This window comes from Schistocerca nitens, chromosome 4 (genome assembly GCF_023898315.1).
Source record: "Schistocerca nitens isolate TAMUIC-IGC-003100 chromosome 4, iqSchNite1.1, whole genome shotgun sequence".
Lineage (NCBI taxonomy): Eukaryota > Metazoa > Arthropoda > Insecta > Orthoptera > Acrididae > Schistocerca > Schistocerca nitens.
The window spans coordinates 165,268,691-165,340,779 of record NC_064617.1 but is presented as its reverse complement, the minus strand read 5'-3'; positions in this window follow the sequence as shown (position 1 = coordinate 165,340,779).

Here is a 72,089-nt window from a genome sequence, read left to right as displayed (position 1 = left end):
ATATTGCCTTATATTAGTGTTCATGTTACATTTTCTTTACTAATTTAGATGTACTGCTGCTTGCTTTGCCGCTCTGCATTTTTTGTCGTAGTTGTTTGTGTTGCTGCATTGCCTCGTTCTCTAGTTTATATATCTGAGCTCAGTAGATTTAAGTTAGTTTAAGAGGGGGTATAGTATATAAGAAAATAATTAGTGATGAGTTCGGGAGAAATGCATTGAGAAGCTGTAAGGAAGAGGTTTTGCCAAAGACTATTGTATAATGAGGACTAATTATTTTGAAAGTGGAAATGATGTAAGCAGGGAAGAGTGACAACAGGTTTAGGAAGGATTTTTCTTGGAAACAAACGATAAAATAAAATATTTATGAAAGTATGATTCCAAAAAAGCATGCCTAGATAAGAAATTTTTTGGGAACGGTTTTGAACTAGGGGAGATCTCCGAGAATAAAATAAAATTTTCGTGCGGAATGAAGTGCCACATGTACTGCAGTACTAAATGTTACACATGAAAATAGACCCTGTCGTTTCCTTTTGTGTTATTCCGCTATGTGTTTGTGTACCCTTGTGTGTCTGTGTTCTTTCTGTCTCTGTGTGTTTACCTGATGAAATAAATGTGGTAGAATTTGTTTTCAAGTACTAAGCTGCATGCACTATTGGTGAATACTGTTATCCTCAAATCTAATCTGTTTTTACTGTGAAAATATATTCAGACATTATTTATTCTCTTATGATTTCTTCAATGCTCATACGTCAGGTTAATGTTTTGCGGATATTCTCATTTTTCATTTATTTACTTACGTCATAATTCCTGTAATACTCATATATATGTTTATTTTTATTCCTTTTGTAAAGACTGTATTACTGCAAATGCTATCTTTATTATAATGTTTTTAATTGTAATGATGCTTCCTGTGCCTTTGTTATTGTATTCTTATGCTATAAAATTGTATATTGTATAGACACCTGTTCTTCAACCTAAGTTAATAGTAGGGATTCATTTTACAGTACACTTCTGTTGGTCATACTATATGTATAAAACGTCAGAGGTTATACAACTGTGTTAGTGCTTGCATGAGTGTTGTTAATTCTACAAGGGACTGGTTAACAGCATTGCTGGTTCTAAGGATATTGAAAAAAAAGTATTGAGTGCACAAGTGGTGGTTTATCGACTTGCTATATTATTCGCAAGACTCTTCAATTGTGATTGTGCACCCGCACAGTCGCAACGGATGGCTGCTGGCCATATCTTCAAGGACTACAGCGGGTCTGCACCTTTGGTGGCCCGTTACTACCGTAATTTCTACAAGACGTGCTGTGGGTCTGCTCTCTGGTGACCTACCTACCAATATTCTTCAAGACTTCGACTGACCCTGCTGTGGGTCTGCTCTGTTGTGGCCAATTACCAATCTTCATGTCAAGAGGCAGCACTGTGTTTTTGTTGGGGTGACAACACTACTTCTTCAAGATTGCATGGAGGTCCACTGCCTGTCTGTGCAATTTCTTTTACTGCTCACTCTTTGTGCGTAAAACTGTGATACACTACTGTTCTGCTAAATTATTAAGACTGTAGTTAGGGACTGTGAGGTGAATGTCTTGCTTTTGAAAAACAGCATATTACTAATTATGTGCATTTGACCCATTTGATATTGTAAATATGAAAAAAATTCACAAATTAGTCTTGTTCACTACCCAAACCATTTTGCAAAGTTTTTTTAGAGGGGCAGGGGGGCTATGTAAGTAGGCTTGAAAGGTACCCTCTACTACTTCAGTTTAACACTACGTGCAACCTTTGCATAAATGCCCTAAATTGAATGCTATGTCACTTCTGTTTAGCCTAATGACTAACATTCAAACATGTAATAAAATCATTAAATAAAATATTTTAGCAGATAATTAAACTAAATATAGAAAGATTTGTCTATTCTTACAGAAACCATGTTTTGACTCACATTTGAATTTTATATCACGAATGGTTTATTCATTAAACATTTCAGATAATTATAAGAACAAAAAAATTCACTTCTTTAAACAAATCTTCACGCGTCTGATACTTACACAGCATTACATTTGCATCATATTCCACAACGTAAATAAAACGCATCTGACTTTCTTATTAACAATGTAAAATTTAACGCATCTGACTTTGTATTCAAATTTATCGTTAATGCATCTGACTCTTTTACTGAAACTATTGTGTCCTACAGAATGTCTCTTATTACCAAAAATGCCCACTTCTTCATCGGAAGAAAGGGATATTCCACTACTGTAGCCATTAATCAACATGCACACACGGTTACCACTCCAACATTGCACCAGAGAAACGTATCGGTCGAGCCGCCAGCAGTTCCGATATTCACCATTCAGTGACTATCTCTACTCAAAATTACCCCACCGAGAACCAAAAATTATCACATATAAATTCCACGCCTATTTGATCATTCACTTTAATAACCGCTATTGTACTGCTGCCTACTCCCGACACAGATTCACCCATTGAAATATGAAAAACGCTATAAAATTACACATACAAAATACACACAGTAAAGTTGAACTACTCACTTTGTTGCAGCCAAAGTTCATGCCTACGTTACCAGTTTACTAATCCCTTTCCCCGCTTTGCAATATTAATTGTTCATTAAATTTCCCCACGTGACTCCAGATTCCAATAAACATGAATAAGCAAGCATTATCTTCACTTGGTTTGTTAAAATTCGACACAGGCTCTCATACCAGATACCACGTGTCCTTGACAAAGGCTCCACATTGATAAATCTTTCAATATTGCAGATATGTAAGAAAATTTAAAAATTATAACAGTACTTAATTCTACACGCATATTTTATGTAATAGCACATGCTATAGGTCCGTAGCACTGGTGTCTCCACAATTTATTAGTTGATCAGCCCCACGTGGTGAGTGCCAGATGTAAAACTAAGTAAATTGCCCCCTGCACTTAAATATTTCGCTTTTCCTAATGAACTTGCTTGCTCAACAAATTAAGATTAAATTATTCGTCACGAAATTGTTATAAAACCCCAAAATTTCGAATTATTATCAGAAAGCAAAGCAAGATGCTATATTTATAATTAATGGTTTCACGTTAGGAGGACATCCCTCTTTTTGCAGCTAGAAGTAAATTAATATTAATATCTTGGGGGAACGTAATTTATTTGGGTAGGAAATGTGCAATAGTAGGTGATGTAGAAATGTTGCTTTGCTTTCCGATGTTGTTGCTGAAGACAACAACAACATCAGAAAGCAAAGCAACATTTCTACATCACCTACTATTGCACATTACCTCTACCTAAATAAATTACGTTCCCCCAAGATATTAATATTACTTTATTTCTAGCTGCAAAAAGTGGGTTGTCCACCTAACGTGAAACCATTAATCATAAATATAGCACATTTCCCACACTCAAATCGAGCGTCGCTCGACCCATCTGAGAAGAGAGTCCTCTCTCGCCCGAGTCTTCAGCAGCAGTTCCCGGCTCGGACCCACGCTATGTTCTGCTCGCCTGACCGCTCATGGAAACGGCGACTCCCAACCAATTATCAGCTCAGAATTTCACCGATTTAAATTTACCGGTCAAACCTCCCTTTTACACAGTGGGAAAGATACCTCGCTTTGCCCCCCAGAGGTTGAAACGCAAGGTTTGCCGACTATCTAACCTTCCTACACCTCGCTACAGCCAAATGCTGAAGTTTCAGAGCTTCCAGAATCGCTGCCTATCGAGTAGTTGTTCCCTATCGTACACCCACAACCGCTAAATATTGTTCGACTCTTATTCTCTCCCCAAACATTCTTCCTGTAGTTATTTTCATACATTCATTTCTTTCGCCCTCCTGCTATGGACTCAATAGGATGAGGAAATACAGTTAACAGTCGGCATTATTACCTTATTCCATCAATAAAAACGGTCCGATTCCTTTGGTAGTTCCTTTATAACTTGGTGTTGGTTTGCAGACACCGACAATAAGTCCGTTTTAAGTAAATTAAATGATATTATTTTGATAAAAAATATATTTTTTTTGCGATGAAACTCGTGTTCTCAGAACAACACGACGATCAGTTGCAATAGATATTGTTACATTATTAGAAACATGTAACTGACAGTTGCCGTTGCCGAAGACAATGGCTGTTTATGTGTTGGTATGTTGGCAGCGCTGTGTAGCGCTCAGCGTTAATAACTCTGATAGCGCTGTGCGCACTCTGTATGAGACTCTGTGGCTGGTCGTACTAGCAGTTGGAAGTTAAAAAGTCAGCGGTGATGGAAGTTGGAGGTGAACAGCAATGAGTGATGGAAGTTGGGAATGAGTAGCCAGCGGTGATGGGGGTTAGGTTTGACGTGTTAGCGCGAGCGGACGATCTGGACATGTATCTTCATGGAAATGTAATTTGTCGATGATTGAATAATTTTTGGACCTGTATGTCATGGATAATTGATTTTTGAACTGGTTGTCACATTACTAAGGTAAATGCATTGTTTGCTCTGCAACAAAATCTTTCCTTTGCTCGCTGAATCTGCGGAGAACCTTCTCATTCCTTACCTTATAAGTTTATCAGTCCACCTAATTCCTAATTTTCCACATTAATTTGTAGCACCGAATTTCAAAAGCTTCGATTCTATTCTGTTCCGCTTTTCCCACAGTTCATGTCTCACTGACATAAAATTACGCGCTCCAGACGTATGTTCTCATAAATATCTTCATCAAATTAAGACCTGTGTTCGAAAATAGAAGACTTCTGTTGGCCAGAATACTCTTTTACCAGGGCAAGTGTTTTCTTTATGTCTTTCTTGCTCCGTCCACCGTGGGTTACTTTTCTGCCCACGTAGCGGAATCCCTTGTCTTCGTTTACTTCGTGATCACCAATTCTGGTGTTAAATTTCTCGCTGTTCCCATTTCTGCTATGTCTCATTATTTTCGTCTTTCTTCGCTTTTATTATCAGCCCATAATCTGTACTCCTTACCGTTTTGTTCAACACGTCCTGCAGTTCTTCTTCACTGCCACTGAGGATAGTAATGTGCGGGATTAGCCGAGCGGTCTAAAGCGCTGCAGTCATGGACTGTGCGGCTGGTCTTGGCGGAGATTCGGGTCCTCCCTCAGGCATGTGTGTGTGTGTGTGTTTGTCCTTATTGTAATTTAGGTTAAATACAGTGTAAGCTTAGGGACTGATGACCTTAGCAGTCAAGTCCCATAAGATTTCACACACATTTGAACACCTGATAGTAATGTCATCGTCGAATCTTATCGCAGATGTCCTATCCCTCATCACAAAGTCACTTCTGAAAAGCTTTGGTCCAGGCAGGTGAAACTCACAGGCAGCTAACTGGTGCGCATGGCCACTGGTTTCGATGAATGTTTGGAAGGGGACTGATGCTACGCATTAGAAGAATATGACTTCTCCCTCAGGTCACCATCGACCGTCATCCATGTCAGTGCTGACCCGCAAGTCATTGCTCAACACAATGCCACACCGTTCGACAGCTCTATATGTTACCCAGGAACAGCAACACATCAAACGAAACTGTTTGTGTCCTTACAAATGCGAGAGTTATTCCCTAGACCGGCTGCTTCTAGTCTTCAACCAAAGGTGGAGGATGCTACCGAATTTTCTCGAAATGCAGTGGCAGACTTGCAGAAATTCCGATTTGTCGGCAAGACTCACCGGAGGAGAAACACCCCTCTGAAGATGTCCAGCGCAGCTCTGGACGAAACGTTAGGAGCTGAAGAGTTTCATGGACCACGACCTTACATCCCGGAAGGTTTACCAGAAGATATGTCATCCGGTCGTGAAAGCCTTCATACTATGATCCGATTTGTTTGTTGCACAATATTGTGATCGTCTCTTTTGGTAATAAGACATGGTCGACCTGAAGTCTGATTGACGTACATGCCAGTCCTCATGTTCCCATCCAGTCCGACATCAGGCCACTATCTCGTCCGAATGGCACAAAAACCTGGACATTACGTCAACCGACCAATGTAGACCCACAACGAAACTCTTTTCAAACTGCTTATGACGCTGTCTCATACTAGTATGTGACATCTAGGAGTCCATAGTGCGCACGACCCTTATATACCCGATGAGGCCTGGTAAGTACACTAATACTATCTGCAGGTCGTTCTACCTGTCATAAAGAACTGCAGCACTAATAATTTACCTACCCGCCGATGGTAAGCACGTGTACAAAGTTCTATTGAAATCAGACGATTTATTGTGGCTGCTCCTCATTTTATGTCTGGCTGTGTAACTGCAGTAAGCACAAACGAACTTAAGCAATCATTATTATCGTGCTACATTAGCGAAAGTTACATGAAGAAACTCTGATACTTGGAACGATGGGAGATACAGCCTGCCGTGCACACCACAGTGGTTATCGGAGCTCTGTCATGCGCTTCACAGCAGCTTACGAAGCGCGTTAGTAGATGCGGATGCAAAAGCGTTGGTACAAATCACTTTATAAAAGATGGCCACATGAGGATATCATTACGTTTGTTGCTGTACTCTTTGTTTGTTAAAATTATGAGACTGAGTGCTTTTGTGACCAGTCCTTCTTTCAACGTTATCCGCATAGCGTTCTAGATTATATCCAAAATCAACGGAATAGTTCTTTAGTTTTTTACTCTGTTTGTATTGAAATACAAGAATCGGTTTAGACTTGTGTACATGTACCTCACGTTGTGTAAACCATCCTTGTCAACGAATAATTTACATAGGTGACGTAATGTAGAGTCAAGTAATGAGAATTAAGGAAAATTACGTAGTATGATACAATAAAAGCAGCACACGATTTTTCTTCACTCACGTAATGAGTTAGCATAGAAAATGAGTAAAAGAATGCAAGTTGTTCATATATATTACATTCCGAGTTCTACCCGGGAAAGCGTGTTTTCTGGAGTGTCAATGTCAATATCACAGTACTACACAAGGCGTCCCTAAGGCTGCTGATACCGTTACCATAATAAACACGAGAAAGGGACACGTAAATTCACAGGGAGAGAAAAATGCCAGCGGAGAGGCGCAGTTCTAAATTAATTAATGGCCTGAATAACACGGAACGCTCACAGGGATAAGATGAATAAGCTCGGCCGCAGAATGTTATTTCTGAACACGTTTTCATCTTTTTACGCTAAAAGAATTTACGACACAATAAAAGAGGGCTTTTATTTCCTTCGCTGACAAAACATTATGGATTTTTAAAGGAGGTGTAATAAAAGCTTCATTGCCGGACGCGCGGCTTTGGTCGTCTGCTCTCAGTCGATATTCCTGTTCTGTCGACCCGCCATTTCGACCAGATCGAAAACACAGTCTCCACACTAGACACGGTGAACAAGAAGAAACTCTGGATCAACTAAGCAGGAAATTTGGACCTAGCCTATGGCTACATTCAATGAATAATCCGTGACATCATGACAACAAGTAAAGAATCGGAGATGTAGCTTTTATTACTTCTTTGTTTCCTACAGTATAAACTGCTACCTTCAATTTAAACGCAGGTTACATTGATGTTTCTACTTACGGTTGACTCTATTATATACATAATGACAATTATTAATCGGCGTACAGGTGACGTAGTACTATTTACCGTCACCATAGCTGTCTCTGTTATTGATTCACATCTTATTTAATAACTGTAACTAATTTAACCAACTCCATTGTTTCTAAATATAGCTAAAATCGTTGTAAATAGCAATATGTTGATGAACCACGTCTTTCTGGTGACGCAGCTGTAACCAGTTCTTAGCATCTACTGATTACTGATGTATTGGCTCTGAAATGTGAAGTCATCTTCTTCGCAAGGCTAGACTGATGATAAAGCTCTGCTGTCCTTCTGTATACACTTGTGTAGTGTCGCAAAATTGCTTGCGTTCGTTGAAGCTGGAAAAAAGGCACCTGGCTGTCAGAGATACGCAATGGAAGCACGCTCTGAGGTACGAAAATCTCTGCTAATAAATTCTGATCATCAACATTATCCCATATCGACAGAGGAGTTGTCTCGTTGTTTATGTGAGTTGAATATTGAAAGTACTGGATTATATGGAAGACTCAATTTGAAGCCGTAATCACGATTGCGTAAGCTCGTCCACAGGTGGTTTCCAATAGTTCCCTTCTTGTAGCAATCGCACAAGTGCGAGTACGATATCTGACTATAGACGTTGTCGTGGTGCGGAGAGTGAGATATCTCAGTGCCACGTTCAGCTTATTTTGGTCAGTCAGCCTTTAGCTGGCTATAGTTTGCGCCGATGTCCCTCGAATCGTTCGTGAACGTATGAAAAGACCACACTGACCCGCGAGTTACACATATCTAACCCAAGATGCATAATCTTTCGCTGTACAGGGGAGAACCTCCTTCTTGGTGTTGGATGGAGAACCACTTTCATTTCATGTTTATACAGAATCTGACCAAAGTCGGAAGTTATTAACGATATGTCTAATCATGACACCTAGCGTGGCATAAGTGACACATACGGTTGCCCTTATTGTGTATTTTCACGTCATCACTGTGCATTTATTGACCGATAAAGATGTTATTTATTTACTTATGGTATGCCTGCAGAAAATACTACGCAAATATTTACACTAAATATATACATTTCTACATTTGCTGGCGGTAGGGATAAAACGTCATTCGAAACTGTACTGAATGCTTTCAAAGAAAATTATATTGAACAATTAGTTCATGTGCCCACTCGAAGCGTAAATGGCTGCGAAAGCATACTTGACCTCTTAGCAACAAATAATCCTGGACAAAAAGGAAGTATAATGACGAAAACAGGGATTAGCAAACACAAGGCAGCTGCTGCTAGGCTGAATACCGTAACACCTACAACCATCAAAAAGAAACGCAAAGTACAACTATTAAAAAAAGCTGATAAAATTGCTTTTAACGCCTTCCGATCTGTTCACATAAGCCTAGAATAGATGTGGAATGATTTTAAGTAGTTAGTACCGACGGAAATTGAGAGATATATACAACAAAAGTTAATAAGTGATGGTACTGATCCCCCATGGTACACAGAACGGGTCAGATCGCAGTTGCAGGAGCAATGAAAAAAGCACGCCAAATTTAAAAGAACGCAAAATCCCCAAGATTAGCAATGTTCTGCGGAAGTTCGAAATATAGCGTGTATTTAAGTGCGAGACGCTTTTAATAATTTCCACAACGAAACTATGTCTCGGAATCTGGCACACAACGCAGAGATTCTGGCCTTACATGAAGCACACCAGTGGCAAGACGCAATCAATATCTTCACTGCGCGATAACAACGGTGAAGTCACTGATGACAGTGCCACTAAAGGAGAATTATTAAATACGGTTTTCCGAAACTCCTTCACCAAAAAGACGAAGTAAATATTTCTGAATTCCAATCAAGGACAACTGCCAAGATGGGAGATATAGAAGTAGATATCCTCGGTGTAGCAAAGCACGTTAAATCACTTAATGAGGGAAAGCCCTCGGTACAGTTGTATACTAGTCAGGGCCCTTTCAGAATACGCTGATAAAATAGTTCCACATTTGTCAATTATATACAACCACTCGCTAGCAGAGATTTCCGTACCTTAAGGAGCTCCGGAACGCCCTATACTTGCAATGTTAAAATAACGCTTATAAATTACATCTTTCCTCACAAAGTATTTGAGGTAGGAAGTTGAACTTTTTACAGATTATTTATTGGAATATGGGCTACAACTTAACACAGGGATTTTACAAAATTTTAGTTCAGTTATTAAAGATGATTTTTTTTCAATTGTAATGAAAATTCACAACATTTTTTTGCAATTTTTTATTTATATATTCAAAAATATACAGTTTTTTGGAAAAGGGCTGTGTTAAATTATGCAGAAGGGACTGTGTAACATTTACTGGAAGTTTGAAACAAATATGTTTGGAAGATCCTTAGAAAACATGTAATTAGTAAGAGAAAATAAGTTTTGGGAATCGAGCGACAAAGATTGGATTAACTTTTTAGTGCATTCCAGGTCCATAGGATGGATTATCTTCATCCTCTGCAAACTCCTCCTCCAGCTTCCTCTTGTTCCTCCTCCTGTTTACTCTTGCTTGTATTTCTAGACTCTTTACAGCCCTGTCTGCAGCCCGAAGGCGTTCCTTGTCTAAAGCAAGCATCGCTCGTACCATGTTAGAACCTATCTTCATTCCCATATTTCTAAATACCTTGCACCTTACAATGTTGCCATCATTGAAAGTCGCAACAGCATCATACACACCAAAGTGAAGTGTTTCTATTCCAGCAAATACAGTCTTGGGGATTCTCGACCATATAACACTATTTACACTTTCATTGGGGTTTTGAGTTTTTCCGGGAATACACTTTTTCAGCAGTTCAGGTGCTGCTAAGTCTCTGAAAATAGGTTTTATCACCTCCATTATTGCATGAGGCAGACTATGCTTATGAGTGTACACTTCACCAGTTAGCAATCCTTTGTTATATTTACACCAACTGACTTCTTCTTTGGGACACAAGCTATGTTGGGGATTTTCATCGTCTTCATTGTTTACAGTAATAACACATACCATTGGCTTTCCAACATCTCTCCTTTTCTTAAAAGCCTTCAGAGGATTTCTAATAACTTTACTTTTACTCATTATTATACTTCAACAAAACAGAGACTCAAGAAACAGAATTAATTACGAATATTTTCGAGATAACGACAGAGTAAATAAACATGAAACAATCGACAATCACACCAGCGATACATATTGAACCATCACAGGTTAGTCACAACACATACTTTATCTCACATCACTAAAATGTACCCGATGAACACGGACATTAATAATAACACCATTTGGCAGCAGTTTAACAGCGCCACAGTGGGTCACGCCCATGTAGAACACATTTCAAAAAAAATTTAAAAATAATTGTAGTCTTCGGATTTGAATAAATTATATATCTATTAAAAGGTAATAGTCTGCAGATTCAGAAAACGCAAAAAAGTAAAAATTGAACTTTTCATGATTTTGAGCCTTTCCGGAGCCCCTTAAGACTAGAAAATTTCTCAAGTCATACCAATACCCAAAAAGCGAAACAGGAGTAATCCGCTGATATGCATGCCCATATAACTAAGGGCGATTTGCAGTAGGGTTTTGGATGTACACTGTATTCGAAAATTACCTCGAAGAAAACGATATATTGACACATAGTCATCACGAATTCAGAAAACCTCGTTCTTGTGAAACACAACTAGCTCTTCATACTTGTGAAGTAGTGAGTGCTATCGACAGGGGAAATCAAATTGATTGCGTATTTTTAGATATCCAGAAGGCTTTCGACACCGTTCCTCACAAGCGTCTTCTAACCAAACTGCTTGCCTATGAAATGTAGCCTCAGTTATGCGACTGGATTCGTGTTTTCCTGTCAGAAACGTCACAGTTCATAGTAATAGACGGAAAGTCATCGAGTAAAACAATAGTAATATCAGGCGTTCCCCAAGGAAGTGTTATAGGCCCTCTATTGTTCCTGATCTATATTAACGGCATAGGTGACGAAATAAGTAGGTCTAGTATTTCTTTTGCAGATAATGCTTTTAATTACCGTCTTGTTAAGTCATCAGATGACCAAGACGAATTGCTGAATGATGTAGATAAGATATCTGTATGATGCGAATTGTGGCAATTGACTCTGAATAAAGTAAAGTGTGAAGTAATTCACATGAATACGAAAAGAAATCCGCTAAATTTCGATTACGCTATAATTCACACAAATCTGAAGGCTGCAAATTCATTTAAGTACCTCAGGATTTCAACTGTAAATAAGCTCAATTGGAACGATCACATAGATAATATTTTGGGTAGAGCAAACCAAAGACCGCTCTTCATTGGCAGATTACTCAGAAGGTGCAAGGGTCTACTAAAGAGACTGCTTACACCACGCTTGTCCACTCTATTCTGGAGTATTGCTGTGCGGTGTGGGATTCGCATCAGGTGGGACTGACGGATGACATCGAAAAAGTACAAAGAAGGGCAGCTCGTTTGTATTATCGCGAAGTAGAGGAGATAGTGTTACAGACATGATACGTGAATTGGAGTGCCAATCATTAAAACACAGGCGTAATTGTTGCGACGGGATCTTCTCATTAAATTTCAATCACCAATTTTCTCGTCCGATTATGAAAACATTCTGTTGCCTCCCACTTACTTAAGAAGGAATGATCATCACGATAAAACAAGAGAAACGAGGGCCCGCACAGAACATTTAAGTGCTCGTTTTTCCCGCGCGCCGTTCGAGAGTGAAACGGTCGTACTATGGTGTAAAGATTACGGATAATCACATTTGCCAATCCTCTATTACAGTCACGTAGATCATTGTGGCTTAATACGTTCAAACGTTCTTCATCAAGTTCCCCAGTGTTCTCTTGAACATGAAGGATTACTAACGTCAAGAAGATCCTCCTTAAAAGGTGAACACCATTTTACTTCTGCGCTTCGTCCAATGCGAATATCCTCAAACACGGTGGAAATTCCTCCCCTTGCCTCTGCTGTGTCACCCGTCTACTAACCTCAAACAGAATAAAATGTCGGAAATGTTTCAATTTTTCAGTTTGGATCTCCATTTCCTGTCGTCCACGGCTCCAGTCGCTAACTCTAAATGAGAAAATGACAATATGTGAACTCAAATAGAAACAGTGAACTTCAGATTAAAAAAATGACAATCGGTAAATGAACCTATAGCAACCAAATACCAACCATCAAAAAACAAAGAAAAAAACGATACGAACCTATACACAAGCGTAATAAATAAAAAAAGTATCTACTGATGAAGAAAAGCGCTGTGACTACATGAAGGTATACATTAATGGCAACAGTGGGTGCTGTTTATTCCACATTGTGTATTATGATTTCATGTCTGTTTTGTAAGACGTATGCGTTGCCGGCGATGGGCGAGCCATGGCAGAGTCTCTGACCAGATAGTAGTATGTAGTTAGTTGTTGCTTGTCGCGAGTCTGCGCTAGTTTGCGCGTGTCGGCAGTAGTCTGCGTTAGTCTGCGTGAGTCGGCAGTAGTCGACACTAGTCGGCGCGTACCTGCGCGTGTCGGCAGTCTGCTCTGGTCGGGACTCTGGAGGATGAGTATTATTGTAGAAGGTAAAGAAGCAGCCTTCCGCATATCTAGTAATGTATATTAACTGTCATTAATTTCTTTAAAAAAATGCCCCAATAATAATTTTTATAATATAAAGTAATTTTTTAAAGAAAAGCATTCATTTCAATTTAAAGAATATTTCCAATGCATGATCATTCCTTCCAAGAATAAATAAATAATATATATATATATATATATATATATATATATATATATATATATATATATATATATATATATATATATATATATATACGCCAGCAGTGCACGAAGCTGTGCCAAAAAATGTCCACATAAGAGCAGATATATTCGCAGTTTTTATTGAGGTAAGAATTTTTCCTTTTTTTTTATTCAGAATACAGGGCCGAGGCGCAGCGCTGCAGTCGTCAAAAAAATTTACCAGGTTTCTGATTTTTTTTAATATTTCCGGATTTACGAATTGAATTTTGTGGTTACATTAAAATTAATTTTGTTCAGAGGTTAAATTAAAATTAGTTTTGTTCCGGGGTTACAATGCTTTACAAATTCATTGAATTATTGTTTTTGTGCGGAGGTTACACTTGGTTGATGGTTAATATTATATAAAAATATTCGTGTGGGGAGGTTACACTTGGCGACATCCGGCCAGGATCGTATTTATTTGTGAATCTTCTGAGAAGTAGTCATATATCTGCTCTTATTTACTTAAATGTAGTTTGCATCTGGCGCAACGCATTTACTAATTTGTCACTCTTTCTTTCACAGATCATCGGCAATTTGTTGCTCTTTGTTGTAATTGTGTTTGTTGCATTTTTTTGCATTTTCTTTGTTTCATTTGTGCTTAATTCTGATTTGTGAAAAATGCCGCGAAAAACTGTTAACAGTACATCGCGATGTGTAATGAGTGAAATAGCCGACTCGAATAATTTGACCGATAGTATTTGCGACACTCAGTGTAATGATGATAATCCCCTAATTGTAGACAATCAGTGCGTACCGACCACTAATATTGATTTTGATCCTAGTGTTGAGCAAATAAATTCAATTGTGTCGTCTGTTAATTTAACGACAATGGATGACACGGGACGTTCTGTTACAATGAACGCTGCCCATCTTGACACACCAGGTTTGCAAAATTTACGTAATGAACAGATAATTATTTCTAACGAAAATGAACAATGTACTCAAAGTACGACAGATTTATTTGATTCCGATTTAGTGACCAACAGTGCACATTCGATTGGCAAATCTTTTCAAGAATCACAGAATATCCAAATGGATACACAAAACGTGACAATTGCAGCTACGCCACCAAACAGCACACAGAAGAGAGTAGGTAATATTGGCTTGGATCAAATTATGGCAATATTGCTACAACAGAATGAAAGACAAGACTACAATCACAAACAACTTATTCATGAAATTAATGAAAAACTAGACAACAATTACAAACAGCTGAATGAAAAACATGACAACCTTAATAAAAAAATAGACAACAATTCCAAACAGTTGAATGAAAAACTAGATAAGAATTCTAAACAGCTTAGTGAACAGATTGCAGCCGTTGCCGGGCAATGTCATGATACAAAAGAACAATTACGTGAAGAAATTAAGGCTTGTGCTAGGAAAAGTAGTGAAGAAATTAGATCTGTTGCTCAAGAATTAAGGAATACGCAAGCAGCTACAACAGAATTACTTAGAGACGAAATTAGTGCAGTCGGTAAAAAATGCTCTGAAAACGCAACACAGTTACGCGACGAGTTTAAGTTAATGTCAGCAGAACTTTCGCGCACACTGGATGCAAAAGTAGACGCGAAATTCGACCAACAGAACAGTCAAATTGACGAACGTTTTAATCACCACCTACAAAACAGTGAAACGCGTTACCGTAAATTCATACAGGAACAAAATAAAGTAAAACGACAAGTCATGGAAACAATTACCGCACAGAGACAGGAGGATAAACGTAAATTGTTTACGAAAGCAAAAACATACGTAGACAACAATATTGCTACAGTATCAGACGAAATTAATACTATCAAACAATTGAACACCGAATTGCGTGATGAAATTTCCGATCTTCAATCAAAAACAGATACACACACAGTACACTTTCAGACAGTGACCGACAGACTCGAACAATTAGAACTAATACAGGATTCCGATGCCATCAAAGCAGACGTTAAAAAGTTGAACGAAACCACAGGTAAAATACAAAAACAAATTAATGCTTGTGATAATAAAAACGATGATCAGGTAAAAATACTGACTGAAAAATATGATGGCCAGTCGTATTGACGTTATCGAAAGTAATAATGACACCAAATCAGACAATACGTCACCAGTTTCATTTAATGAAACACCCGAATTCCAAAATTTACTCCAGACGATCAGTGAGATAGATTCGTCCAATTATACATTACGTAGAAAATTGTCAACTCTACAGCAAGAAGTGACAGAGTTGAAAAATGATTCAGTCACTGACACGTCACAGCATACGCCACATTCCGCACATTTCTCACACACACACAGCCTGTATAATTTAGTTAATTTACAGAGAGTACGTGACTTAAATTCCGAACAGTCACAGACAAATAGATTCTCATACAATCCTGAACCTGTTCAGACATACAGAGACGATAACGTTGTTTATAAGCAATTTTTATCCAAAAAAACCTAAAGTATTTAAAAATGACAGAGCACAGGTAGACGCTTTGAACTGGATACGTCGATTTATTTTTGTACTTTCACCAGCTTGGCCTGTAACGCAGAAACTAGCTTTGGACTGGATGCAACAATTTGCTTTTGAATTTTCAGTGGCATTGCCTGTAATGCAGAAGTTAAAATTTATTTGTAGCGCGTAATTGACCTCAGGGGATTCATTACGCTTTAATGAATAAGTGCCGTAGCGTGCACAGGGCCCCGAGCCCTAGTAGTGCTGTTTCATCTTTAGTTTTATGCACTGCTTCCTTCTCTTCTACTATCCTTTATATCTATTAAAACAGCTCTTCAACTATCGATCTATCTAGGATTAAGAAACGTGTAAAGAAAACCTGATACGACAAATTTTACCGAAAGTGACAATTTTCATTAGGCACTCCAGAACTACCAGCGTAATTTTAATATCAGAGAAAATTTTAATCATCAGTATGTGTAAAATTATGAGCAACAGCGAACGCATTTTGGTAACAATAGAGGATTTTCACCGCAACAGCATGAAAGCCAACCGGTTAGCATACCTAACCCACAATGTAATGTACAAGGTCAACCAAGCTTTAATGTTTCGCCACCTGCACGTATTGCATCAGCTCCAACAAATAGTAACGCACAGCAACAAGGAAATAACTACGTACAGAAAACACACCATTTCAATTCTTATCGCAATGCACCGTATAGAAATGACTATCATGACAGACGTAAAAGTAATGGGCACAATTTTCAGCGTACATTTCAGAACAGTCGGTCTTACCAACAGCAAAATCATCCGCAACAACATATTATCATGAATGAACCAGACTGTAGATATCATCCCGAACGTAATACGTCTGGAAGAAATAACAGAACCGTACAGATAGTTGAAATGCCACAGCATCCTCCCGAAAATAATAGCACGTCAGATAGAATTTGACTAGATACAGTACAGGTTGCATCTTCCAGTAACGTAAGCAATACTTTTGACAAGCAGAATCTTGTTCACGAAAATGTTATTTGAAACAAGCTTTGTTGAATGCACCACTTTTATCACACCCAGATCTTACTAGAAATTTTTCCATTCTCACCGACAGTTCTAACACCGCTTTAGGCGTATATATTTTTCAGGAAATTGAAGAAGATGGTTCTACAGTAATTAAAAACATAGCCTTTGCGAGTAGGATTCTGTCACATGCTGAACGCTATTATTCTGTTACAGAACTTGAAATATTATGTGTTGTATGGGCATTTACGAGATTTCAGCATTTTCTTTATGGAAGACATACCACCGTTTACACAAACCATAGAGTTATACAGTTTTTACTTTCGGCTAAATTTACGCACGACAGATTAAGTAGATGGAAACTTTATTTGCAGGAATTTAATTTTACAATTGTTCACATTCCCCGCCTACAAAATATTGTAGCAGACGCACTATCCCGTTCTCTCAGCAACAATCAGCAAGACATCGCAACCAACTTCTGCAAAGCAAATTTCAGCGTCAAGTACATTTAACAAGTTGCATGTGAGAATTTCATTTCGTCGTCATTACGAGACATAGTATTCTTTTTTATTTCTTTCACATGCTTTGGTCAGCTGCGCGAGCTAATGGTTCTGTCCGTCAGCTGTGTTGTCTTCTGCTATCACTACCAATTTACGACACTCACAAAATACAAACAAATGTTTTTCAGCAAATGATTAATTTTGACACGTGCAAACTATTACGGATACTAAAAAAGTAGAATCGGAACACCAAAGAACATGACGGACCTAACTACCAGGTTTTTGCTACGTCTTTGTCGCTGTTGAACTCACTTCAAAATTTGTTACCTTCACTCCGTTACGCAAAGCTACTGCTAAAACTGTTTCGAAAGCATTTGTAAAACATTTTCTACGAGGGCGGTTCAGAAAGTAACCTCCGATTGGTCACAGTGCGGGTTGTGGGGGGAGTAGCGACGCCATCTGTGCGTTCACGCACTCAACAGGTCAGTCGGCATCAAGCCGTGGTCGAGTGAACGTCGTACCTGCGCTAGTTTAGTTTTTGTGGCAGTTTGAAATGTGTGCTGCAATAGAAAACCCCGCCAAATGTGAAGTGCGTCCTGTCATAAGGTTTTTTACAGCCAAAGGATATTCTGCAGCAGCTATTCATCGTGAGTTTTGTGCCGTGTACGGACCAAGAGTTATGAGTGAAGGAGTTGTCCGTGAATGGGTACGTTTATTTAAAAGTGGACGAGAAAACGTTCATGATGAAGAGAGGAGTGGTAGACCATCATTGGTGACTGACGAACTCGTTCAGACAGTTGATGCAAAAGTTCGTGAAAATCGACGTTTCTCAATGTCGGAGTTGACTACTGGTTTTCCACAGATTTCTAAGACTCTCTTGTACGAGATAGTGACAGCAAGATTGGGTTACCGTAAGTTCTGTGCACGATGGGTGCCCAAAATTCTTACCGACCACCACAAAACTCAAAGAATGGCCTCTGCATTAGACTTTCTGTCACGATATGAGGACGAAGGAGAACCATTGTTAAACAGAATCGTGACCAGTGACGAAACCTGGATTAAGTACGTGAACCCTGAGACAAAAGAACAATCAAAGATGTGGGCACATTCAAATTCGCCTACCAAGCCAAGAAAAGCCTCGCAAGATTTTTCTGCCAGAAAACTGATGGCAACGGTGTTTTGGGATGCCAAAGGGGTGTTGTTTGTTGAATTCATGGAACGTGGTACGACCATTAATCAAGACGTGTACTGTGAAACAATAAAAAAGTTACGACGGGCTATACAGAACAAACGCCGTGGTATGCTGACTTCCGGTATCCTTTTTTTGCACGATAACGCCCGTCCTCACTCTGCTCGCAGAACAACGGCCCTTCTTGAGACCTTCAAGTGGGATGTTATCAACCATCCACCTTACAGCCCAGACCTGGCGCCAAGTGATTATCACCTCTTCATGCATTTGAAGAAATGGCTCGGGTCACAGCGGTTTGATGACGACGAAGAGCTCAAAGATGCGGTCACAGGCTGGCTCCAGGCACAAGCGGGTGATTTTTATGCAGAAGGAATTTCAAAGCTTGTGAAGAGATACGATAAGTGCCTCAATCGCTATGGAGACTATGTAGAAAAATAGTGCAAAGATGTAGTTGTAAGATGTATATATTAAAATATTTTTATTTAACTTGGTGTATTTTTTTAAATCAACCGGAGGTTACTTTCTGAACGGCCCTCGTATTTCATGTAGGGCATGTGTTGAAAGTAATTTCCGACAGTGTATCACAGTTTCGATCTGCTATATGGACACGCATGTTACGAGCTAGAAACATTTCTCCGATCTATCTATCGAGGTACCATGCTTCTTCGAACCCTTGTGAACGATTAATGAAAGGCATTGGTAAACTGTGTAGAATATACTGCAATAAAAGACATATTGATTGGGACACACACATACTCTCATTCCAGGATGTAATTAATTCCATACCAAATGAATCTACTATGCTATCTCCGTCTGTTATATTGAAAAATGTTGAACCACCTAACAAAATTAAAGAATTGGTATTCTTTCCTACATCGCGTCGACTACGCCACCATGAAATAATTGACATTGTGCTGAACAACATCAAACGTGCCTCAGAGCGCCGGAGAAGACAGCAAAAACAGGTTTGTACACGCCGTGACTTTCTCATTGGACAGAAGATATTAGTACGTACACACTATTTATCCAACAGAGGAAAGAGTAGATGAAGTAAATATGAGCTTCTATACGCAGGTCCATATCGAATTCGCAGCATTCCTCACCCCAATGTAGTACACGTCGAAACTTTGAGAACCAGAAAAAGCAAGGACAATCACCATGTCTCCAACATCAAGCCCTTTAATGAATGAACATACTTTACGATTTATCACCCTGTAATGCCATTTCCTAATTTTTTATGACCACTTATGCAATTATATTTATGTGACTACTTACTGATGATTATCGTATTTTTTCTTGGCAAATGCCCAGCAAGGTAAGGTTAGCAGGTCGCTCTTGTCGTTACACATCAGAGCGTGCATATTTTTCCAGATGAACTTACACATTTTATGACCACTTATGCAATTATATTTATGTGACTACTTACTGATGATTATCGTATTTTTTCTTGGCAAGTGCCTGGCAAGGTAAGGTTAGCAGGTCGCGTTTCTTGTCGTTACACATCAGACTGTGGACATTTTCTAATTTTCGTGTATGTATGATTGTTTTCCTATTTTGTTTGTATGCTCTATGAAATATTTAAAATATAACAAACACCAGTTAACTTTGACACTTTGCCTTATGATATCTCAACATCGTGACTACTTTACTTTTCTTTGCTGCTACATTGTGATACACTGTGTAAATTTTTGCCTCTGAACACTGTCTATGTTTTTGACATATTACGTTTCCTGTCATGCTATGCTGTATGCTCAATTATATCACTAGAAACCAGTTTTTATCTAAGGGGTATATGATTTCAATGCAAGACATTAATCATTGTTCATCATTTTCAGAAAACAATAACGTATAAAAGAAATAAATGAAACAAACCACAGTGGGTTACTATGAAATGGGAATTTCACCTTCGGAATGAACGAAAAAAAATGCAATACCTCGTCACGAAGAGTAAATGGATCAGAATTAACAAGCATTAACAAGAATATAGAGATACACATCGTATGATAGCAGTCTTAACAAATTTTTTCTTTCAGAATACGAGGCGATTGATGCAGGCTGTCAGACAGAACTACACATCTTAGTTTTAGTGATGAAATATGCTAGAAATAAGGAATAGTCGTATAATGAATAATGAAGTGACTTTTTTGCAGATGGTAATGAATGGTGATGGATAGTGATGAAGAGTATGCTACTATGGATAATGAAGTTTTCCTTTACAGGTGATTATAATAATGGAATTATAGTGATATGGATAATGAAGTTTTTCTTTGCAGGTGATGATAGTAATGATAATGAAGTTTCTCTTTGCAGATGAAAATAATGATGAAGTTTATATATTTACTGTTAGTTAAGAAATGATATGTAGTTATTTAAGTATTTTTTGCAGTTCGTGCTGGCAGTATGTCTTATGTCGCATTGTATGATGACTGAAGGTTTTGGAAAGGACAGCTAGAGAACATATATATTTAATACACATTTCACTACCTGTTAATTCGAAGTTCACTACTTTTCAGCATAATATGCGTTTCTTCTTTCAGTTTAATAATCCACTTTGTATTTTTTGCAGGAGAAATTATTCACGAAATTAATACGCTATAAGCAGTTAATCATTAAACCTGTTCTAGTACTTGCATTTTTTCTTACCCACTTGTGTTGTCATTCATGAATGTGATCACATATACTCCACTTGTTTCATAACCTTGCTACAGCTGACTCATGACGAATGACATTACACATCTTCATTTGCAGCAATAAGTCAAATGCAAATATTGTTATGCCTCAGTAATTAATTATCGATCTCAACGCAATGCATTGCTAGCACAAAAAAAGTGTATTACCAGTCCCAAATAATGCTACCAGTTTAAGAGAGTTCTGAGTATTACTGAATAATGTTTTCTAACCACAGACCTTGAGTAATAGTTACAGTGTGTTACATTTTCAATATGTCCTATGTCACTGGAATGGTCAGTTCTGAGTAACATGTCATTTGAATGATGAATTCTGAGTAATACTGAATAATGTTTTCTTGTCACAGACCTTGAATAATAGTTACAGTATGTTACATTTTCATTATGTCCTATGTCACTGGAATGATCAGTTCTGAGTAATATGTCATTTGAATGATGAATTCTGAGTAATACTGAATAATGTTTTCTAGTCACAGACCTTGAATAATAGTTACACTATGTTCCATTTTCAATATGTCCTATGCCACTGGCATGATCAGTTCTGAGTAATACTGAATGATGCTTTGTAATAATTCATAAATACTATGCCAATAATTTCTGTAAATAATATTTTGTTATACTCTATAAATGCTATGCCAATAATTGACTCTCATTTTGAATGATAACTTCTGAATAATACTGAATAAGGTTTTATAAAAATATAAGAATACTTTGCAACTGGCCAATGAGTGCCAATAATTATTTTAAATATGTCATATGTCACTTGAATAATGAATAATGTTTTGTAATATTCAATACTTGCTATACATTTAGTAACTAGACAATGAGTGCCAATGATTACTATAACTAAGTGAATTATGTTAATACTATGCCATTCATTAGCTCCTGTTTTGAATGATGACTTCTGATGGTTTGTAACTGGCCACTGAGAGCCGATGTTCACTGTAATCAGATGATTTATGAACATTATTCTGTAATACTTCATACATGGTACAGAAATGTTCAGTAACTGGGCGATGAGTGCCACCAATTACTCAGATCAGTTGTTAGAGTAGTGTAATTCTCAATGAAGACTAGTATGTGACTTAATGTCCTTCACCTTCTGACCTAATTACCAGAAATTACTGCAATATCCGTTTGTCCTGTCTATCCTCATGATCATGGAGCACTATATTTGGTTTTTGCACTAATTCTACGTTGGTGTACCTTACAAGAACGTGGTGTTGGCACGACATTCTGTCCACCACCTTGAGCGTTGGAGATGTTATTATGGTCCCACTGTTTGGTGTACCTAATGTACTACCAAAATGATAACATGGAATATTATTACGACATTTCAGTGTCTTGGCTACACTGATTAATACTTCAAGGAAAAGAACTTCAGGTTGTCTCACTTGGTGTTGTGCTTCTGTAGAAAGATATGGACTTTCAGTGCAACTGCGTGCAACCTAAAGTGCTACAACCATGATGCAATCCTTCCCTTTCCTATCCTAGTTCTTGTAAAATAGTAAAAGAAGTATATACAGTGTGTGTGCACTTTTGTCATTTTGTTAGCATGATTTGTATTCATTGCATATACATTTTGTGATTTGCTGATATGTTCTGAACTACAGTGCGTGTGCACTTTTGTCATTTGTTAATATGATTTGTACTCATTGCCTATACATTTGTGATTTCCTGATATGTTCTGTACTACAGTGCGTGTGCACTTTTGTCATTTGTTAGTATGTTTTGTACTCGTTGCGTTTACATTTTGTCATTGCTTGATACGTTATGTACTCAGTGCATGTGCACTATATTTTATTTCATGTTCTGCAGTTATATATATGCATATATTCTGTGATTGTAAACTTAGTTAATTAAGAAAAATTTGTTGCTCATGGCAAGTCCAATTGACGCACCATCGCTGCCAAATTTTTGCCCCCCCCCTCCACAGTGGAGGGTTATGTAAGACGTATGCGTTGCCGGCGATAGGCGAGCCATGGCAGAGTCTCTGACCAGAGAGTAGTATGTAGTTGTTGCTTGTCACGAGTCTGCGCTAGTCTGCGCGTGTCGGCAGTAGTCTGCGTTAGTCTGCGTGAGTCGGCAGTAGTCGACAGTAGTCGGCGCGTGCCTGCGCGTGTCGGCAGTCTGCTCTGGTCCGGACTCTGGAGAATGAGTATTATTGTAGAAGGTAAAGAAGCAGCCTTGCGCATATCTAGTAATGTATATTAACTGTCATTAATTTCTTTAAAAAATGCCCCAATAATAATGTTTATAATATAAAGTAATTTTTTAAAGAAAAGCATTCATTTCAATTTAAATAATACTTCCAATGCATGATCATTCCTTCCAAGAATAAAAAAAAAAATATTCGCCAGCATTGCACGAAGCTGTGCCAAAAAATTTCTACATAAGAGCAGATATATTCGCAGTTTTTATTGAGGTAAGAATTTTTATTTATTCAGAATACAGGGCCGAGGCGCAGCGCTGCTGTCGTCAAAGATATTTACCAGGTTACTGAATTTTTTTATTATTTCCGGATTTACGAATTGAATTTTGTGGTTACATTAAAATTAATTTTGTTCAGAGGTTACATTAAAATTGGTTTTGTTCAGAGGTTACAATGCTTTGAAAATTCATTTAATTATTATTTTTGTGCGGAGGTTACACTTGGTTCATGGTTAATATTATATAAAAATATTCGTGTGGGGAGGTTACAGTTTATGGTCGCATTCACTGTTGTATTAGTGCGGGCAGGTAGAGAGAGACAGGTTACCATTCCACAAATCACAGATGGTCAAGACACACTTCCTGGAGCGTGGGAAACCTTTAAAACTAGATGAGTTGAGTGAGAACAGACAGGAAGAACTCCCACACTGGTGTAGTACGCATAACTCTCAGCAGTAGTTAATATACACGCATCACTACATCACTAAAGACGAACCTCACCATGCTGACACTATGATTTTAAATTTATTTATAATGAAGTGACTTGCCAAATATAACCAGTAAATTAAATTTCTATAACGAATATCGGCGGAGATGGCCGCAGTATCACGAAAATGCACCCTGCGCTGGCAGGGAGGAGACGATTACGAGTAGTCATCAGCCTCTGTGTTGTGAAGTTGTACAGCTGAGTCTTATGATATGACCACTGAATTCATAATCAAATGGCCTAGTTAAGTTTCTGTAAGTGAAAGTGATAAGATGATATTGCCGAGGGATTCAAACGAAATGACTTCAAATTATGTCCGATACTGGTGGTGCCATAGATACAATAATTAGAAATCGCGGTTACATTGATCTATGGATTGCTCACGTAGCAATGATGTTGTCACTTCGCCAGTTACTAGTGTTTTACTACTTCACTTGGACATGTAAATAAGATGGCATCCCTTCATTCTTAAACTAAGAACTTCTAAAGTTATTATAGTGATAGTAGTAGCAATCCCAAAATCCACCGATTTTCTCCAGTTCAAAGTAACAATGACTGAAGTAGCGACCTGCGGAGACGAATTCCTATGGAATACGATACAGTTTTGGAGGATATGAGGTACGCAGACCTGTTCTCAAGCACCTTCGAACCAAGGACAGTTTATCCTTAAAGATTATCCACCATAGCCTTCTATATCCGATTTCATGTACCGAATTGCATCCGGTTTTAGCGTATATTGTACGCCGGGCGGTTTGTAGGTCGGTGTAGGCCTTTCCACTTGTCAGGTTCGAAGATTACTGCTGCGGATAACTTTCCTGTGCTGAGAGGTCATCATTGCACATAATGAGAAGTGCCGTTGCATGTTGGCCCATCTCAACCGTTTTGGTGCAAAGATGAGTCAGAACAGAGCCCAATGTCTGTATTTCCACTTAAACGCATCGGATGTGCGCGCTTCGGGAGCCCTTTTGCATATCCACACACTGTAACTCTTGATCTCAGAAGCCTTCTCTCGGTATTCCGTTGCTGCCACATACAGTACAGTGAATGATGGATGATCGATGAGACGTCACGCTATCCAAGGTGGTGGCGGTACGAAGTCTCCTCGGCCAATAGTAGGGTTTGACCCCCCAGTAGTAGCTACACTACTGGCCATTAAAATTGCTACACCACGAAGATGATTTGCTACAGACTCGAAATTTAACCGACAGGAAGAAGATGCTGTGATATGCAAATTATTAGCTTTTCAGAGCATTCACAAAGCTGACCAGGATGTCGTTTGGTGCAAGTTTCAGTTTCTTCAGATTCTCAATGAAATGTCCTGAGTCCTTAATGTATGTGTCGGTCTTCCTCTAGTGTGGCTGGAGTAGAGAGGCCAAGTGTTTTGCCAGGTTATATGTCGGTGAGCCAGGAGCGCTAACGATCGGTCTCAGTGGGACGTTGTTCTTATGAATCTTGGGTAATCCATACAGCCGAGGTGGTTGGGCTTCTGTGTTGCGCAGGTTTCTCTGTATGTCTGCTCTCTATGTCAGAAAAAAACTGAAACTTGCACCAAACGACATCCCGGACAGCTTTGATGTTGTTTCGTTATTTACGAAAGTGCCACTCAGTGACGCTCTGGAGCACATCGGTTCCATTTTCCCGCAAGACTTCAGAAAGCTCTTCCATGCATGTCTCACCACGAGCTATTTCACGTGGAATGGCGATTTCTACGAACAGCTGGAAGGCGTCGCCATGGGTAGTCCTCTCGGTCCAGTGGTGGCCAACTTCTTCATGGAACAATTCGAAGTACAGACACTGGACTCGGCGGCTTGCAAACATAAGGTGGGGTACAGGTACGTCGATGATACTTTCGTGTTGTGGAGCCATGGTGAAGAACAGCTCGGGAACTTCCTAAGACACTTGAGCAGCCTCCATGCCAACATAACATTTACCATGGAAGTAGAAAAGGGCAAGAAACTGCCATTTCTAGATGTGCTGGTCACAAGGAACGGCGAAAACCTGGGACATAGCGTGTATCGAAAACCGACACACACGGACCGATACCTGCACAAACTGTCAGACTACCACCCGAGCCAGAAAAGAGGCATGATTAGTACGCTCGTAACGAGAGCAGGACGAATATGTGAGCCGCAACACCTCAAACGAGAAATGCAACACCTGGAAACTGTCCTGAGGAGCAATGGGTACTCCACAAATTACATTAGAAGTGTAACAGAGCCAAACACTGGCTGTAGAGAAGCACTATCACACGCGGTTGTTCAGAAAAGCAGTAGAAATACAAAAACACGCGAACAGTTTGAACATGAAAGAGGAAAGCCTTAAGGTAAACGGATCCTGGCTTCCCGTACTGCAGCGAACGATCGTCGCAGGTAGCAAGAGGAGAACCGCACCGGAAATGACCGCGGAGAAGCCCTCGGATGTTGGCGCGCCAGGTACATATAGTCTGCGGCCGCGAGCTCGGGTCCAGTTCGGTGTCCGGACATTTGCCACACCGGACATTTGCCGCACCGGACATTTGCCACGGTTTTACCTGCGCCGAAGGGTCGGGTCCCTTGTCCCGTCCCCCCCGTCCCCCCTCCGCCACCTCCTCCTCTTCCTCCTCCTACTCCTCATCCGGCCGCCCAGTTTGCTTTCGAAGTTCCGAACGTGACATCAGTATGGAAGATATTACAACAAACAAGGACAGGCCTCCTGCTCATTACAAAGGTTACGCGTATCTTAAACAGAGGGAATGTAAAGAAGGTGTTGTTACGTGGATGTGTTTACCCCGAAAAGCGGATCATTGCAAGGGAAAGCTGCTTTCGAGGAACGCAGAAGTGTTGAGCGTATTAGAACATCTCTGTGGACCACCTGACGATGCAGCTCTGAAAGTGAGAAAGCAAGTGGAAAGGGCGGAGAGAGGGTTTCGAGAAGAAACTACACAGTTATCGGAGATATACGCGGATGAAATGGGAAATCTACATAATACAGTTTGTGACTTTGTTACAGTGATGCCTAATTCAGAATATATGAAGAGAACCATGCGTCGTCGACGGAGTCAAGAGCGGGGGAACCAACAACAGCCTAAGAACTCTTATGAAATTGATCTTCATGAAGATCTATTAAAAATGGGAGATGGCAATAGTTTTCTTCTGGAAGACGATCGATTAGAGGCGAGAATAATGATTTTTAGTGGAAGCAAACGAAAAGAAATTTTAAAAACATGTGCCCATTTTTTATGGATGGAACATTTAAGAGATGCAGCAAGCAGTTTGTACAGACCTTCACCATACACGTAGACTTAGGAGGCCCGATTAAAGAAACAAACATTCTTCCTATTGTATTTGCACTGCTCCCTAATAAGAAGAAAGACACATATGTTCGTCTGTTTCTTCTGGTAAAACAGGCAGTGTCTGAGTGGTGTCCTAAACAAGGAAAGGTGGACTTCGAGGCAGCTGCGATATCGACCATTCGTCTAGTTTTTCCCACAACTGAAATATATGGATTCTATTTCCATATGAAGAAGAGTTTATGGAGAAGAATTAAAGTTTTCGGTCTAACTGAGGAGTACCGCTAGAACGAGGATTTAAGACTTCACATCAGCGTGTGTGCAGCGCTGGCAGTTGTAGAACCGGAGGATGTAAGCAATGGATGGATTGAGATTCATGCAGAAGCTCCTGATAACGGAAGGTTCTCTCATTTTCTTGACTACTTTGTGGATAACTGGCTAGAGAATGAGGATATCGCAATAGAAATGTGGGACTGTTACGGAAAAAGGCACCGAACGACGAATGCTGTTGAAGGGTGGCAAACCAAAATAAATAGTATTATGGGAAACCCTAACCCTAGAATCAACTATTTGGTTGAGTGCTTGAAAAAGGAAGCAGAGCTCACAAACTGCATGTACATGAAATTGGAAATGAATCTTGAAGGTAAGAAGAGGAAGAAGAAGTACTTGGAGCTGGACGACAGGATAGAGAGAATCGTAAAGAATTATGAAGAGACTGGCAACATTAGGTGTAAGTAGGCTGTTTGTTTTCTTATTGGCAACGTCACGTAGCGCTCTGTATGAAAATCACTGGCTGTGCTATGTGCAGTCTGTGGCTAGTTTGCATTGTTGTCTGCCATTGTAGTGTTGGGCAGCGGCAGCTGGATGTAAACAGCGCGTAGCGTTGCGCAGTTGGAGGTGAGCCGCCAGCAGTGGTGGATGTGGGGAGAAAGATGGCGGAATTTTGAAATTTGTAAGACTGGATGTCATGAACTGCTATATATATTATGACTATTAAGGTAAATACATTGTTTGTTCTCTATTAAAATCTTTCATTTGCTAACTATGCCTATCAGTAGTTAGTGCCTTCCGTAGTTTGAATCTTTTATTTAGCTGGCAGTAGTGGCGCTCGCTGTATTGCAGTAGTTCGAGTAACGAAGATTTTTGTGAGGTAAGTGGTTTGTGAAAGGTACAGGTTAATGTTAGTCAGGGCCATTCTTTTGTAGGGATTATTGGAAGTCAGATTGCGTTGCGCTAAAAAATATTGTGTGTCAGTAATTGTTCAAAGGGGACGTTTCATATGTCGACCCTGCCAGGATACCTCACTGGAATCCTCTGATTTTTTTCTTGTAGTTTGTGTAATTAGTGTAGATTTTGTTTATTGCTAGCGCGTAATTATAGAGAGAATTTCCTTTGTAGTTGTAGTTTTTCATTGTTGTACACAGTTGTGGCATGCATGTAGATTTGCAGCAAGTATTTCGCAGCTGCGCTTGCAATTAACGAGATATTATTTTCAGTGCTATGTTAATGTGTTTTCTTATTTTTGCTCTTCAAATTGTGCTTTTCTGTGTTATCGTGTGAAATATTGTGACAATAATGGCGTGTGAAAAACGTAATACTAGGCTCCAAAGTAAACTGAGAAACGACAGTGAAGACGAAAGCAGTGTGTTAGCGCCACCGAGTAACAAATTAACTAATGTTCAAAGTAGTAATTTGGTAATTGTACATAGGGAAATGGAGCGGGCTGCAAACAATGGTGTAGACAGTGAAACAATTAGTGAACAGGGAAGCATTATCGATCGCTCGGTCGGCAACAGCTTACCTCAGGAATCCGAAATGACAGGACACAATCTTGCAAATACTGTAGATTCAGGTTTTGCGTCCACACCGTTTTCTCAAATAAGTCAAGACACATTTCCTGCTTTTCAAACTGCGAATATTGCCGGTTCAAATGCATTGCCGAATAGTACTGAGGAATATGTTTCAGACACCAGTGCATTGTTATTACAATTAATGCAACAAATGGGATAAAAGCTTCAAAAGTTAGACACAATGGAACAAAATCTGTGACAAACACAGCAAAAGCTTCAAAAGTTAGACACAATGGAACAAAATCTTCAAAAGTTAGACACAATGGAACAAAATCAGAGACAAACACAGCAACAGTTAGACACAATGGAACAAAATCAGAGACGAACACAGCAAAAGCTTCAAAAGTTAGACACCACACTTGAACAAACAAGTGAAGATTTAACTACTGAGTTACATAACATTGAATCGAAATGTAAAAAATTCCGTAATGACGTAAAAACACAGATCTGTGAGCATTTTCAACCTATTTTTTCGCGGCATGAAAATGCATCACAGAATCACGAAGCAGCCATACAAGAACTGCAAACTATTGTTCATCAAAATCATGAGATCTTGCAAGATAAAATTGACTCAGTTGCATCTACCGATTCGGTTACACAACTTGCAAAAACTCAAGAAAACTTAAAGGACACAGTAGATACTCTGAAAATTGGATCAGAAAGACACATGGAGGAAATTAGTTCATTATCAGAGAAAGTAGTTGAACTTTGGATCAGCTAAATAAAAGATTCAAACTACGGGAGGCACTAACTACTGATAGGCATAGTTAGCAAATGAAAGATTTTAATAGAGAACAAACAATGTATTTACCTTAATAGTCATAATATATATAGCAGTTCATGACATCCAGTCTTACAAATTTCAAAACTCCGCCATCTCTCTCCCCACATCCACCACTGCTGGCGGCTCACCTCCAACTGCGCAACGCTACGCGCTGTTCACGTCCAGCTGCCGCTGCCCAACACTACAATGGCAGACAACGATGCAAACTAGCCACAGACTGCACACAGCACAGCCAGTGATTTTCATACAGAGCGCTATGTAACGTTGCCAATAAGAAAACAAACAGCCTACTTACATAGGCCTTGCTTGAAAGCCATTGTCCTTATTCATAAACTGGACTAAAATACGTTAAAAATGTGTTAAAAGCTATGAAGACCACCGAGTCCTCGCAGATTACTGAGATAAAATTATTAAGACATGGAAGCAGCATTATCGGAGCTAATATTAAGTTGTAATTGTAAATAGAGTGTACATTAGTTCAGCGTGTTTAGCCTGATTTTGCACACGCCGGAATGGTAGATGGTCATTTATCATTTTCACGGTCCAAAGCCTGTGCGAAGTGTGATGCGAATCAGCCTTTAATGTAAAAATTACGAAGTGTTTCAAGCCTCACAAAAGTATCCTTATTGTTGTCACGTTAAGATAAATTTTTTTTACCTTCCAATATAATGGCCAAACTATTAAATAATTGTGAGTTCTAAAATAATTTTCTGAAGCTTCAGAATCGCAACTATCGCCTAAAATATCATGGTTTGTTAAACTGATGCTATACGCTTTTGTGAAAGAAAATGGGAACTTAACCTTTGAATTGCACCTAAAATTGACATCCCAAAACTGATCTGATCCTAAGGTTGACAGTTTTGGCACCTCGAATATTTTTTATTTAAGTTTAACTGCAAACATTTATAGTAGATGTAAATCTACTTAAGTACATTTAAATATAGTCCTTTAAAAATTAAAATTTCTTACTAAATTGTTTATTATCTTTAAACAGATCAGAAAAGCAAGGAGCTTACTACTGAAAATTAATTGTTACCAAAGAACATCAGAATCAAACGTATTACACCTACTTTTCTTATACATTAGAGACTTTTTTAAAAGATATTTGATCATTTCCTCTGTCGCTGACAGTGTAATTTCAGTTGCCTTGCAACACCAGGGATATCTACTCCTGAATTATGTTTCCAGCTGTTCTCATTTCGAATTCTGGAATATTTACTTCGTCTTCTTTGGTGAAGGAATTTCGGAAAATGCATTTACTAACTCCACTTTAGTGGCACTGTCTACAGTAACATTACCATCGCTGTCGTGCAGTAAAGGTACTTACTGAGCCTTTCCGCTGGTTTACTTAACGTGGGACCAGTATCTCTTTGGACTTTCTGCCACATTTCTAGAGCGAGTTTCGTTGTGGAAGCTATTAAATGCATCTCGCATTCAAATCCGCACCAAATTTCGAGCCTCAGTAAAACTTCACCAATCTTGGAGAATTTGCGTTCGTCTAAATTATACGTGCCTTTCGCGGTGCTCCTGCAACAGCTTTCTGTCGTGTTTTGTGTACCATGGGGGATCAGTTCCGTCTCTTAATAATTTATTTGGTATGAATATCTCGCCGGCCGCGGTGGCCGTGCGGTTCTGACGCTGCAGTCCGGAACCGCGGGGCTGCTACGGTCGCAGGTTCTGTGGTGTCATCGCAAGACACCACACTTGCTAGGTGGTAGCCTTTAAATCGGCCGCGGTCCGTTAGTATACGTCGGACCTGCGTGTCGCCACTATCAGTGATTGCAGGCCAAGCGCCGCCACACGGCAGGTCTAGAGAGACTTCCTAGCACACGCCCCAGTTGTACAACCGACTTTGCTAGCGATGGTTCACTGACAAAATACGCTCTCATTTGCCGAGACGATAGTTAGCATAGCCTCCAGATACGTCATTAGCTACGACCTAGCAAGGCGCCATTACCAGTTACTATTGATGCTGTAAAACATGTACCGTCAAGAGCGATGTTCACCATTTATGGATTAAAGTTAAGTATTCCAGCAGCTACGTACGTTTTTTGCTAGTCAAATTTCCTTGACCTGTCCCAGACCTCACGCCAGCCTGCGTGAGCTAAAACGCGTGCCTTTCGGCTTCCTCTCATACCGGGTTGGCTCTCTTGCCAATCCACAACAGGTTCGAATCCTGCCTCGGGCGTGGGTGTGTGTGATGTCCTTAGGTTAGTTAGGTTTAAGTAGTTCTAAGTTCTAGGGGACTTATGACCACAGCAGTTGAGTCCCATAGTGCTCAGAGCCATTTGAACCATTTTTTTGTATCAATTTCTCGAGTGCTGTTGGTACTATTTCTTTCAACTTAAGCCACATATGGACTTAATTGACATAGTTTGGATGGATTGGAGACTACCTCTTGGAAAGACGTCACCCGAATGTTTAGCTCTTTTATAAATAGATATATTTTGCGTTTAGTTTTGGTGAATTTTTTTGTTACGGAAGTGAGCCTCGCTACGACTGCGTGTTCATTAGTTCCTGTATCCGTCGTGATGCTCAGGATTATTTGTGGTTAAGAGTTCAAGTGTGTTTTCGTAACCATTTACAAATGGTTCAAATGGCTCTGAGCACTATGGGACTTAACATCTGTGGTCATCAGTCCCCTAGAACTTAGAACTACTTAAACCTAACTAACGTAAGGACATCACACACATCCATTCCAAAGGCAGGATTCGAACCTGCGACCGTAGCAGTCGCGCGGTTCCGGACTCAGCGCCTAGAACCGCGAGACCACCGCCGCCGGCTAACCATTTACAATTTGATTGGCCTTGTCAACTAATTGTTAAAAATAATTTTAAAAAAAGCATTTAGAACAATTACGAAAATTGTTTTCTAATTACAATATGGTACGAAAATGTATTTTTGGCGGTCCGCAGTTCGTGGTCGTGCGGTAGCGTTCTCGCTTCCCGCGCCCGGGTTCCCGGGTTTGATTCCCGGCGGGGTCAGGGATTTTCTCTGCCTCGTGATGACTGGGTGTTGTGTGATGTCCCTAGGTTAGTTAGTTTTAAGTAGTTCTAAGTTCTGGGGGACTGATGACCATAGATGTAAGTCCCATAGTGCTCAGAGCCATTTTGTATTTTTGTCAACATGCGGAAGGTAGATTGAAGTAACTGTCAACTATAATTGTATGAGTAGGGTACCTATTTGTGATGAGACTCAAGTTTTCCTTTCTTTGAACTGTTTAGCAAGTGTTTCATGTGAGACAGTGGGTCGGTAAAAGGAGCCAGTTATTAATTTTTCCGGTTGTCGAATATAACCTCTGCCCATACTAAGTCACAGGAACTATCTGCTTCAAAATCGATTGTGAGCTTACATTATTTTTCCTTAAGCTGTCCTTCTTGTTTCTGTTGTAGTGCAGATAATTACAATTACGGCTTTTCCCTCCAGAACCTAAGATGCTTTCTCTGTGACCATGTGAATACCAGAGCTAAACAATGTAGAACAACAATATACGTTACAAGCGAAGCATTCTGTATTACTTCATTTCCTTATTTCTAACATTTTAAAATTGTAAGTCGACTTTAGATGACATGTCAATCATAGATGTTCTTATCTCTATTTCGTGAACGTGTTTTCAGTTACGTTTTGAACATTGTCCCGCTACACTTCATTAACTAATGTTTTTAGAGAGTAAATTAATATGGAGTACGTCGTTCTTCTTTTCAAACATTCACAAACCCATTTATTCTTTCCCTATTGTCTTTTGGGTATGCAGTTGTACCAATTAAAGTAGGCACAAATGCAGTGATCAGAAAGAAATGATTAGCGTACATTCGCATTCTCGTTTCATCGTGAAAGGAAGCTACCGTATAGACAGATGAATCTATATTTATATTTGGCAGAACTAATTACATACTGATATAATCGTCGGTATTGCTTTCGTTTCCCAGAAGTTATAAATATTTAGATTTCGGAAAAGAAGCTCTGTATTTGGCCAAGATGTCGAAGAAGAAGGTCCCTTAAGTACTGGTTGTATCGAGTATGTGGAGACGGCGGTTTGAAAGCGGACATAGGTAGTGCGGGGAAGGGCGTCCCTTACCTGAGGGATCGCTACTCAAGCTGCCTGGCGAAGGCAGGCTACCTGGCGAAGGGGCAAGTGTGGCAAATGTCCGGTGTGGCAAATGTCCGGTGTGGCAAATGTCTGGCATTCCTCCAGTTCACCACCGGCAATGGAGGGTAAAGCTTTGACAATGTCAGCCACTCGCGCTGGCGAAACGTCAGAGAAATCATTAGATGAACGTCGGCCGAAGAACCCGAGACAGAAGCCAATAGGCAGTTTGTCAACAAGTGGCCACGAAAGCCGTAACAATTTTGTATAAATATTACAATTCCCTCTGTTATTTTATTATAACCATTCCTATATTAATTACCACGTTTAATCTAAGAGAAATGCTGAATTTGAAACAATGAAAATAAATGTATTTAAATCCCATTAGAAACTAAAAGTTTTTAAACGTAACTCAATACAGAAGTACGTTATCGAATTTTGACTTAAAATATCGACGAAATAAAATACACTTAAACTCCGTAGACCTCATTACGTACAATTTGTCTGCCGATTGATGCTGTGTACGCCGGAATGCGGTTGGCTCCGTATTACGTAAGATTAAGTAAATTTTTTTGGTTTGTCATAGTTTTCGTGTACAGCACACACGGTACGTATGTTTGGCTTGGTATTCCCGGTTCAGTAATGCTTTTCTTAATCCCATGACGATACGACGACTGTTCCTTACAAAATTTTAGCTTATTGCCATATGTGGAAATTAATGGACGAATGTTGGTTTTCCCAATTCATTTTTACGTAGGTTCACTGTTATGGTTAATAGTAGAGACGGCTGCACTACCTAGGATATTGCCTCTCTTGTTTTTATATTAACTCCACTTCCCCATTTTAATCTCCATATCCCTCGCTATTGACAAATTTCACCCTTAGGCCAATATGAATGATGCCACAAAATGGAGAAACGCGTGATATGGTTCAAATGGCTGTAATCACAATGGGACTTAACTTCTGAGGTCATCATCCCCTAGACTTAGAATTACGTAAACCTAACTAACTTAAGGACATCACACACATCCATGCCCGAGGCAGGATTCTAACCTGCGACCGTAGCAGCCACGTGGTTCCGGACTGAGAAATGCATTCCCTGTAAATAAAAAAATGTTGCAAACTGAGACTGTCTAATTTCAGGGAATAACGGTTTAATATTACCTACAATGTTCACTGTAAATTAATCTGCTTAAGAAGTACAATACCTGAAAATTGTGACTGTTTATTGTTTGCTCGGAAGAACGCAGAGTGAGTTCTGCCCCGAAATAAAAATAGCTTACCTCATGGTCAGCATGGTGTTTTGTGCCTGGTGTACTGTGGTTCTCGAAAGCAAGCAGGAATAAGCAGATGTAACAGCTAAGGAAAAAGTAAACTAATCACTACAAAATTTGGGTTTTCCTTGTCAGAAACAATCTGTGGCCTAAGAATAATGGAGGAGGGTTTTCTTCTTCTTAAGTCATATCTTCTGACTGGCTTGATGCTGTCCACCTAGAATTCCTCTCCTGTGCCAACCTCTTTATCTAATCGTATCACTAACAACCAACGTCCTCAATTACTTGCTGGATGTCTTCCAATATCTGTCTTCCGCTGCAGTTTTTTCCTCTATAACTCCCTCTAGTACCATTGGAGTCATTTCCTGATATCTTAACAAATATCCTATCATCCTGTCCCTTCTCCTTGTCAGTGTTTTCCTCATATACCTTTCATCTTCGATTCTGCCCAGAACCTCCTCTTTCCTTGCGTTATCATTCCACTTTAAGGGAAGTAGATCTTGAAACATTAAACTCAGATTATTGTGAAAATAGACTGTAACAACCTAAGAATACTGCAACAATTACAAAATTCTGTCATTAATAAAAACGTTTATACTATCTGCACTACTTGTGACATAATGGAAACAACGCTATAAATTAACACTAATCATGATTGTTATTAGTTATCTAATGGAACAAGATTTCCTTCAGTAAACTGTTCTGATGAACATTTCACTCTTGGCCATTCACTGTTTACCTTGAAATATTTCTTTAAATAATCATATCTATCAACAGAATCAATAACAAATGTTTACAAACAAGATTTCATCCCCATAAGAAAGTATTCCAGATAATTTATCTCAGAGTAACATGTATCTAATCTTCTTCTCTAGAAACTCAACTACTCGATACAAGAATGTCCTAGCGCTGCGCAAATGACTGGCCGGAAAGCGAACCACATGTAAACTTAAGCAAAACGTCAGGGACCTTATTCATTATTCCTGCAGTGCGGTCATTCATCTTTGACCAAGCACAGTAATGGTGAATAACTTACAGTGGCAGAAATCACATGAAAAATCTACAATATTAACATGAGGTACAATGTCTGTTAAGCTCATAACTTCAGATCTTTTAATTTCCCGTAGCGTATCAGTGCCTCAGTCTACCCTTTCGGAACCACGAACATGTGCAGTGTACCTCTCCCGATATTTGATAGTCCCTCCGATACTCATACCGTAATTAAACAGCACCCTTTCAGAACCAGAAATACATTTACTCTTTCCGTATCTGATATCCCCTCCGATCCTCATCCTTTCAGAACTAAAAGTACAGTCAGATAGTAGTGTCTCTTCGTCAGTGTAGCATCCTCTCTGATATTCATCCCGCCATTAAACAGTTGGGCTGATTTACCAGTATTGATTGGGAGAGAGAGAGAGAGAGAGAGAGAGAGAGAGAGAGAGAGAGAGAGAGAGGGAAGACCCGTTTAATCGATGGTGTCCAGTAATTCGACAGGACCCTCCAATTTGAGGCAACCCTAGACGTGGGAAGCAGTTAGCCAGGGAGCGTTGCTGGACCACTGTTCACCAATTACATGGGACGGTGGTCGCTGCCAGAGGCGTCCTGCAACTTCGTAGTGGCAGGGGGACCTGCCGTGACGTCTGGGCGTGCGGTAGTAACATGTTAGCGGCCAACCGCTAATCACTTGGCAGGCAGCACTCCCGAGGGAACTGAGTGTGAAAGTCAATAACCTGTCTCAATCACAGCACCTCCAGAACTGTACGACCACTTCTTCAGAATCCGTAGAAATAAGGCATTTCATCGTATCAAACAGATGTTACTTTTGCATCGCCACAGTGTTGTACTTACAAGGATGGTTAACAATCCTAGACAGAAGAAACTATCTGACAGAGTCATAATGAAGATCGCTGTTCGTTCGTAGTGGCGGAAGTTAAGTTTTAGTAGGCATTCGTAATTTAGGCATTACACAATAAAATATGAAAAACACACGCACTGCTGATTTTTAATTTCGGAGGTTATGTTCTATATTAAGAAAACCCAAATTATTCTTCTTAACATCTAACCATTTTTTTGTGAATTTTCATATTTGTCACTGGACTCATCTACTTTCTGTCAAGTACCGTCCAAAAACATTGCATATTATAATTTTGGGACTGCTGTATTTATCTTCATAATATTATGAATATATATATATATATATATATATATATATATATATATATATATATATATATATACACACACATCAAACTCCGTTTTACGCGCGGGATTAGCCGAGCGGTCCGGGCGCTGCAGTCATGGACTGTGTGGCTGGTCCCGGCGGAGGTTCGAGTCCTCCATCGGGCATGGCTGTGTGTGCTCGTCCTTAGAATAATTTCTGTTAAGTAGTGTGTAAGCTTAGGGAATGATGAACTTAGCAGTTAAGTCCCATAAGATTTCACACACATTTGAACATCTGAAACTCCGTTCAAATTACTTTGTGACTGCCAGATGGGAGCGGAGGGGGTACAGCTGCTGGAATACAACGTTCCACGTGATCATGCTATCGATAGTTGTGCGCACACCAAGAAAGAGGCAAGTCGTCCACCGAGGGGCTGCTTCTAACGTGTTTGTGTGTGGTCTTGGAAGCGGTCTGGAGTGTGAGGACCACTATTCCTGGCCGGCCGAGGTGGTCTCGCGGTTCTAGGCGCTCAGTTCAGAACCGCGCGACTGCTACGGTCGCAGGTTCGAATCCCGCCTCGGGCATGGATGTGTGGGATGTCTTTAGGTTAGTTAGGTTTAAGTAGTTCTAAGTTCTAGGGGACTGATGACCACAGATGTTCAGTCCCATAGTGCCCAGAGCCATTTGAACCATTTTTGAACCACTATTCCTGTAGGTAGAGCGATGCCTTCAGAAGCGGTAATCACTCGTTAATGACGAATAACAGCAGTAAGACGAGCATTCAGTATGTATCAAATTGTCTAAATAAGAGGAGAAAATTGAAAGCACTCAATTTTTAATAATACGCTACACCACTGGCGGATGAAAGCCTGCTACCTCTGAAACTTTTCGCTATCTTCTGTTCATTCATTATAACTGCGGTCAGTATTTACTGACACAGTTAGTAGTTATATTTTACTTCCCACGACACATTAACTTTCCCGCGCTTTCATCATTGCTTCTTCCGTGTGCCTTACATCATGACAGTCTGAGGACGAATTTTGATGTGTAGCATCCTTTATGAATCTTTCCGCTACTGCTGACACACACTTTCGTTATTCCTTGCAACGTAAGCCTTAAAGGAGCTGATATCACAGTGATGTGTTGGCTGTCTGACGAACCTAGGAAGGATGTATTGTCACGCCGAAAGTCATTTTACTCACAGCGTGCCAGGTTATCCATTTGGGCGACTTGAACAGAAAGCTACCCCACACTCCCTTCCCTTCTCCATAGCCGGTCAAATGATGGAAATTGGTCACAGTCATCGAGGGCAGTCCCACATCCCGACGAACTTCACGAAATTATGCGAGTTATAACCAAGGATGTGACATAGCTCGATAAAGGCGACATGATATAGAATTGATGGGAAAATCCTTTCCTCCTAATATAGATAACTGAGGATCAAGCACCCCACCCGCAGAACATCTTCTGAAACTGGGACACTTGAGAACTGCGGAGGTGGCTAGCGTAAAGACACTTCTTGGGCTGTGTATATCTGTTAATAACAAATTACGTTACGCCACGTAACTCGAGACCTGTTTGTTAGTAACAGTTTAATATTGCATCAGTCGAGTCACCAGCAGAGGCCGCACCCTAGGACATAAGTAAGTATTTTCTCTCATTCATCCACAATTTCACGTATCTATACACGTATTTTTCATTTTCCTTATTTCTTTCAATTTCACTTATTTTCCAACCATTTTCGTATTTTTTCTACAATTTTCCTTGGGCACTCTTGACGGGGCGGCGTGGGGAGAGGTTGTAGGCTGCGTCTGCTTTCTTATAATGTATTTTAAATCACATCACTCGAGTTCTGTTGGTTAGTAACAATTTAATATTACCTATTTCAAGGCACCAGCAGATATCACTGCCTCGCAGGAACGTCAGTATTTCTATTGCATGTACGGTGTCCGCTCTTTCAAACATATACGAAACGATGAGCACTACACATTCGTAATTGAAATGGTTCAAATGACTCTGAGCACTATGGGACTCAACTGCTGAGGTCATTAGTCCCCTAGAACTTAGAACTAGTTAAACCTAACTAACCTAAGGACATCACAAACATCCATGCCCGAGGCAGGATTCGAACCTGCGACCGTAGCGGTCTTGCGGTTCCAGACTGCAGCGCCTTTAACAACACGGCCACTTCAGCCGGCCCATTCGTAATTACGCGGTTGTATATATATATATGATGAAAGAGAAATATCGACCACAATCACGTGAGGGCATTGAAATAATTCAATGGCGACAAGAGAAAACATTTGTCGGACCAATACTCGAACATGGATTTCCCATTTTATGCAAGCGGTCGCCTTAACAGCTTCCAGTATCCGAGCACGCGTAACGTTGTCATGCGCACACACGCTTCCGTAGCTTCCCCCCCCCCCCCCCCTCGTCCCCTATCCACTAACCTTTTTGTTCGCAGCATTCACGATGATTCCTGGAAGAAGTCCGTCTTATGGTGCACCCACAATGAAGATATATCATGAAGTGCTATCAAGGCCTATAGATATCACAATTATATTTGTGGGTTTTGTTCTTCTGCATATGTCCCAAACTTTCAAATATTGAAATTTATTCCCCAGATATAACATAACTGTAATAGGTATAGACGTAATACCTAAAGTGACATATGAAAATATGTACGTCTGCCGGAGTGGCCGAGCGGTTCAAGGCGCATCAGTCTGGAACCGCGCGACCGCTACGGTCGCAGTTTCTAATCCTGCCTCGGGCATGGATGTGTGTGATGTCCTTAGGTTAGTTAGGGTTAAGTAGTTCTAAGTTCTAGGGGACCGATCACCTCAGATGTTAAGTCCCATAGTGCTCAGATCCATTTGAGCCATTTTTTGAAAATATGTACCATACCGGCACTCCATCTGTATTTCCGCTTATCGTGAGCAGTCGCCTTACCATTCAGGCTCTCCGAGAACGCTCCTGTTAATGATGCAAACTTAACCGAATATCTGTTATTGTTAAGTTGAACTGCAGAAATGAATTTATGTGTTTGCAACTGTAGTTCGTTATCAAATTTAAACAAGTTCTCTCATAGAAGGAACAAAAAAATGACTGCAGTGTATTGAAATTTCTGTGATGTGTTTGTCTTGTGTAACATATTTAAGTGATTAACACAGCAAGATCACGTTCATGCGAGCACGAGATAAGCCACCGCACATTAGGAATGCTGGTAGATTAATAACCAGTGTAACCGCCACAATACTGAATGCAAGAATGCAAACGTGCTTGCATTATGTTGGGTAGGTGCCGGATTTCAGTTTGTGGAATGGATTTCCATGGCTGTGGCATTTTGTCCGTCAGGACAGGTTACATTAACGCTGGTTGTGCTTGACAGTGCTGTTGTCGGACTATGATGTCCCGTATGTGCTCGACTGGAGATAGATCTGGTCGTCTAGCTGGCCATGGCATCTCAGCGGTGTGTGGGCTAGCGTTATCCTATTGTAAAGCATCATCTGCAGTCCTGTTCTTGAATGGCAGCACATAAAGATTAGCCTTAAAGGTGAGTGGGATGACGACCAGTGTGCTCCTGATGTCACTGTGGCGACAACTGCTGTTCGAATTGCTACTGCAGACGCAGTAAAGTGTGCTACAGCAACATACCGAACACTATGCTCTGCCCTGTCGGTAGTGAAGCGTGAATGTGCGGAGTCCAATCTTCTTGCGACGGTACATTCTCGCGACCACCGCTGCCAAGAATCATGTGCAGTGGCCTTCATTCCTGGCAAATCTTCCTGCAATATTTCATAAAGGACATCCAGCTTCTTGTAGGCCGATTAGATGCTATAGTTCAGACTCATTGATGTACTGATGTGGCCTTTGTCGCTTTTAGAGGCATTCCGGATTAACTGAAACTCGTCACGTGCAGGGTCAAAGATAATTCCGTTCACGACTGTTGCAATGTGTATTTAAAGAAACGTGATTTTCATCCTCACAGCGGTGATACTAGCGCATTTTATGCGAGTGGTGCGAAATCTGAAGAGACATCGCGTTTCATATATAGAAACTATGGTGTCACCGCCAGACACCACACTTGCTAGGTGGTAGCTTTTAAATCGGCCGCGGTCCATTAGTATACGTCGGACCCGCGTGTCGCCACTGTCAGTAATTGCAGACCGAGCGCCGCCACAAGGCAGGTCTAGAGACACTTACTAGCACTCGCCCCAGTTGTACAGCCGACGTTGCTAGGAAAGGTTCACTGAGAATTACGCTCTCATTTGCCGAGACGATAGTTAGCATAGCCTTCAGCTATGTCAATTGCTACGACCCAGCAAGGCGCCATTTCTCCTTTGCTATATATCTAATGAAGCATGTACCGTAACAAGACCAATGTTCACCAATTGTGGATTAAAGTTAAGTATTCCAGCAGCTATGTACTTTTCTTTATAGCATTCATTAAGTATCCTGTTTCAGACCTCACGCCAGCCTGCGTGAGCTTATAGCGTGCAAATCGGCCTTCTCTAGCAACATATCAGAAAAGCTCGTATTCACCTTCTTTTAAGTCCCACAGCTCCTTCTTGGTGTTGCGATTGCTTTCCGGCAGTGTATATGGCGATGACGGACCTGTGAACTAAGTGCCAACTATAGTGTCTGACTTTTCGTTGTCTTTATTCTAACATCTGCACGGAAATCACAAGATGTGCATTTGTGCGTGTATGAATTAATATCATGTAAGAAGAACTTTACAGTAGTGTGACACATATAGAAATTTGAGTCGACCACTCGCATTAAGCCGGAAGTACAGGTCCATGTCGCGGTGCGGCGCAAGTAATCATATGACGCTTTAGGAGTGCATTTATATTTACTATCGTTAAGTCGTCGAATGTCAGGAATATATTTCAATAGTTAAAAAGAAAATAACAAAGGCGTTTTGACAGCAGACCGTAAATTAATACTATAACCAAACATTAGCAAAGGAGGTAAAAGCGCAATAGCTTCGTTTTAAAACTAACGTTTCCATAAATACACTCCTGGAAATTGAAATAAGAACACCGTGAATTCATTGTCCCAGGAAGGGGATACTTTATTGACACATTCCTGGGGTCAGATACATCACATGATCACACTGACAGAACCACAGGCACATAGACACAGGCAACAGAGCATGCACAATGTCGGCACTAGTACAGTGTATATCCACCTTTCGCAGCAATGCAGGCTGCTATTCTCCCATGGAGACGATCGTAGAGATGCTGGATGTAGTCCTGTGGAACGGCTTGCCATGCCATTTCCACCTGGCGCCTCAGTTGGACCAGCGTTCGTGCTGGACGTGCAGACCGCGTGAGACGACGCTTCATCCAGTCCCAAACATGCTCAATGGGGGACAGATCCGGAGATCTTGCTGGCCAGAGTAGTTGACTTACACCTTCTAGAGCACGTTGGGTGGCACGGGATACATGCGGACGTGCATTGTCCTGTTGGAACAGCAAGTTCCCTTGCCGGTGTAGGAATGGTAGAACGATGGGTTCGATGACGGTTTGGATGTACCGTGCACTATTCAGTGTCCCCTCAACTATCACCAGTGGTGTACGGCCAGTGTAGGAGATCGCTCCCCACACCATGATGCCGGGTGTTGGCCCTGTGTGCCTCGGTCGTATGCAGTCCTGATTGTGGCGCTCACCTGCACGGCGCCAAACACGCATACGACCATCATTGGCACCAAGGCAGAAGCGACTCTCATCGCTGAAGACGACACGTCTCCATTCGTCCCTCCATTCACGTCTGTCGCGACGCCACTGGAGGCGGGCTGCACGATGTTGGGGAGTGAGCGGAAGACGGCCTAACGGTGTGCGGGACCGTAGCCCAGCTTCATGGAGACGGTTGCGAATGGTCCTCGCCGATACCCCAGGAGCAACAGTGTCCCTAATTTGCTGGGAAGTGGCGGTGCGGTCCCCTACGGCACTGCGTGGGATCCTACGGTCTTGGCGTGCATCCGTGCGTCGCTGCAGTCCGGTCCCAGGTCGACGGGCACGTGCACCTTCCGCCGACCACTGGCGACAACATCGATGTACTGTGGAGACCTCACGCCCCACGTGTTGAGCAATTCGGCGGTACGTCCACCCGGCCTCCCGCATGCCCACTATACGCCCTCGCTGAAAGTCCGTGAACTGCACATACGGTTCACGTCCACGCTGTCGCGGCATGCTACCAGTGTTAAAGACTGCGATGGAGCTCCGTATGCCACGGCAAACTGGCTGACACTGGCGGCGGCGGTGCACAAATGCTGCGCAGCTAGCGCCATTCGACGGCCAACACCGCGGTTCCTGGTGTGTCCGCTGTGCCGTGCGTGTGATCATTGCTTGTACAGCCCTCTCGCAGTGTCCGGAGCAAGTATGGTGGGTCTGACACACCGGTGTCAATGTGTTCTTTTTTCCATTTCCAGGAGTGTATGTTACTGCTCTCCAGAACTAATCACCAATACAGTTTCCATCTGCTTCTGTCACCAAAATGAAGCGAACTTTCGTCTCCTCCAGGTCACAAGTAATCTCCAACGCATTCTACTTTCGACTTCACAAAACAGCGGGCGGGACGGCAATGAGCGGTACCAGTTCGTGTCTGTCAGGAGCGTTCGACTTGCATAATTGGGGCAATGGATTTTGGATGACGACGAGGGTGACTGAAGAAGAACCATCGGTGAAAATAACAGGTCTTTATTTTTCACTATGGCGAACAGATTCGTCTTGCGGAAAACTACAACTCTATTGATATTAAAGGTAGTTGAGTAGAACCAGAAGAAGGCTGCTACAATCGTGGGAGAAACGTTGGTTTTCTCCAGCAGTGGTTTTATACAATATGATGCGGTACCATACCCAGAAAACTTTTATGTCGAAGATAGTTCTCATTTATTGTTCCCCCTCAGTTGTACATTTTCAATTAGATTCCATGTTTCGGTTACTCAGGATCATCATCAGACCTAAGTATTAATCTGATGTATGGTTATTTTTAAATATTCTCTCAAACTAATTCAGTAACTCTAGCTATATGTGCAAAGATGTTTCATGTAGTTTGTTTTATGCATAAAGGTGTACATATTAGTATGCATATTGTAGGTAATACAACAGCTTATATCTGAAGATGATCCTGACCGATTGAGAAATGAAGTCTACTTAAAAATCTCCCACTGAGACGGAACAGTATATGAGAATTATCTTTATTATTACATTAATTCTGAACAAACAAACATGCTTGGTTTCGTACTGTTGGCGGATAGGCATCGACCCGTGTTATCCCTGTAACAGAACGGTATTCATAGAATATGGTGCAGCAGTGTAGACATATACTTGGAAAGCGGGTTGTTTACTCAGAGGATGCAGACTCGGCGGGTGTTGAAAAGGTGGCAGCCGAATGAAGCCCTCAGCTCTCTGCCACCGAGAGGCAGACAGCAGCGCCTTGCAGCATTGCAGCACACAATCGACCTCGCGACGACTTTCAAGAGAGCAGCAGCGGTCGTCTGGCAGGCGTTGGAGATGTGGAGCAAGCTGGTCTCCATGTGTTCCTTGGACCAAGAGTGCAACAGCTGCTCAGTAGGTAATCAGGCGGCATTCGGGCATTCGGCTGCTTGTGGCACGACTGGGACTGTGGTGGTTGCGTCGCAGGTACGGCGATGTCTGGCACAGTGTAGCCCAACTGTATCACTTATGACTGTGTCAACAGAACGTCTTCGATGTCGTTATGGTGACTGTTTGTTCCGAAATCCTGATCAAAGTTATTTTTTATTCTTTTAACCGTTTAAAGCACTCCCGTTTACTTTTAACGTAATTGGAAGTGTAAATGCCCCTAAACCATTCACTGCCAATCTTATGAAAGCGACTAGTACCTAGCACTCGGTCGCATTTGTTAGGTTGTCTACCTGTCTTTTGGTTTGTAACACACTTCTTTCCACAATTTTAGATATTTACAATTTCAGATGTCAACTTTGACTCGTAAGAGACCCTTCATTTGCCGTTGGTGATGATATGATGATAGGAACGCTTCTATTAGGGTAGGCAAATACATCGTTGCATACATGTGTGTTCAATAAGTACTTAGTTTGCCATAATTTCTCGCAGTAATTTCCTTTTATGTATTGTCTTAAACTAATTCTGTAATTCTAGCTGTATGTGCAAAGGTGTTTTATGTACTTTGCTATATAAATATACACAGAGGTGTACATATTAGCATGCGTAGTCTACGTTTGCGCAGCAACTACGTTCACTTGTGTAACGATCCCGATCACAATAGGCGATTGTCCGAGGTTTCTGACCGATTTTTTTCAACTGCAGCTTGTGGTTTTGTTTATGGAAAAGATCGTGATATTTTGAGGAAAAAATATGCAGAACATCTAACTTTTTTCTCTATTTTGTAAAAATCTGATTATTGATTGCAATGTAACTAAATGTGAATAAACAAAGTTTTATAGCTTCACATCATTCATACAAATGATATGTGTAGTTATTAGGTCGCTTGTAACTAAAACATGTTACTTTTTCCATAATGTAAATAAAAACTATATATTATTAAAAACTACGTTATGTTTAAGTAGGAGAAATAGGGACGATTTTTATAGCTTTGCAGCTGGCTCTCAGTATTGTACCAATCAAGGCCGTACTTTAAAATAGGTCCAACAAGTCCGGCGACACGTTCAAAATTGCTGTAGAACATGACACAGGATTTAAAGTATGGTTTAGTAATTCCTTTCAGTGCCGTTACTGTGTTACAAATTTAAGTAACTCGATTATCTCATACATTAACTACACGTTGTCACAATCCTGTAACATTTAGATCTGCTTCAGTTTAAAACTACCTTTTAAAATAATATTTCTCCACAGATAAATTTGTATTGGGCTAAGACGTCACAAAAGAGGAACGTCCCTAGGCAAAGGGAACTGTTCTTCAGGTATTAATATGGGCTAACAGAAATGCCTCAGGTGCCTGAACAGCGGGTTATGTGGCAACCACTTAGTCAGTTACCATAAAATATGCTTACTAGGAAGTCGACGCGAAGCAGGCTCACGGCTAGTGGGTTTCTGTGTAGGCGGGTTGCTGACTTCAGTAAATGGTTACAGCTGAACCATGGACATGACATGGGCTACTGCTGCAGCTTGTTTCGTTTTACATGAACGAAGTCCACTTTAGTAGGCTGTCACAAGTTCCTCGGAAATTTCAGAATATTACAAACCCGACATGATGCACTGAGAAAAAATCTACCTTGCGAATATTTTCTGTTTTGGCTCGATATACAGTGACACAATAGTGACTAGGATATATTTATGAATATTTAGTCACAATACACAGAATCTGCCAGTGCAAACACTTCTGACGACCTTTATCCTTATGAATGGTGACGACTCATTCATAGAGAAACTGTGAATTGCACGTGGTATATTAATAACATTATCAGAACAAAAACGTAATTCTGAGAATAAACTACAAAAAGATGTAGCCAGACATGTAGTTCAGACGATAGTTAATTGAGATTCGCAGTTTCCAACTGTATGGAGATTGTAGTAAAGTGACGCAAAATGGAGGACGGAACATGTTACCATAGCGGACAGTTATCGGCACTCGTAGAAGTAACATCGGGCGTGCTGCAGGGAAATGTGTCAGGATCTTTGCTGTTAGTGTAGTATATTAATAACCTTGGAAACAATATTGACGTGCCCTGAAACTTTTCGCAGATACTATTGTTATTTGCAATGAAGTACTATCTGGAAAAAGCTCCACACTAATTCCATAATGATGCAAAAGTTGATTACTTGGTTAAACGTTCAGGAGTGCAATATTGTGCACATCACAGAACGAAAAACCATGGTATCCTGTGAGTACAGCATCAGAGCGTCAGCTCACACTCGTACCTGAGTGTAACTCTAGTGTACGGAGACATAAAGAAGTTAAAGGCATTAGCTGCCAGTGGGCACTGATTTAAATCAATGAAAAAGTTGAAAATTAGTGCTGAATCGGAATTGGAACCAAGGTCTCCAGTTTACCACACAAACACGCTGACCACCCTTCTGCCTAATAAGCAGGCGACACAGGTTCAACTATACGTCCAGAATAAATGTTCAGTTTTCCTTATTGATTTAATTGAGTTCAAACTGTCAGCTAATATCTTTAATTCCTTTTTGCCTGGAATCGTAGCAGCTGCAGCATCAAAAAGAGTTTCTCGTCGTATCCGCAGACAGCTAGTTTGTATCAAAGTTATTGTCCATACAGTCATGGACGAGTCAGGAACTGAAACTGAGGACAGCAAAACCAAGGCATAAACTCGTTTTTTTCTTTATGAAGGAAAATCAAGAACTATTGTCCCAATTTAATTCTCTCACAAGCGGAAATGCAAATGACATTGAGAAAAGCGCAGACCACACCTGTCTACAAGAAAGGCAGTAGAAAAGAGTGAGATAACTACTGTCTAATATCCTTGACATCCATTTGTTGTAAAGTAGAACAATAGTACAAACAGCTGAGGAGAATATTTTGACCAGCGACATGAAAGGAAGCCATACGGTGTGTGAACAGACAGGGAATGACCAGACGACATCGGCACATCGGCACAACAGAGAAGAAACCAACACACAGAACATGACAATGTGCAGGTGCAATGAACACAAAGCAAAATGGCACATATTTCCCTGTAATAATGAATATGTAGTTCACTGAATAGGCCACATTTTAAACTCCAAGCGAGATACGGAAAAGACAACACGACAAAGTAAAAGCTGAGACTATGTGAAACAACAGTTGAGAAATTCATCAGATAAGCCATATACCAAATCAAATGCAGCTCTTGTCAGCCAATATAAAAAGGAGAGACATGCAGAAATTTTAAAGTACTATATTTCGAACACCTAATACCACTGAAACGATTCACAGGCACATTTTCTGGCCACTTAACACCCTCAGCTACCATTCGAGTAAAGAAGACCCGTATTTAATGACATGAGCAGTTGATTACCCTCATTCTGAGGTTCCAGCTCAACAGACACCACAGCACAAACAAAAGAGAAACGACACAAACGGAGACAGTTGGCCACTTTACATAAAGTGAACTCATATAATCAACACACAATTGAATTGAAATATTCATCTGAAACCCATTCGAAAACGTGGACAGTCGGCCATCCTAGTGTACGCGGATCAGACAAGTACAGATCCAGGATGACACAATCAAATAGCTGATCAGCATACATCTCCAGGATGACCCATATCAAATAATAATACAAAACACTAATTTAAGCTTTTCAAATTAATATACAACGTTATTTCTCTGGCAGGCCATGTGCATCAAGTTGATACATATATTCCAGGCCGTGTGTATAAGTAGCATTTACTACAATTCAAATGGATATATAGTCGCCATGACCTCCTGGAGAGACCGAGAACTTTTGGTTCTGAAATTCGTTAACAAGTAATGTGACAGTCGACTCTTGTAGTTTGCCTGCAATAAGTTGATCCTTGCCTTTACGATCTCTGTTATTTGCGGCAACTCGCACAGCAACGTTGCTATAGGTTAGGGTAAGGTTGCTCTAGTCGTACCCGTTATGGGAGAATTACTGTATTTCTTACGGTAATTTTAAACACACAATTTGTTTTCCATACACTGAAGCTTTATTTTTTAAGCTTTTCTGAAAATGTGTTTTCAACGTTTTTCAAGTCTGTACCTTTGGTACGATTAAGCCACCTGATTTTCTAATCCGTACAACCTACAGCCCAAGTCGTGCTTAGGATATGAAGTCAGGGATGACATAGTAAATCAATTAAGTAACGTAACAACAAGTGGCAATACAAATTGCAAGATATTAATTTAACGTTGGTTCCATAGTTACAGGTAATGATAAACCAACAACATCTAAATTCTTATCAGATTAATTTACTGGAAGTGTTATATCGGAAATAAGTAGATTTGGACACAGATATCACACAAATATTCTTCAATTTTGCTTTTCTCGCCAGTGCATAAGTCATGTACCCGACCTTTACATTTCATACACAGAATCATCTTTACAAAGCCGACGCAACTTTTCCGTTAATGTTAATGTTTTCAGCTGTCTGCCTCTTCTTTACGGGTTTGTGGCAAGTTTCTTCTTTCTGTTTGTCTTTTCATCCGCTTGTATTGCTGTTCTCTAAGGACTTGATGTTAATTCCGTTGTTGGCTTAGGAAATTTCGTGTTTGACATGATACCTGTTTTTATAAACAATGGAGGAGATGTGTTCAAGTACTTACTTTTATCTGTTGACTGTTAATTTCAGCAACTGTTGCAATACTGTTTACGGATCACATCGTAGAAAGTCTAGACTGATTGTGGAGTGATGTTGCAACGTTCCGCAGCCTTCCAGAATTTCACGTTATTGTTTCATTTCCTTCAGCCGAGTCTTGGTCTGACTGATCAACAATATGTACAATAGTAGCTTCAAATTTCATTTTTTGACGATATATCTGTTACATGGCTACAAGCCGGTTACCTTAAAATCTTTAGTGATATGTCCATAAAAACTGATCTGAGATGTCCGTTACTGCGGAGTCCTGCAATGTTATTTGTTTTATGACACTGCCGTGACTTGAACCGAGTGAGGTGGATCAATGATTAGCACACTGAAATCGCTTTCGGGAGGGCGACGTTAAAATCCACGTCCGGCCAGCCTGTTAGGTTTTTCCGTGATTTTCCTAAATCGCTTCAGGATGGTTTCTGTGAAAGGGTAGGGCCGACTTTCTTTCGCCACTCTTCCCTCGCTGTTTTATCCCCCCCCCCCCCTCAAATCAACCAACCATCCAGGATTTGAACGAAGCCACGAAGTTGCCGCTTCATTGTAGCTATGCTTCAAAGAACGATCTGTTCAATGTCCGTAGACAAGACATGATTATTCCATAATCAGGAGCCATCTGAACTGCTTCTAAATTACTGGTGTGTGTGCTACGGCCATCCGGTAAAAGTAATACTTGTTTCTGGTCCCTCTGTTCAAAGAAATTAAATGTCGTGTGGCTAGGGCCTCCCGTCGAGTAGACCGTTCGCCTGGTGCAAGTCTTTTGAGTTGACATCACTTCGGCGACTAGCATGTCGATGAGGATAAAATGATAGTGATTAGGACAACACAATACCCAGTCCCTGAGAGGAGAAAATCTCCGACCCAGCCCCGAATCCAACTCAGGCCCGTTGGCATGGCATTATGTCACGCTGACCACTCAGCTACCGGGGCGGGCCCTCTTTGCAATTTTTGTACGTCTTATGAAATGTTATATTCATCGGACAAGCAGTTCTGGTGTTATCCGTCTATTTGCCAAGGATCAAAATGCTGTGTCTGGCGGAGCTCCCCTGTTTAAGACATAATTCGTTCTGCTGCAGTTCAGTCATAATATCAGAGAAATGAGTTCATTTGCTGCATTCACTGCACATACACATGTCGTTGTATCACACCTTTTTCCCGCTTGTGATTGCGGTCACTTGGATTTCACCTTCCAGGCAATTAGTTTAGACGGTTTGTTAACTATGGATAATGGGGGTTCTTCAGCGTTGTATACCTGGTCAGCGGTAAACTTATGGTCATCCAATATTTCTTAATATTTATAAAGAAACTGATTAAAACGCTCTTTGTTAGACCTCTTTGCTTCTTCATGGATATTGTTTTGGGAACTCACAAGGAGAAAGAGGAATGATCTTCAAGAAACCTGTAACAAAATGTTTTACTGGCTATCTTTTTCTCTTTACTGAAGCGATGTATTAGATGACATTATTCAGTAATTTGGTAGGCAAGTTTACCTAATTCAGTATTAATTATTCCGAAGAAACTAGATTCTTGGTTAAATGTATGCAGCGTTTATTTATCATTCATCTTTCCCTTCATAACATTAGTTCTATCCAAATATTAATGTTATATCTGGACCCTTCAAATGACGAAGTAGTGTAGGCTTGGCTGTATTTTATCTTCCGCATGTTTCATTAAATCCAGTTTCACCATTACGATGTTTAAGTAAAGTGTCGTCTACATCATCATGCACGCAATCTTCTTCATACTGATCAACTGAAACATCTTTTAGATGGTACGAAATTTCCGTCATCGCGTAAGTCGTACCGATACGATTAACGAATTCTCCACACTACGACCTCTACCACTTCAATCAAAACTATACGCATAACCTCATAGTTTTCTACCTTCTGATTACGCTTAAGCGAATGGCAGAGTACCACAAAAATACACATGATAAAAAACAATTACTTTAACACGATATTTTTCTATGAAACTGCTGTAAATAAGAGTGAGAATCCAAAAAAAACAGTGAAGCAAGCTATTTTGATAAAAAGTTATCTGACCGAAAAGCCTGCGTTCCACTGCCTTGTTTTTGTTTACTTTTGTTCAGTTTTAAACCACCTGATATCGCAATTTATAAAAGTGGGTTCAGATAATACTGGAGACGGAAGGACGACGTAGGCTGTGGTACGACCAACGGACCTTAACCTATACCAGTTTGAAGTCGTGTTTCGATGAAGATTTGAGCCTTCAGGGCGGATATTGCGGGTTGTTTGGACGAGGGAAGAGAATTAAATCAAATCAGAGAGAGGTCAGATTGTTTGGCGAAATACCTTAAGGCAATGACGCTGAATACTCTCCTGACTGTTCAGATAGTGATTCCGATTATTCTCATGCAGGCAGCCCGAGGAAAGGGTAAAGACTAACTCTCGGGAAATCAGCGAATGTGCCTCCGACAGATCTCTCCGAAGTTGCTTTGCATGATGGAACTTGAAATACGGGCGACCTTACCGCAAGCTGTGATGAGGGAATTGCTGACCTTGTGAAGACAAAAATGACTGGAATATGTGGTGAATTGGATTTTTACCGATTGTGTTTTGATGACCCAACGTAGGTAATGACTGTCACCGAGACGAGTCGTTATGCAGATCACTAATTAATGAGAGTACTGTCAATTGAAACTGCAGATAACACGGCAGGGAGCAACAGTTAGTGGACACAAATGACGAAGAATATTGACGTTTTGACTCATTTTGTGGTTTGGTTTGCATCGTAAAGCTACACTCCTAGACTGTTCATCAAAGTATGTACTGTACAAAAATGATGTATGTAAGGCTTTTTCTTCAACAAGTTTGTGGGTCTTCTGAGTATGCTGCATTTTTCAGACAATTCTGGTAGACAATGGCAAATTGTACTAAATTTTACCATTAGTTGATCTAATCGAAATTTATTATAAATGTAGTTGTACTATGTGCGAGCCGCTAAAACTTAGAAAAGAGTCTCGGTACGATTAAATGAAGTACATGGTGTAATAGCCATCTATCCCCCATCAATGAAGGCCGGCCGGAGTGGCCGAGTGGTTCTAGGCACTACCGCTACGGTCGCAGGTTCGAATCCTGCCTCGGGAATGGATGTGTGTGATGTCCTTAGGTTAGTTAGGTTTAAGTAGTTCCAAGTTCTAGGAGACTGATGACCTCAGATGTTAAGTTCCATAGTGCTCTGAACCATTTGAACCCATCAATGAAAAAGGTCCCGTTTTTACCTGAAGATCGTGCTTTTCAAGATTTAAGGGCTGGGAAGTTTCGCCCTGTTCAAATTTATAGAACATTCGAGAACACTGGGGAGCATTCGAGGATATTCCAGAACGATCGAGGGTTTTCTAGAGAATTCTACTACATTCCAGAATGTTGTAGAATGTTCCATATGATCCGGGATTTCCTGGAATGCTCGGTCATAGTCTCATAAATCCCCGGAAGCTCCAGAATATTCGCGAACTTACAGGAACATCCAGATCTTTGAGGAACATTCCAGAACATTCTCGAATGTTGTGGACTGTTGTGGACCATTCGAAGCCATTTTGATATGGTATGGAATTCGCCACTGGTGGGGTTACCCATTCGTAGAGGAAACGACACGCTCAAAGGTTCAAACATCTATATCTTATCTGTGACGAAGGGAGGAAACGAAAGAGTAGTGCACTGACTGAGTAAAAACAAACAGTGAAGTGTGGGTAGTCAGAGTGATACAGTGACTGAATATAAATCAAGGATAAGGTATGAGAAGTGCTTAAGTGTACTTAGCGTATTTGTTAATGAAAATTTGATTATATTTATATTTTATACAAGGCCCAGCCGTAAAAGAGGAGGAGTTCCAGCTTGTTCTGAAGCAAAACGGCGAAAACAAAAACAGCAGCAAAGAAAAGATATAGACAATTAACGAGAAGCACGTTTAAGTTCCCAACGAACAACAGTAAGCAGATAAAACGAAGAATAAAGAAATGAACGGATTGAAGAATCAATGATTGAGAGGCAATCTTATAATAAAGGACTGCGGACTAAACCCAGCAATGAAAAAATCAGCATACGAGAAGCGCGGACGAGGACAAGTAGACAATATAACCCAAGAAATGAAGCTTTCCATTAAGACCTAACGAAAGTACGTAACAAAAACACGTTGTAATGGAAAAAATGGGTAACAATTCTCAATTTTACAACGCGAAAAAATTCAGTAGAGAATCACCAGGATTCTGAGGCTTGAATGGAAAAATTCTATTTCGACCACTCGAAGCACCTTCCTAGGAAATTTTACCTTTGGTGACCGGAGAAACTCCAGAAAGAGAACATTTTCTAAAATATAAGCATACAACGCCTACTTCCAAATGAATTATTTCCGTGTCACTACAATCGGCATTAAAGAGATGAAATCGATAGTTTTTTCTTTCATCCAAGGACAAATCTAGCACAACATGCGATCATTAGTACCACTACCCAAGGAAGACCATAAATTTCTGCCACCACAAATGTCAGTGGACTGAGACGAGAAGCACTCCAAGACGTATAGAGGATCTTACACAAATACAATCAACTGATTCACATATTTAAAACAGCACTGGATCGAATGATTTCTGATGTCTATAATGTTATAATTCAGGCCGGCAAAAGACCACCTGGAGAGCACGAACGCCGATTTAATGCACATCAGATATCTAAGTCGCCATCGTGAATGTGGACAATGAAAACACAAGCCGTGACATATACCAAAGAAGAGAAGAACTACAACGCACTGCAGAGATATACCGTTCATGTGATGCATTTTAATATCCATTAACATTTCTGCTAAGAGACTGCATATGTCATTTTAATGGGAAACGGATTCGACTTGAGAAGGGGGTGGAGAAAAACAAAAACGTTACCTCCAAGGATTTCTATGCCTACCGCTTACTGATCAGAAACATTGAAACATGCAGTCACATTTTCAACACTCGCCGTTTATTCCAACAACTCCTGGTAGATACGTATGCAAATACTGAAGCAGAACGGATGTTTTACATAAGACTGAATCAGAAGAAACTGCGCACGGAAGAATACATCCAACTTCGAGACACAGTCATAAATGACGGAAATACTGACTACACTGAAACAATGCTAATCTTCCCCTCATCATACATGGGAAGTCGGAGAGACTTGCATGAATACAATGAAGATGCCATGATCTACATGAGAAAATATGGACGACCTGACCTATACATAACACTCACATACAACTCGTGACCTGAAATCAAGAACAACTAAAATACGGGCAAGCCCCCATGCATAAACACGATATAATTGCACGAGTTTTCCGACATAAACAAAGGAGTTTTATTGACGTCATAACAAAATACCACACGCTGGATGTGCATAATCCAATGCAAAAATGAGGACTGCTTCACTCACGCAATCAGATGGTTCAAATGGCTCTGAGCGCTATGGGACTTAACATCTATGGTCATCAGTCCCCTAGAACTTAGAACTATTTAAACCGTACTAACCTAAGGACATCACATAACACCCAGTCATCACGAGGCTCACTCACGCAATCTCATATGGCTACGCGACAGATTTCAACCCATGGATATCGACAAAGTCGTCGAGGGTGAGTTTCCCAACCCACAATAAGATCCAAGCTGTACGACGTAGTGGAGCAAAACATGAATCACGAACTATGCGGGTCATTAAACGCCAATTCGACATGAATGTGTGATGGGAAATGTACAAAAATACCCAAGTCCATACTTGGATGACACACAAATAGCATCTCATGGCAATTCCATATACATAAAACTATCACCTAAAACGTTTGGGCCACACGGGGTAGCCGCACGGTCTCAGGCGCAATGCCACGGTTCGCCCAGCTACCTCCGTCGGAGGTTCGAGTCCTCCCTGGTCATGGGTGTGTGTGTTGTCCTTAGCGTACATCAGTTTAAGTTAGATTAAGTAGTGTGCAAGCCTAGGCAGCGATGAGCTCAGCTATTTTGTTCCATAAGACCTCACCAAAAATTTCCACATTTAAAATGTTTGGCTCCGCAGCAAGAAAACGAATATGAGACAGTAACCAACTGGAAATAGATAATCACTGGATAGTACCATATAACACACTATTTCCCAAAATGTTGCAAGCACACGTAAATGTACAATAATTCAATTCAATGAAATCCATCAAATATATTCTTAAGTAGGTGAAGAAAGGCAATGACGCGTCAGCATTTCAAATAGCCGAAGACTGACAATTTCCGCCGCATGGGGTAGTCGCGCGATCTGAGGCGTCTTGTCACATTTCTCGCGGCTGCCCCCGTCGGAGATTCGAGTCCTCCCTCGGACATGGGTATTTGTGTGTGTGTGTGTGTGTGTGTGTGTGTGTGTGTGTGTGTGTGTTGTCCTTAGCGCACGTTAGTTTCATTTAGATTAAGTAGCGTGTAAGCTTAGGGACCGACGATCTCAGCAGTTTAGTCCCACAGGATCTTACCACAGAAAAAGAGAATTACCAAAGAAAAACGACGAGATCCTCATCTTCCGAAAGGGGAGATACATCGAGAGTAACGAAGCAGCTCGTCGGATTTTTGATTTCCCCATACACCAACGCGAACCAACTGTGCAACATCTACCAGTAAATTTGACAAATGGACAGAGAGCAACTGAGCCAAACCGATTTCATGGAAACATTACTGTACATCCACGTCCCAAAGTATTCTACGTGGAATACAACAAGGAAAAGCTTTTCAACGACGAAACAAGAAATTCCAGTATAAGATATTCCAAGAATCATGAAAACTGACGCACTAGGCCGGGGGTACACCGTACGTCAGAACAACGCCGAATGTATGTATCTCTGGATGTTGCTAGACGATACACGGGGACTAACAAGTTTTTCTGATCGCTAAACTGTTGACAGTTCGGTATGCCAGATGTATTGAGAACCATGTCAACTCTTACGGCTACTGGAAAACGAAAACCACTGGGAACCAACACTACCAGAAGCCTCACTCACAGCGTTAGCTGAACAAATGAAAGCGTTATTGGCCATAATTATAGCAACATGTAACCCATCGAACCCAAAAGACGTATGGGACTCCTTCAAAGAGGGTATGAGTTATGAGATACTGAACCAAATATGATAAGCTCACCCTGAACTATCCATCAGATTCAACGACGACATCTTCAATGAAACACTCATCCACCTAGAAGACTAGCGTTTAACAATAAACAACCAGACCTTAGTACAACATGGGATGAGAGCACCACGAAAAGATGCTATCAATGTATTAAAATCAGAAATTACAAAGGCAAAAAGCTAGATAATCAACAAACTACATTAATACATTGCTCACAACAAACCACTCCTCAATGACAATTGAAATTAAATTTACAACTTTATCATGGATGGGATCTACAAAAAGTCCGGCGGAATTATTTACTTTGAAGCACCAGGCTGCACCGGGAAAATATTTCTAATAAAACTATTGCTCGCGGAAATACATCCTAAACAACACATCGCGATTGCACTAGCATCAACCGACACTGCTGCCACTCTTATGGAAGGACATAGAACTGCCCATTCCGCACTACAAGTGCCGTTGAATAGAGCCGAAGAACATTTCCAGGTATGTAAAATTTAATGCATATCTGGACGAGGTGAACTTCAATATCAAAGGTAAAATTATCTTCTGTAATGAATGCACACAGGCACATAAAAATTACTTGGAGCCATTGTCACAACATTACAAGACTTGCGAGGAAACTCTGAAGCGATGGCTGGAGCTCTACTCGTACTCTCAGGAGATTTTCAAACAACACTTCTACTTATCCCCAAGTCAACACCAGCAGACAAGGACAATGCATGAATAAAAAAAGTCACATCTCTGACAACTCTTACAAATACTGCAACTAACAAAAAATATTCGAGATGAACTATAGAAAGCAACATAAACATCGCCAAAGCCTTGAAGACGAACAAATGTAGCGTGAACGAAATGTAGTGTGAGGAGGGCTATGCGGAGGCCTTCAATTAATTAGAAAGTAAAGTTCTATGTACTGATGTAATTCTATCTACTGACTTGTCAGAAAATCCTAAGAAATTTTGGTCTTATGTCAAAGCAGTAGGCGGATCAAAACAAAATGTCCAGACACTATGTGACCAAAGTGGTACAGAAACAGAGGATGAGAGACTAAAGGCCAAAATACTAAATGTCTTTTTCCAAAGCTGTTTCACAGAGGAAGACTGCACTGTAGTTCCTTCTCAAGATTGTCGCACACATGACAAAATGGAAGATATCGAAATAGAGGACAGAGGGATGGAGAAACAATTAAAATCGCTCAAAAGAGGAAGGGCCGCTGGGCCTGATGGGACACCAGTTCGATTTTACACAGTGTACGCGAAGGAACATGACCCCCCCCCCCCATCCCACTTGCAGCGGTGTACAGTAGGTCTCTAGAAGAACGTAGCGTTCCAAAGGATTGGGAAAGGGCACAGGTCACCCCGTTTTCAAGAAGGGACGTCGAACATATGTGCAGAACTATAGATCTACACTGCTGGAAATGGAAAAATAGAACACATTGAGACCGGTGTGTCAGACCCACCACACTTGCTCCGGACACTGCGAGAGGGCTGTACAAGCAATGATCACACGCACGGCACAGCGGACACACCAGGAACCGCGGTGTTGGACGTCGAATGGCGCTAGCTGCGCAGCATTTGTGCACCGCCGCCGTCAGTGTCAGCCAGTTTGCCGTGGCATACGGAGCTCCATCGCAGTCTTTAACACTGGTAGCATGCCGCGACAGCGTGGACGTGAACCGTGTGTGCAGTTGACGGACTTTCAGCGAGGGCGTATAGTGGGCATGCGGGAGGCCGGGTGGACGTACCGCCGAATTGCTCAACACGTGGGGCGTGAGGTCTCCACAGTACATCGATGTTGTCGCCAGTGGTCGGCGGAAGGTGCACGTGCCCGTCGACCTGGGACCGGACCACAGCGACGCACGGATGCACGCCAAGACGCAGTGCCGTAGGGGACCGCACCGTAACTTCCCAGCAAATTAGGGACACTGTTGCTCCTGGGGTATCGGCGAGGACCATTCGCAACCGTCTCCATGAAGCTGGGCTACGGTCCCGCACACCGTTAGGCCGTCTTCCGCTCACGCCCCAACATAGTGCAGCCCGCCTCCAGTGCTGTCGCGACAGACGTGAATGGAGGGACGAATGGAGACGTGTCGTCTTCAGCGATGAGAGTCGCTTCTGCCTTGGTGCCAATGATGGTCGTATGCGTGTTTGGCGCCGTGCAGGTGAGCGCCACAATCAGGACTGCATACGACCGAGGCACACAGGACCAACACCCGGCATCATGGTGTGGGGAGCGATCTCCTACACTGGCCGTACACCACTGGTGATCGTCGAGGGGACACTGAATAGTGCACGGTACATCCAAACCGTCATCGAACCCATCGTTCTACCATTCCTAGACCGGCAAGGGAACTTGCTGTTCCAACAGGACAATGCACGTCCGCATGTATCCCGTGCCACCCAACGTGCTCTAGAAGGTGTAAGCCAACTACCCTGGCCAGCAAGATCTCTGGATCTGTCCCCCATTGAGCATGTTTGGGACTGGATGAAGCGTCGTCTCACGCGGTCTGCACGTCCAGCACGAACGCTGGTCCAACTGAGGCGCCAGGTGGAAATGGCATGGCAAGCCGTTCCACAGAACTACATCCAGCATCTCTACGATCGTCTCCATGGGAGAATAGCAGCCTGCATTGCTGCGAAAGGTGGATATACACTGTACTAGTGCCGACATTGTGCATGCTCTGTTGCCTGTGTCTATGTGCCTGTGGTTCTGTCAGTGTGATCATGTGATGTATCTGACCCCAGGAATGTGTCAATAAAGTTTCCCCTTCCTGAGACAATGAATTCACGGTGTTCTTATTTGAATTTCCAGGAGTGTATATCTCTAACGTCGATCAGTTGTAGAATTTTTGAACACGTATTATGTTCGAGTATTACGACTTTTCTGGAGACTAGAAATCTACTCTGTAGGAAATAGAATGGGTTTCAAAAAAGACGATCGTGTGAAACCCAGATCGCGCTATTCGTCCACGAGACTCATAGGGCCATAGACACGGGTTCTCAGGTAAATGCCTTGTTTCTTGATTTCCGCAAGGCGTTCGATACAGTTCCCCACAGTAGTTTAATGAACAAAGTAAGAACATATGGTCTATCAGACCAAATTTGTGACTGGATTGAAGAGTTCCTAGATAACAGAACGCAGCATGTCATTCTCAATGGAGAGAAGTGTTCTGAAGTTAGAGTGATTTCAGGTGTGCCGCAGGGGAGTGTCGTAGGACCGTTGCTATTCACAATATACATAAATGACCTTATGGAACACATCGGAAGTTCACAGAGACTTTTTGCAGATGATACTGTAGTATATCGAGAGGTTGTAACAATGGAAAATCGTACTGAAATGCAGAAGGATCTGCAACGAATAGACGCATGGTGCAAGGAACGGCAATTGAATCTCAATGTAGACAAGTGTAATGTGCTGCGAATACATAGACAGAAAGATCCTTTATCATTTAGCTACAATATACCAGGTCAGCAACTGGAAGCAGTTAATTCCATAAACTATCTAGGAGTAGGCATTAGGAGTGATTTTAAATGGAATGATCATATAAAGTTGATCGTCGATAAAGCAGATGCAAGACTGAGATTCATTGGAAGAATCCAATGGAAATGCAATCCGAAAACCAAGGAAGTAGGTTACAGTACGCTTGTTCACCCACTGCTTGAATATTGCTCACCAGTGTGGGATCCGTACCAGATAGGGTTGACAGAAGAGATAGAGAAGATCCAACGGAGAGCAGCGCGCTTCGTTACAGGATCATTTAGTAATCGCGAAAGCGTTATGGAGATGATAGATAAATTCCAGTGGAAGACTTTGCAGGAGAGACGCTCAGTATCTCGGTATGGGCTTTTGTTGAAGTTTCGAGAACATACCTTCACCGAGGAGTCAAGTAGTATATTGCTCCGTCCTACGTATATCGCGGGAAGAGACCCTGAGGATAAAATCAGGGAGATTGGAGCCCACACATAGGCATACCAACAAACTTTCTTTCCACGAACAATACGAGACTGGAATAGAAGGTAGGACCGATAGAGGTACTCAAAGTGCCCTCCGCCACACACCGTCAGGTGACTTCACTCCACAAGATGTAGATGTAGATGTAGAAAGACGAAACCACAGCACATTTCGTTCAACAACTTTTACACATTGGTGAAGGCACATATCTTACTGACCGGACGATCTGCCTAATTAAACTGAAGAATTATTTTTGCAACGTAACCACTGCTGAAAACGAGTTCATCCACCAAATTTACGCAAACATTGTACACAACTATTCCAGTCCGAACTGGCTATTTGAAAAGGAAATTTTGGCAAATATTAATAATGATGTCGAAAATGGCGTCTTTAATATTCAAAAGAAAATTCCTAGTGAAGAGAGAATATACAAATCGTTCGACACGATGGTACACGTTGAAGAAAGTGTGAAATAGCCAACAGAATTCCTAGTCTCTTTACAAGCTCCAGGAATGCCAATACACTGTCTTCGACTTCAACCTGGATTCCGATCTGGCCGGCTGGAGTGGCCGTGCGGTTCTAGGCGCTTCATTCTGGAGCCGAGCGACCGCTACGGTCGCTGGTTCGAATCCTGCCTCGGGCATGGATGTGTGTAATGTCTTAGGTTAGTTAGATTTAATTAGTTCCAAGTTCTAGGTGACTGATGACCTCAGAAGTTAAGTCGCATAGTGCCCAGAGACATTTGAACCATTTGATTCTGATCACATCACTAAGAAATCTCAGTTCACCAAAACTACACTGCTGGCCACCGTAAATGCAACACCAAGAAAGACAAGAGGTAGCAAAACAAAATTTATGTTGTAGATAACATGTTGACCAAGTATCAAATGATTACGGTTACAGACGTCTGTGACATGTGGTTCCTGCCAGAATCAGTAGCCAGAGTAGCCGCCATTGTTGGAGATCACCGCTGCCACACGTCTCGGCATTGAGTCAAAGAGACGTTGGATGTGTTCCTGGGGTATAGCAGCCCAAGCAGCTTCCACACGTTGCCAAAGATCATCTGGTGTGGCAGCTGGGGATGTAATCTGGGTCACTGTTGAGCAACCATGGACCACATGTTTTCTATCGGTGAAAGATCCGGAGAGCGAGCCGGCCAGGGAAGCAATTCAGTCTGGTTATTAACGAAGAACCTTTGGACAATGCGTGCCACTTGTGGTCGCGCATTATCCTGTTGAAATGTGGCTGTGGTCGAGCCCTGAAGGTAAGGAAGGGCAACTGGCTCCAGCACCTCGGATATGTAGCGCCGGCTATTTAAAGTACCGGCAATGCGTACTAGAGGCGTGCGAGAGTAATATCCAATACCTCCCCATACCATAATACCCGGTGCAAGACCAGTGTGGCGGTGCATAATGCAGCTGTCCAGTATCCTCTCTCCACGGTGTCTCCACACTCGAATCCGACCATCGTGGTGCTGCAGACAGAAGCGTGCCTCGTCAGTAAAGACAACGTCATTCCTTTCTGCCGTCCACATCCGTCTGTCATCACACCATCGGCGACGGAGACGTCTGTGGTTCTGCGTCAATGGTAGACGAAGCAATGGACGTCTTGCGGACAGACCACTCTGCTGTAAACGGCGTCGAATGGTACGCGCAGACACTGAATGATGCGTTACAGACGCAATGGTTCGGGATGTCACTGAGCGATCCGTCACTGCCATGCGCACAATTTGCGTATCAGCACGTGCAGTGGTGCACCGAGGTGAATGCGATCGACCACGTCGGTCCGTCGTACCCTCCTGCATCCAACCGTCACATATCCACATTACAGTTGTTTGGTTTCGTCCAACACGACTAGCGATTTCTCTGTATGATAATCCACAATGTCGGTAAGCCACTATCCTTCCTCTGTCGAACTCGGATACTTGATCAAACGATGTTCGCTGTAGTCTACGAGGCATAACTGATCGTCTTGTGAAACAACCACAAGGTAAACACACGTGCCGAACGTACACTCGTCGAAATCGCCAAGCCTTAAATGGCGCTATGAGGTGGCGCCACAGGCGCGCGTGATGTGCGTCGGCGCTTAAATTCTAATCAGTTGCATATCTCATCGCTGCAAACCCATGGTGTAAATTTCACTTGATTCGGATGCTTCCTTCAGGGTGTTCCATTTACGGTGGCCAGCAGTGTAAATAACGCAACAAGGATGATTGTCAAACAGATGTCGAACTTAGGACTGAAAAGTACAAAGGACGCAAATTACTTATTCCCAGTATACTACTGAGCGCAGCTTACTGCCATTCAAATTTAAAAGAGTGCATTTTCGCATCAATTTAGCCTACTATTTTACAATTAACCAAGCGCAACGACAAACTTTAAGATATTGCGCCGTCAATCTCAAGGACTCCTGCTTCTCTAACGATCAACATTACGTAGCTTTCCCTCGAGTAGGAAACCTGCTATTAACAAGTACTGTAAATAGTTAGAATGTGTCTTCAATAATTTTATTTTGCCTCTTATACGTGAATATTTATCCTTTTAGTTCAACTACCACATAATCTCACATCAGCTGCCTGAGTGAAGCCGGGTACCCAGGTAGTAGACGATAAATTTCATGGATTTTATTGTTCTGATGAGAAAGTGTGCTCTGATTAAACCATGCTGCCCTTTAGAGGAGGGTTGTGGTTTCGGCAGTACATTGTGGTGAAAGGTCGTTAAGTACCAGCCCATTCAAGCTGAGTTTTTAGGGACGTATGAAAGTATATACTAGAAACGAGATTGTTCCTGCAGATAGTGAAGTGTCTTCCAGAGTAGCGATGCAGTTGTTGCGTCCATTGTTCAACGTCTGACGCAATCTGTACTTCAACAACTATTAGACAAGTGTTCCCTTAGCCCATAAGTTAAACGAACATTCAACCTACATATTTAGTACACTGAGGTGTAACAGAAAGTGTAGTCCTATGAGCATAGCGAAAGGAAAGGTCCGAAAAGCTGAAATATTATGCAGGCAGAGTAACATGGGAGTTATTGTAGGAAAATGGAAGGCCAAGAGAGATGACTTGTTTCTGACCGCTACAGAAGTTCCAGAAATGGTAACTACGACCTCAGGAAAAAGAGCAACCAAAAAACCCTCCACAATTTTTGAATAGCATACCACAAAATCCTCCATAGATGTGTCACATGACATGAATATCATGCCTCAGCTTCACGTAAAGGTTTGAAATGGTACCGCAAAGTTGTATTCGAGGTCTCCACCGTGCTTACGCTATCTACAAACAGGTAATTAACAGAAATGTGCAAGTAACTGAATTTGAAGAGAACGTTGCACTTTCATTGGTAAGCATTGGAAAACCGAAAGATTTATCACGTTCATCAAGAACACTACGAACATCAAGGTTATGGAACCATGTCTTACAAGAAACTGGTAGCAGGAGAAACAGCTGCCCATAATGGTATCGAAGAATTTCTGAAAAATTTGTTCGAGCTTGACTTGTACAGAAATCAAAGCAAGTCGTCATGGATTGTCAGAATGAAAAGTGTGCATGTACTTGTAACTTTTTTTTTACTCGCACTTGGTAAGTAAAGCAAGCAGCCTATTAACTGATTGAAATGTACTGCTACATATGCTGCGAATTTGTAAACCAATTTGTTAAAGTATCAATATTCAACATTTATATTATTTTGACTCTGTTCTTAAGAAGACATAAATTTCTTTCGTCTGAAATGCTGGAAGGAGTATTGATTTGTTATTAAAAGTTGTGCATGGGCTAACAGGAATGAATTTAACTTCGCAGGCCACATGTCTAACAATTATACTCACCCGAAAATGGACTCGGCATGATAGAGTGATTCATGTTTGGCAGCCAGCGTGTTAAGACACTTTCTCCCAAAGGTTGCGGTGTACGAGAATAAGAAAAGAATTTAATATACTAACAAATATGTAATAGATTATACAGGGTGTTAGGTGTATAAGTGGAAGTATTGTAGTCATGTACATAATATGTACCCGCTTCAGTGTGTTAGTTTTTTACCCTGTGTCTAACAATCATCCCGCAAACATGTCACATTATTCTCTACCTAACCTTTTTTGTATGATCCTTGCTGCACCAGTAAAAGGACTATATCTGTCACAAGAGACTAGCCATTTTGCTCGCATGCGCACTCACTTGAACACCTGAAATTCTGCGCTGCGAAAAAGTTGGCATTAATGGCTTCTTCATGCCACATGTACTTGGAGGTACGAACCAACCTACAATGTACGGCTTCCGGTATACATAACTGTTACTCTGCAAATGAAGTAAATACTGTTGTAATGATTTTCAGTGCACTGTACTCAGTCACCAATAAAAACATCTGATCTTATACTCCTAACATTCTGTATAACACAAAAGCGAAACATTTATGGCAAAAAGCTTACAGCCTTTGATACAGATATATACCTGTTCAACAGTAGGCCGCTAGGAAGCCACTGTTACTGAGACCGAAACGATGGTGCTTCGAACAGTGTAGTTGTTTACATTGTCGCATAGTACGATAGTCAGAAAACTGTTATTTCAGGTGACTCTTCGTGGAAGTCTGCGCATTTATATTAGCCTTTCATACGCCTCCGAGCAGTTGAGGTAGTCTTTGATATAATTTTTTTGCTTGTGCTTGTGATGCATATCATCAGTAACAAACCAAATTTATGCACACATCAGATTGCGGTACGTGATCGGAATCTTCCTATCATAGTACTCCCTGTATTTGACAAGTCTCCATTCCGCTTCTTCCCATGCTCACTGAATGCTGCTTAGTGTAGGCATACGAGTGAAGATAATTCAAAGTAGTGTACGTGATAAATTGGATCTTACATCAACATATTGCAAACTGTCTTCGTCGACTACCATTTATTCTACTTAACTAGGTAGTACTCGGAATACTTCGTGTATATTCTCGATTATACAAAGCAAGATCTCTAATGGGAATCACCACGAAAGTGTCCAACAAGCGCAGCGTCAGCAGTATATCTTCCAGTATCCAAATCCTACAATATCCTAGTGGAAGCGGTGATCTCTTCGATTCGGTGATTCAGTAACTCGCTAGGATTTTTCTTGGTTCAAAATGGTTCAAATGGTTCTGAGCACTATGGGACTTAACATCTGAGGTCATCAGTCCCCTAGGACATAGAACTACTTAAACCTAACTAACCTAAGGACATCACACACATCCATGCCCGAGGCAGGATTCGAACCTGGGACCGTTGCTGTCGCGCGGTTCCAGACTGAAGCGCCTAGAACCACTTGGCCACACAGGCCGGCGATTTTTCTTGTGTTGTACAGGATGTATCATAACGTTTTGACGATTTCTGATTTGAGGAATAGACAAATTGATCGCAAAGCAAAACTCAACATTTTACACAACGTATAACATTTATTCAAGTTTACTTATGAAATATTTCCTATGGGTGTGTGTGTTGTCCATATCGTAAGTTAGTTTAAGTTAGATTAAGTAGTGTATAGGCTTAGTGACCGATCACCTAAGCAGTTTGGTCCCATAAGACCTTACCATACATTTCCAAATACTTCCTCGGACAAAATACGACTATCCGTGGCTAGATGATACTCGAGGTGTTCCATTGAATTTCTCAAAATATTTTTATTAATTCTCGAAATCTCATCGCGAATTCGATCTTTTAAATGTTGCAAGCTTCTCAGCTGGTCGGAGAACACTCTCGCTTTCAAATAATCCCGTGGGTAAACGTATGGCACGATTAAATCAATTGAGCGAGGCGACCATTCTACACAAGAGCGTTTGGGAATTGTGCGTTTACCGAAAACGCCACAGAGAATTTGCAAGGGCTTGTTGTATGTGCGGTACGTCGCGTCGTCTTCTTGGAACCAAGTTTTCGAACCGAACGACGAGGGCTTGCCTGTAAATTGATACGCATTCGTTCGACGTTCTCGTGAGATCGGGAGGTTTTCCGAGGGTTGGTTGACTTTCGATTCGATGCGCTAGCTGCTGCACGGAAGTTTCCTACCGAGTTCAATATTGCTGTATGATCAGGAGTCGGACATCGCAGCTAAAATCTTGAAATGCCTACGAAAGGCACCTTTCACGTACAAGATAGTTTCGCTGTAGCGAAAATAGCTCTCCACGCCTTGGTTACTGACTTGAATATCCAATGAAACTTGACCGCCATAGTCGCTGTGTCTTCTTTTTGGTGCTCGTTATTAAAATTTGAATTCATTAAACATTTTGAAACACCCTGTATTACGAGGTGAATTCAAGTTGTAAGGCCTCCGATTTTTTTTATCCGGACTGGAAAGAGATAGAAACATGCACATTGTTTTAAAATGAGGCCACGTTCATTGTCAATACGTCCCAGAGATGGCAGCACCGTACGGCAGATGGAATTTTACCGCCAGCGGCGAGAATGAGAACTGTTTTAAATACTTAAAATGGCGACGTTTTCCTTACTTGAACAGCGTGCAATCATTCGTTTTCTGAATTGGCGTGGTGTGAAACCAATTGAAATTCATCGACAGTTGAAGGAGACATGTGGTGATGGAGATATGGATGTGTCGAAAGTGCGTTCGTGGGTGCAACAGTTTAATGAAGGCAGACCATCGTGTGACAACAAACCGAAGCAACCTCGGGTTCGCACAAGCCGGTCTGACGATATGATCGAGAAAGTGGAGAGAATTGTTTTGGGGGATCGCCGAATGACTGTTGAAAAGATCGCCTCCAGAGTTTGTATTTCTGTGGGTTCTGTGCACACAATCCTGCATGACGACCTGAAAATGCGAAAAGTGTCATCCAGGTGGGTGCCACGAATGCTGACGGACGACTACACGGCTGCCCATGTGGCATCTTGCCAAGCAATGTTGACGCGCAACCACAGCATGAATGGGACTTTTTATTCGTCGGTTGTGACAATGGATGAGACGTGGATGCCATTTTTCAATCCAGAAACAAAGCGCCAGTCAGCTCAATGGAAGCACACAGATTCACCGCCACCAAAAAAAATTCGGGTAACCGCCAGTGCTGAGAAAATGTTGTCCATGTTCTGGGACAGCGAGGGCGTAATCCTTACCCATTGCGTTCCAAAGGGCACTACGGTAACAGGTGCATCCTACGAAAATGTTTTGAAGAACAAATTCCTTCCTGCACTGCAACAAAAACGTCCGGGAAGGGCTGCGCGTGTGCTGTTTCACCAAGACAACGCACCCGCACATCGAGCTAACGTTACGCAACAGTTTCTTCGTGATAACAACTTTGAAGTGATTCCTCATGCTCCCTACTCACCTGACCTGGCTCCTAGTGACTTTTGGCTTTTTCCAACAATGAAAGACACTCTCCGTGGCCGCACATTCACCAGCCGTGCTGCTATTGCCTCAGCGATTTTCCAGTGGTCAAAACAGACTCCTAAAGAAGCCTTCGCCGCTGCCATGGAATCACGGCGACAGCGTTGTGAAAAATGTGTGTCTGCAGGGCCATTACGTCGAGAAGTAAAGCCAGTTTCATCGATTTTGGGTGAGTAGTTAATTAGAAAAAAAAATCGGAGGCCTTAGAACTTGAATGCACCTCGTATTAGTCGAATGTACGTTATCGGGAGATCTTCTGATAGATATCGCGGTATATCTCCGTTCTTGGAGACACTTAGGCAACAGTTACCTTGAATTAAGAGTTCGATAATCATACTTTCTGATTACAGTGGATCGATTCTCATAAGCTGTAATGACTAAATACAGCACTCACACATTTAAGAATAACTTTTTGCGTTTGCTATAGGTCCACTTAATTTCATGTTGCGTTGTTGTTGTCGTTGTTGTCTGTTTCTTCACACATCGGCTTCCCATTCGAGTGTCCGACTGAGTGGAGAAACATATCCGATGCACACAATCAAACAAAGGTTTGCATCACCTCGGTTCCGAGAGTTCAGGACCCTGTACAGAAAATTGGAATAGAGATTAACATAACCATCATTCCCACCCTTTTTATAGTTCACGAAAACCACACATTCCATGTTGCACAACCATACAGAGAGACCTTCAGAGGTGTTGACCCAGACTGCTGTGCACACCGCTACCTCAAATGCCCAGTAGCACGTCGTCTTCCTGTAATTTGTCGTGGCGTACTATTCAAAATGTTCAAATGTTTGTGAAATCTTATGGGACTTAACTGCTAAGGTCATCAGTCCCTAAGGTTACACAATACTTAACTTAAATTATCCTGAGAACAAACACACAAAACCATGCCCGAGGGAGGACTCTAACCTCCACCGGGACCAGCTGCACAGTCTATGGCTGCAGCGCCTTAGACCGCTCGGCTAATCCATCGCGCGGCATACGATTCAAAAGTTCATTAAGGCACAGGTCTAGATTCTCCCACTCCTCAACGGCAATTCGGCGTAGATCCTTCGGAGTGGTTGGTGGGTCACGTCGTCCATAAACAGCCCTTTCAATCTATCCTAGGTATGTTCGATAGGGTTCAACTCTGGAGAACATGCTGGCCACTCTGGTCGAGCGATGTTGTTGTCCTGAAGGAAGTCATTCATAAAATGTGCACGATGGGGTCGCGAATTGTCCTCCATGAAGAGGAATGCCTAGGCAATACGCTGCCGATATGGTTGCACCATCGGTCGGAGGATGGCATTCACTTATCGTACAGCCGTTACGGCGCCTTCCATGACCCCCAGCGGCGTACGTCGGCCCCACATAGTGCCACCCCAAAACAGCGGGGAATCCCCACCTTGCTGCACTCGCTGAACAGTGTGTCTAAGGCAATCAGCCTGACAGTGTTGCCTATAAACAGTTCTCCGGCGATAGTCTGGTTAAAAGCATATGGACCACTCATCGGTGAAGAGAACGTGATGCCGATCGTGAGCGGTCCATTCGGCATGTTGTTGGGCCCATCTGTACCGAGTGCATGGTGTCGTGGTTGCAAAGATGGACCTCGCCATGGATGTCGGGAGTGAAGTTGCGCATCATGCAGCCTACTGCGCACAATTCCAGTCGTAACACGACGTCTTGTGGCTGCACGAAAAGCATTATTTAACATCGTGGCGTTGGTGTCACGGTTCCTCGGAGCCATAATCCGTAGGAACCGGTCATCCACTGCAGTAGCAGCTCTTGGGCGGCCTGAGCGAGGCATGCCATCGACAGAACAATATCGCTCTTGTCCACTCCGAGACACCTCGACACTACCCTTGTTGAGAGCCCTCCCTGGCACAAAGTAACAATGCGGGCGCTATCGAATGCGGTATTGACCGTCTAGGCGTGGTTGAACTACAGATAACACGAGCCGTGTACCTCCCTCCTCGTGGAATGACTGGAACTGATCGGCTGTCGGATACTCTGCGTGTAATATGCGCTGCTCATGCAAAGTTGTTTACCTCTTTAGACGTGTTTAGTGACACTCTGAACAGTCAACATCTGTCTTCAGGAGTTCGTGGTACCGGTGTGACGCAAATCATTTTTTGATGCATGTACACATAAAATTTCATGTTCGTTGTTTTATTTTCTCGTTTTGTAGATATTTTATCCAACCTCTCTATTTTAAAATGCATCAAATAGTACTGACCACTGGAAGTGCATACCATTAGCGGTACCAAATTGTGATCCGCAAAATGTCGCAGCGCGTGTGAGAGAATATTTCGAGAGAGGAGCTAATTTAATGAACGCTCTAAATGTGGGTCGTGCGGCGCCAATTAACACGCCAGCGCGGAAATAGCTCGCCGCCTGGGCACTCACACAGTCTGCTGCGTGGGAGATTCAATTTCACCAGTGGTGCTGCACCCGGTAACGCGTCAAACTGCACTGATTGACAATGTGTCCAAATCTCACAGTCATCTGATATTCATCAATAGTCGCAATGGGAATTAGGTACTGGTTGGCGTTATCTGTGGCACTGTAATTACAAGATGCTGCACAATAGTAGGAGTGGCGATTTCATGTCTCTCTGTACTTATCTCAGCGACCTTTATAGTAAAAAGGAGTAGACCATTAGTGTCTAGAAATAAAATTTATGATCCATTTCTTGGAATTTTACACTGTATGTGTGTTTGGTTAGTTAGCGCACGACTTACACTAATGGAGCCAGTTACTATTACCGTTTTAACAGGACCTTTAGTAAGGTACTGCGTATGCTCTGCTAGACCGTGAAAAGTCGTGTAAGGAGAGGATACAATTATTTTTACAGAACTAAACGGGAAAGTTCTAAGTGAGCTGTAGGGAAGGGTAGTGGCCAACTCTCATCCTCCTGCAACTGAACGTTAAATTTTCCGCAGAAGACTCGCTTTGACTAGTAGCAAGTCTATCCAGGATCACCTGTCGTTTATTCTCAATACTCTTTAGTCATTAACATGTGCGACGCTTAGGTCGTTGATGCGCACAGGGAATTATTTTTCCAGTCAAAAGATTATTATACAGAGATACACGTCTTCTTGTTTTTATCGACCCACACATATATTGTAGCACCAAGCCATTACTTACAGAGCATAGTGTAGGTATGTACACTTTCCGAAGAATAAATATTCATAAAATTAGAAGGAAAATTATCTTTAGCGATTTTAGTTCATTCTGTAAGGATATCTGGAGAGAAGGACACACATTTCTATAGGAATGTGGTTGTCTGATATTACCACATGATTTTCATAATTCCATTTTGGTAAAAGTGTAATTAAGTTTTTCTGTGCGCTGTTGCTATTCACACTTTTCACCTCAATGAATAACTGATTCTAGTACAATGTCGATTCTTTTCAAGTCTTTGTACAGAGCACAACCTGTGGATCCCATTTGAACACCTGGTGTAGGTATTGGTACCTCTTAGCATCTGCCATATCGTATTCCTTATGTGCGCGGAGACTGATTAAAAACGCTCAGGCGCTCAGAAGCTACACCATTAAGCTCTCGCATCAAAGAGTTCCTACAGACTATAGTACTTCTTTCGAGACTGCATGCCGTATGAATACGTGTGGCTGAGCCTGTTATAGGTATCCCTTATTAACGCTTAGTTTATACACTTGATGCCCCTGCCTCTCTCACAAACACATACACAAAGACGCACACACACACACACACACACACACACACACACACACCTCCAACTCATACCCAAAGATTATTGCCATACACACAGTGACTTTTCAAATTAGTGTCAATGTGTACTACAAATATCTTAAAGAATATTTATATGTATGGGTAAAATATCTCACCAAATGAGCTCGAAA